At 37.1% G+C, this 72089-nt stretch overlaps 2 protein-coding genes across 3 annotated transcripts; both read right to left on the reverse strand.

Moving 5' to 3' along the window:
* Positions 1 to 25790: 25790 nt before the first annotated feature.
* Positions 25791 to 26978, reverse strand: LOC118897708 (mitochondrial intermembrane space import and assembly protein 40). The gene has a single exon (XM_036856967.1). The coding sequence runs from the start codon at positions 26953 to 26955 to the stop codon at positions 26548 to 26550; it is 408 nt and encodes a 135-aa protein (XP_036712862.1). The 5' UTR covers positions 26956 to 26978; the 3' UTR covers positions 25791 to 26547.
* Positions 26979 to 28651: 1673 nt separating this feature from the next.
* Positions 28652 to 52277, reverse strand: MYL1 (myosin light chain 1). 2 transcript variants are annotated; one of them, XM_036858290.1, is made up of 7 exons: positions 51856 to 52277; positions 39595 to 39622; positions 35496 to 35639; positions 33078 to 33251; positions 32554 to 32631; positions 29592 to 29634; positions 28652 to 28976 (listed from the first exon to the last, which is right to left on the reverse strand). In XM_036858290.1, exons 1-6 carry the CDS (start codon positions 51991 to 51993, stop codon positions 29606 to 29608), a joined length of 591 nt encoding a protein of 196 aa, XP_036714185.1. In that variant the 5' UTR covers positions 51994 to 52277; the 3' UTR covers positions 28652 to 28976; positions 29592 to 29605. The 2 variants fall into 2 exon arrangements, with proteins under 2 accessions (XP_036714185.1, XP_036714186.1); XM_036858291.1 differs by lacking the exons at positions 39595 to 39622; positions 51856 to 52277 and adding exons at positions 39876 to 39900; positions 40592 to 40689.
* Positions 52278 to 72089: the final 19812 nt, after the last annotated feature.

The raw sequence follows: 72089 nt of genomic DNA on the forward strand, positions 1-72089 counted from the left end.
AGTATGGTAATGGACAGTGTTCTCCAGCTTGTGTGCAGCTGACTATGTTGTTTCAGTAGTGCTGGGCATTAAGTTCAAAGGGGAGAATGATGGGCTATAAGAGTGGAAGGGTGGGGCTTCCCTGGTGGCGCAGTGGTTGAGAGTCTGCCTGCCAATGCGGGGGACGCGGGTTCGAGCCCTGGTCTGGGAAGATCCCACATGCCGCGGAGCGGCTGGGCCCGTGAGCCACAGCTGCTGAGCCTGCGCGTCTGGAGCCTGTGCTCCGCAACGGGAGAGGCCGCGATAGTGAGAGGCCCGCGCACCGCGATGAAGAGTGGCCCCCGCTTGCCGCAACTGGACAAGGCCCTCGCACAGAAGCGAAGACCCAACACAGCCAAAAATAAATAAATAAATAATTAATTAAAAAAAAAAAATAACACAACGAAAATTTAAAAAAAAAAAAAAAAAAAGAGTGGAAGGGTGTAGACAAGGGCAAGATGGTGTTTTCATGTATTGCTTTCATATGACTATTCAGAGTACTGAAGTGCTTCACATAACACGTATACATTTATCTGTGTGATGTTAAACTCTGGCTACCATATGTCTGTGGAACATCTGGGTGACTTTGAATAAGTCTTTTACTTTCCTTAAGGCTCTAGTTTTTCCTGATGGGATGAACCATATCTTGGCCATCCCTATCACAGAGTCCTAGATTCGTTAATATTTCTCTAATTCATAAATGCATTAACAAATAAGTAAACCAGTAAATAAAAATGAAGAGCTTAGTCTAAAGTTATGCTGTCTGTTGCAACCTTCAGAATTCATATTCTGTGATACATAATGCTATAAAAATATTTCTCACCTATCTGCACAACCAGATTAACATTTATGAAATGCATTTTAGAACAAAACCAGAAGATGGCAATAGAGTAACATAAATCTAAACACTAGAGGCACTTTATGTAGTTTTATGTAACCTTTGTCCTTCAATATACTTGTATTGACTACTTCTTTAACTTTTTGTCTCGTAATTCCTACAAATAGCTTGTTATGCAAGTGGGCTGGAATGCATACTTCAAAAAAATTTTTTAAAAAGTCAACAACAATAAAACCCCACATAGTATCAGCATTCTCTTGCTCTGTACAAAAGAATATCCAGAACTCTTTCTCAGCACGACTGTCCAGAGAAAGAACCACACCCTAGAATAATCAAGAGACTTGCACATAGTAATTGCTTTCAGCCTTAATTTCTGAAAGCATCATGGGTAAGTACTTGGGCTTGCTGAAAGATTTGGGTTCAACCCTGATTTTATCATTTACAGGCTCTGTGATCATGGGCAAGTTTTTCTTTCCTGAAAGTTAATTTCCTCTTCTGTAAAATAGGAGTAATAATAGCTGTTATCTTGTGATATTATAAGGATTAGATGAAATTATACATTTAGCTCAGTGTCTGACATGTAACAGGAAGCTAAAAATTATTCTTCCCACTAAATGTGGATGAAAGAAATTTGCTTTGTATCAATAATTAGTTTTCAAAGAATACTAACAATTGGATTGTATCAGAATTTTTTTATTGCTTGTTAAGTATGCAATTGAAACAAAATAAAGGAGAAATAAACATTTCCTTAAACATGTAAGTTTCTATTTATAGTGGACTGACTTCTGCCATTATGTCAGAGCTAAGTAGAGATTGGTGTTTGATTTAGAGTGTTTCCTGTTTTTTTTTGGCCACAGATACATTATCCTTAACACTACATTCAGTCTCCTCTAATCAGTAAACACAGGCTCATTTCCACTCACTGATGATGTGAATTAGAGCTTTATCGAGCCGGACTATGTGAAGTGATCTTATTTGTGCCAGTGATGATAGTAAAAATATAATAATAAACCAAGCTCTTTCCATTGTTCTCTCTGAGCTATCTGGTACGCAATAGGAACATATGATGTTTTGCATTTTAAGTTGCATAAAATAACAAACTGCATTCAGACTAGCAGAGGGGCTCCAACCTCTCTCAGAGAGAGAGAGACAGAGAGATGCCGTTAAGATACCACTTTACAAAGTGAAGTGAGCCTGTAGAGCAAAACCAGCACCATAATTGATAATTTCTTTCAAAGTAGTTAGAGCAGAGATGAGAGTCAGTGAACTGTAATATATAGAATTATCCCATTCACTGTCTTTATAGACATGATGTTACCTGTCTACTGTCATTTTTTCCCTCTTCGAAATCCAGACAGCACCGATAATTGATGCTAAGCACTTTCTGTTTAAATACCAAAGTCAGAAGTTATTATCTCACATTAGCAATACACGGGTGTTTTAAAAATGACAAAGCCAGGGTCTCATTCCAGATCTCTTAAATCAAAATTTCTGTAAGCAAGAACATAAATTATTTTTAAATTTTTATTTATTTATTTTTTGGCTGCGCCGTGTGGTGTGCGGGATCTTAGTTCCCCGACCAGGGATCGAACTTGTGCCCTCTGCATTGGCAGCACAGAGTCTTAACCACTGGACTGCCAGGGAAGTCCTCCATAAATTATTATTTTTTAAATGTTTCCCAGTTGATTCTAATATGCATCCAGGGTTGGGAACAACTGAGCTAAGTATTATGAAGTTAGCACTTCTAGCTTGGCTCTGAACAATTCCCTATCTCATTTTCTCTAACCCTCTTGCAAATGTATTCCTTCCTGCACTGACCTCCTTCTTAACCAGATCTAGTACATCTGACAGGATTTCCTCGGCTTTCCGTCTCTCTACACCCCAATGTGCCTCTACTTCACAGGTCCAATTTTCATCCCTTGCCTCAAAGGCAGAAGTGTCTTTATGCTTTGTTTTCAAAGCTTTCTCCTCCACCTTAAACTCGCCTACTTCCTTCAGGACCACGCTCCTTCAATTATCTTCTATTGCCTTGAATTTTCACTTCAAGCTCTACAAACTCTTGAATGTCTCCTATGTGTCAGGTGCTAGGTCTTCAAAGGAGAAAGAGACACTCAAGGAGTTCAGTCAAGAAGGGGAGACAGAAACATAGACCTAATTATACTGTGGTGTGATTTGGACAATGGGGAAATATGTAAAGAACATGGAAGTAGCAAAAAAGAAGGTGACTGTCAATTTTTCTGTACCCAGTTCCTCCTATGCCAAAAAAAAAGTCAGTTTTATATATCCTAAATGGCAGTGGATTTTCCTTTGTTCTTAAGTTAATTGCCCTTTTTTTCTGTCTTTTCTTACAGTGCCAAGTTTCTTCAAAGGGTAACTGACATTCATGCCACTAGTTCCCATTGCATTTCTTAACCTTTTTCCATTGTAGCATCTGTTTTTACTGCTAACATTCTCTGGCTCACCAATAACCTGCTTTTCAATAAACTGATTTCTCAACACTATCACATGCACTGATACCTTCACTTCTGCTGGCTTTTGTGACATTACATCCCCTCCATTCTCCCCTGACCTCTCTGAGAAGTCTTTGTAGCTATTCTTCCTCTCACCCATTAATTAGGTGCTCTTAAGTAATCTGTTATCAAACGTCTGTCTTTTTTCTGTGCACTCCCTTCCTTGAAGATCTAATCAAATGATCACTTCCATCTAGAAAAACAATCTAAAAATGAATTTCCAGTCTAATAAACCATTAGCACCTCGAGGGTAGGAACAGTATCTTACTATTCTTTTTTAAAAATCTTGAGTGCTAGTATATTTTAAAAGATCCAATAAGTGTTAGATCAATTGAAAACAATCTCACAGATTGATTCTCACAATCAATTTGACAATCCCCCAAGGTTCAGTTCTTTCTTTCTTATTGTCCGCTGGTTATCTCTACACATTCTCAAAAATTTAATTTGTCCTAAACTGATCTTTTAATTCATTATCTGAATCTATTCATTTTTTCAACAAATATGTACTGAATGACCACCAGGTACCATACTAGCTACTAGGGGTACAAACATTGGTGAACAAAGATGCTGTGGTTCACTTTCTTATCAGATTTCCCTCTAAGGCAGTTCCTAATTACAATATTGTTACCATTTTTTCAATATCTAGGCCTAAAAGGTTAAAATAATAAATGACTTCTCATTCATTGAATAAGTTCTTAATAGTTTACCTTCCCAATGGCTCTAGTACAACTTGATCTCTGTGATATCCTCCCAAGTATTTTTCAATTTCTCTTGTTTTAAACATATTCCTAGAGTCCCACTCTAAGCACTGTAAATTTCTGCTGACGTATCTTCAGTGTTTTCCATTTCATTTCTCTGCTGGAACACTTTCAGTGTGTTCAGAACCCATAAGCCAATATGCAGGGTCCTTCCCCATCAGGTCCCACCCACCTCTCTTGCCACCATTCTCTTGTGCTGCTTTCTTTCATATACGTTCCCACTCCAACCAGACTGGTCTTCTTGCTGCTCCCTGAGCACACATTTCCCTTGCTTACCTCTGGGGCTTTGCCCTTGCCCTGTGTTCTGGGGAGGAATTCCCTCCTTTTCTTTTCTTATTCATTGGAAGCCAAGCTACTCTTAACACTTAGCTCAAATACCTCTTCCTTTCTGAGCCCTTTTATCTCTACTCAGCATAATCTCTTCTACTTGGGAATTGCTATAAGGACTTGTTATCACTGAAATTTTTTTCCTAGAGCTTTGTGATCATCTCGTGTTATACTTGTTACATATTATCTGCATTTATTTTTTTCTGGTAGCAATATTAATGCATAAGACAAACAGCTCCAATTCAAGTTACTTTTTCTATACAACATATCTTCTTTATTGCCCAAGCTCACCTAGTTATTTTATACTATTAGGTTTTTCTATACACTCTTATGGGAGGAATGATATAAAGAATACAGGTTGCTCATCAAGTAACTAAGTCAGAACTCAGCATATAAAGTCTTTTAATAATATTAATTATTTATAAAGCCAGAAAGAATTGCATTGTGGGCTTATAATGTTCCATGTTAGTCAGCTTATGGTTTTTAAAGTTTACTTATTATTTCCATTTGAAATTGGAAGATATTAAGAAGCCAGTATGTACAGAGCACTGTATGCCAGTGTTCAGGAATAAAGGAGCATGATGTCTGCAACTTATTGCCTTGTGTGTGTGCATGAGAGAGAACGATAAAGTAAATACAGAAAACGTTAATGGTTATGAGCATAGTGAAGGATAGATGGGAGTTATTTGTACTATTCTTGAAACTTTTCTGTAAGAGTGAAATTGCTTAATGATAAAATTTTTTAAAATTAAAAATCTTTCCTTCAACTCTTTGTGTTGAAAATAATGCCTAGGGAATTCCCTGGTGGTCCAGTGGTTAGGACTCTGTGCTCTCACTGCTGAGGGCCCTGGTTCAATCCCTGGTTGGGGAACTAAGATCCCACAAGCTGCTTGGTGTGGCAAAAAAAAAAAACAAAAACAATAAAAATATTTATTCATTTTAAAAAATTATTTGGATAGCTAACAATTATATTTTTGTATCAGAAATAAATATTTTTCAACAAATACTGAGAACCTATTTTGTGCTAGGCACTGTTCAAGGTGCTGAACATAGCTCCTGCTCTTATGGAGCTTATAAGCTGTGAGGGAAGGAAAGTGCTGAGAATAGACAAGCAAACGATGGCATATCTGAAGATGATAAGGTCTAATGGGACACATGAAGCAAAAATGACAGGTGGTTAGGGTTGGTGATAGGGTTCATCTGAGGAGAGAATCAGGGAAAGTAAAGGAGCAAAGAATGTAGTCAGTGGAAGAGTTGTCTAGGTGGGGGAATAACAGGTGTAAAGGCCTTATGTGCTTATCATGTTTGGGAAGCAGCAAGGGGACTGGAATAGCTAGAAGAGCATGTGAAAGAGGGAGAATGATTAAGGGATAAAGTGAAAGATGTAGTGGATGCCAGATAATGTGAGACCTTATAGGACTTTGTAAGCTTGTTGGCTTTTACTCCAAGTGAACTAGAAATGGAGGGTTTTGATCAGGGAGTGAGATAATCTCATTTATGAGGATAATTGTGGCTATGTTGTAGAAAACAGATTGTAAGATGGATAAGGCTGAAACCTGGTAGGTGAATTCTGAGGCTATTGCTATAATCTAGTTGAGTAGCTTGAAAACCAGGTTGCTAGCTGTACAAGTGGAATGAGGAGTGGTTAGAATTTGAGACTTTGCTGAAGATAGAGAAGACAGGATTTGTTAATAGACTGGATGTTTGGAGTGAGAAAAAGTGACAAATCAAGGAAGATTCCAACGTTTTTCACTGAGATGGGGAATACCGTGTGAGGAAGAGGCTTTGGAAAGGGAAATCAGAATTTCATTTTTGGATATGTTATGTTTGAGCTAACTATGAGACATACAAAAGAATAGGTTCACCAGCAACTTAGCTATATGAGCTTGGAGTTCAGGGGAGAGAACTATGCTAGAGAGTAGATCTGAGAGTTATCAGTATATAGATGGTATTTAAAGCAATGAGACTGGATGGCATCCTCTAGGAAACGATTGAAGAGAAAAACATATCTAAGGTTTGGAAAATAAAAGAACTTTCAGGAAATAAAAAAACAACAGCAGGAGAATGGAGAGTTCTGAAGAAAGTGTTTGAGGAGAGAGTGATCAATTTTGTCAAATGCAACTGATAGGTCAGTTAATTTAAGGACTGAGAATTTAATTGTGAAATGGGGGTGAATTGTTGCTTTGATCAGAGGAGTTTTGGTGGAGTGATGAAAGTGAAAGGCCAGTGGGCTCAAGAAGAAGAATTAGAGGAGAGGAATTGAAGATGGTGAGTGGAAACAATGCTTTCAAAGAGTTTCTCTGAGATGGGGAGCAGAGGATTGGGGCAGAGCTAGAGGGGGCAGTGAAGTCAAGAGGGTTTTGTTTTTTTTAATACACAGGAGAAATTACAAGTGTGTATATTGATGGAAAGGACCAAGTAGAGAGGGAAAATTAACAGTGCTGGGGGTGGAGGAATTGTAGAAGCTATGCCCTTGAGGAGGCAAGGGGGAATGAAATCCTTGCACAAGTGAGCAAGGTGGCCACAACCAGCTTTTCCATAGTAACTGGAGGGAAGGTGGAGTATATGAGCACAGAGGCATGTAAGCCGGTAGAGATGAGGGGAGCACTTACGAAAGCTCTCTTCTAATTTCTTCTATTCTTTCAGTGAAATAGAAAGCAAGGACATCCTCTGGAAGTGAGATGAGGCAGGAAGTGTTGGAGATTGAGAGAAGAAGAGAAAGTGTGAAATAAAAGAGTGAAAAAGTAAATGTCTGAGGGAAAGGTAATAGTGTACTAGATTAAGTGTGTGTCAGGTCATACATTTAAATTGAGACCAGTCACCGTTTTTTCAGCCACTGTCAGCTGGGCAGGTGTCACGCAATAGACTGAACAATGAATTTCACCAAAATTGAGGATGGCGTGTGAGTACTACAGATGATAAAAGGGTAAGGGTATGTAGAGGTGTGATTATCATTATGGACTATGGAAGCTAAACCAGATAAAGTGTGAAGTAAGGACATGTAAGGGCAGTGGGGAATCAAATGGAACTGGGATCAGAGGTTTGCAGAGATGTCGGATCAAGCTGCTAAAGAGGGTGAGGTAGAAAGTTAGGAAATGCTATGATGTCTGAATTTGAGGTTTTGGAGGGTGTGCAGTTACTGAGAATGGCAATGTCCAGGGGCATGTCTGCGTGAGTAGGTGGCTGAGGTAAGATTAGAGGACATTATCATTGGAGTAGAAAAGGCCATGTTACTGTGAGGTCAGAATGTTGGAAGATCATTTGCATGGATATTTGAATCCTCAGTACTTGTGAGGGTGAGTGATCTGGGGATCCGTAGATGATTACAGCAAGGAGAGACAGCAGTTGACATGGCTTGATGGCAGGAACTTCAAAGCTGGACTGTTCTAGGGCGGAGGAGAAGAATGTTCTGGAAGTGACTCAACTCATCTCCAGACCTTGTATATAGGAGGTGTGGAAAGTAAACAGGTCCCACTTGCAGGAGAAGCAGAGTTTGCAGGGAAAGGCCAAATTTCAGTTAGAGTAAGAAGATGAAGGGAACTTGAAGAGACTGAGGATATATACTTTCTCTGTCTCTCTGTTCAGTGCATTTTCCTTTAAGAGATTAAGAAGTGTTCCTTCTACCACAAGCTGTCTGTCTTAAAAATGTTGCTGCCCATCATTGCTATATTAACTGGAGATGAAATGTTTATGAAGTAATCTGTATTTTCCTTATGAAACATCGATTTTTGGTAATAGAAATTGCAGTTGAATGCTCTAATGAACTGTAATGTAAGACATGAACTAATTAATCTAGAAGGCCGATACAAGAACAAGATTTTTTTGGTAGCTAGTCAAATGTTCTCAGCATAATTATCTGAACAGATAAGGAACAGTTTACTTAAGATAAGACAGGAATAGTAGGATGACTCTGGATAAACAGTTGCCTCACCTAAAAGTAAATCAGTTATTTTTCTTCCAAATGAGGTTAAGCACTTGTAACTACATGGATTGAATTTCAACTAAGACTTCTGAAGAATGATGACTTCATTTAGATTTTGAAGACTCAATTTCATACACACAACAACTTGGAGGGATCTCAAGGAAATTATTTTGAGTGAAAAAATATTTTGAGTGAAAAATTCCATTTTTTTGACATTCTTAAAAGAACACAATTACAGAGATGGAGAACAGATTAAGAGTTAGGGGTCTGGGGGAAAGGGTGAGTATGGCTATAAAGGGTAGCAAGAGGGAAACCTGTGGTTATGAAATAGTTCTCTGTTTGATTGTGGTGGTAGTTACATGAAGCTACACATGTGATAAAATTGCATAGAACCATGCATACACACACACACACACACATACACGAGTGCATGTATAACTGGTGACATCTGAATAAGCTCTGTGGATTGCACTGATGTCAACTTCCTTGTGTTGTTATTGTACAGTAGTTATGCAAGATGTCAGCATTAGGTGAGGAAGAATGAAGGATTCATGGCACTTCCCTGTGTATTTATGTGCAACCTCATGTGCAAATATAGAAATTAAAAGTTTACAAAAGTCCTGTTAGCTCTCCAAAAAACACAAAAAACAAACGAAAATACTGCAGGAATCAATGGACGCATAATTTAGAAATAAAATAGTGGGTTGTGGGGGAAGAATGGTATGAAATTTAAAAGTAATACTTAAAGAAGCCTTCTTATTTTCATGCCTTGTTTAACACAAACAATTGACAGGTATTCCAATTGACTTTCCGATATGTAACAGGCTAGGAAACTACTTTTAAAACTTTCCACAAATTGTCTTATCAACCCATCATTATCTAGCCTTTTTGCTATGCTCTTGACATGATTTTCCTTAGAATGGTTTCCATAAAATATATGTTTCTATGCAGAAGAATTGCTAATGCTTCTTTTAGCAGATGATGATAGTGACGTGCTCCATTGTTTCTGTTTTTGCCTTGACTCTTTGGAAGTTCAGAGTTAATACATAAGATATACAAAAAGATTTACGTGCAAGAGCAAAAGGAATTACTTTCATACATAAGTACATAAATAAGATACAGATTTTGAAATGTCCTTAGAGGTAAATGAGGAGTACTCTGTCACTTACCCTGACTTTGGTTCTTCTGTTGCCCCTCTTGGTTTAGGTTTTTCAGTAATTAACTTTATCTTTTTACCACCTCTAATGCGCATTTGACTTGAGTCAGCTTATTTCTTGTTTCCAGAGCAGACTGCCTCTGCTCAACTCTCTTCCAACTTAGAGTATCTCTTTCATAGAATAATTTCTGTCTCTTTAGTTTCATTAATCACCTAAAGAAGAAATGGGGAAAGATATCTACAGCAGGTCCTAAGAAAGAGCCCAGCTTTTCTTAAGGTAATGTATTGCTAATATGTTCACAAGACTATGTGCTAGTGTCTGGGTGAATTTATTTATTTAAATTCTCACAATCATAGGATTCAGAAGGAAAGATTTGAAGAGACAGACTCTGCTCAAATTCGTGCAGCTGGTCAGGAATGGATCCAGGCAGCCAAACTCTTCCTTTAGTGCTTTTTTCAAATATTTCATGAGGTTGGGAGATGAATTGCTCATATACATACGCACTGTCAACACTAGCAAGTTGTGTAATAATTTTTTAATGAAAGGAATAATTATACTTTGAAATTTAATTGTAGTAAAAGTACTTCTTGAAAATATGCTGCAATAATGGGGAGATTATATGTAAATATAAAGCTATGTTGTTATCAATATCTATTTTTTTCTATTTGTATACTTTAAAATATCCCATTTAATTAAGCATCACTATATGAAGAATCTTTCATTATAAAATATTTTCTATGTCTTTGTGGATAGCAGATGATAACAATAATTTACATGTATCCAGTGCTTTTATAGTTTCTCAAATATTTTCGTTCAATGTTCACAAAAGCCAACTGAAATAAGAAGAACTGGTTTGGCCATCATTTTGTGACTTAGAAAACTGGCCATGGCCAGAACCAGTGGCAATTAGAACCCAAGTTTTCTGATGTTGAATTTAGTGCTCCTCTGACTAAATCAAAGTGCTTTTTAAGTCAGCAAATGTTGCTTAACTACCTGTAAAGGAACAGGTTGTATCTCCATGCTTTTTGCCACCCCTGCATCAGGACTGGCACATCTTAGGGGTAGGAGAATACAACCCAAGATGAATGTGGACCCTGGAAGTATAGTTCATATCTGACAATATTTATTATTTACTCTTACTTCAATTATGGAGAAAACTGTTATTCAAAATATAAATTATTATTTCAGAAAGGATTACATCAAACATTCAGATACTGCACAGGACTATTAAATGACAGTAGGATTTTAGCTTTCGTCATATCTTTAAGTTAGGTGAGAGGGCTCACCAGAAGCTTCTTTGCATGAAGACCTAGAAGCTTCTGGGGTAACTCATTGAGAAAAAATGGAGTTGTGCACCATACATTTGGCTAAGTAAGAAAGCCTTGGGTTTTGGTTCAGGGGATGGAGATAAGGATGGTTCTGTATCCTGCATGGTGCCTGTCACTTGATTTGGTTCCTCATTCTAGCCCCACTAAGTGAATGCATGTACCCTAGGGTGCTGTCCACCCTTGTGGCACTGTTATGTAACCTAGTACAACTACGAAAATCACCTCCTTTGGGCAGATGCAGTCCCAGGAGCACAGGGCTTGGTGGCTCAGCAAGATGATGTAGCCTTTGTGGGAAGAAAAAGGCTCTTCCTCCTCCAAGGAGATGAAGTCCCTCACCAATGGGCTGGCCCACAGTGCATGGGCTAACAACTACTCACCTCTTCATTTGGGCACAAATTTTACAGTCAGGCAGTGCCTCATGTGTGCCCTGTTTTGGGGCTGGCATAAAATCATACCTTAACAAAACTTAGTTTCATTTAAACTCTAAAATATTGACCATATCAGTAGCAGTGTGTAGGGACTCTTCAATAGCATTTAATATAAGGGAAGAATGACACTGACTCCTACTTTTAAAAAGAAAAATGTGTTGCTTTGACAACTTAAGAGACTTCAATGACTCAATAGGGGCAGGAGGTGATGGTGCCCAGCTGACATGGCCAAATGCAGCAGATGCACAGTGACAAACTGTGAGTGTCCGCCAGACATGCTGGTGCCCAATGGGTACTCGTAGAAAATGGCAAGTGCACAGCAGATTTGGTAGCATCCAGCAGGTGCCACCAAGCTGAGGTGTAGGGCGGTTTGTACTGGGTGCTCAGTAGGGCCGTTGTGAAGCTTGGCAGGAAGGACATGCATGTGCATCTGCAAAACAACCCTGAGGACCCCCAGAACACTTGCTGAGGGCAGAGTGAGGGAAGTACCCTATGTAGGAGCCCGGAGGTTTTATCTTACGGTGGTGGTAGTGAATCATTAGTGAGATCTGGCTTTTTGCTGTTACTGTCTGTCCATCTGTTCCCACAATCTGGTAGGAAGCCTGGAGTAACTCAGATTACACACATGAAACATTAGAGATACACTGCATAATGAAGCCCATCCTTAATATTCGGCTAGAGATAAACATAAAAAAAATTTTAGAAAAAATGTGACCTGGTGTTATTCCTATAGGAATGTTTTAACTTTTTTTCTGAGAAAGAAAATTTGATAGGCTTTTGTACTTTTGTACAAGCCACATCCAAATAATCCTACAATAAATTCTTAATATAAGAAGAAATGATCCTCCACACTCCATAAATAACTTTAATAAAAGCGTGCTAGCTGAACAGGTGAAAATGACAAGGAAGTGATGGGGGGAGGGGTCATTGAGTAAGTGATGCACAAATAGATTTTAGAAATCAACTGGCTGGTCGGTTTCAATGAAGAAGAAAATGACTTTTGGGGAGGTGAGAAAATCCCTTAGAAAAGTTTTTTGGTATTTGATTTACTGATTAATTTTGCAGAAAGATAGCATGCCACAATATAGAGGCAGTGGTATAGCTGCATAGGCATCGTTATCTTTTTATATGATGGAGGCAGGATAACAAGGAATTATAGTCCAAAAATAACTGTGTTTTAAGTGGGCTGGCATTGATGGGATGCAAGCAGGAAACAGCTTGATTCAGTCTCACCACTCTCCTTTGTAGAGTCTCTCTGTTGAATATCTTCCTTCCTGTATCAAATCTTCCATCATTTACAATGAATTTTCCAGTCACTCTCATGTAGTAAAAACATTCTTGTTACTTTTAGTCAGCCTATTAAAGCATTTCTTAAAAGCACATACAACATTCTTCCCCAGAAAAGTTCTACTCAATATAGTTTACTCCAACTCATTACATAAAACATGAGTGGTAGAGTTAAATGGACAAGGAGATTGGAAGTTGTGAAAAATGAGCCTTTCGTTTGTTGACTTTGTCCCGTCTGATGGAATATGCATTGGATTAGAGGAGTCTTCCTGACAGAGAACATCTACAGTTATTAAGTGATTTAATGGCTGTCCCTTTCCAAAATAGCACTTATTAAACGGAAACACCAATGCCTTTGCTTTAGATAATTAGAGCTTGCAAGGTGAGATAATAAGTGTCAGTAATTACGTAAATTGGGGCTTTTTTCTTGGAGGAGCGCTTTTATCCTACTTTTGGAAACACGTTAATCCCACTTCCACTCTCCTCCACTTCAAAGGCTTGGGTCATTGCAATGACATTCTCTGTGAGCTGCCTGCTGCTTCCTGCACATCAGCTCTGCTATCTTTCCACAGGGAGTCACTACAGACCAACTCGAATTCCTCCTTTGAGGCAGGCCATTTTCATGACTTTCTAGGTATTTGTTAAGAGGCCAATTCTTATATTTTCTTTTCCAGAATCATTTTAGCCCTGTCAATATAGTGACACGCATCTTTAGGATGACAGACAACCAAATAAAAGCCAGGGTCAAAGCTATGATAGTTCACTCCCTAATATCTTTTATATTAGATTCCGAAAGCAACTTTTAGAAAGAACTCACCACAAATATTTAAAGAAAAGTTAACTGAAGAAATCAGAGATATTTGCTGTGATATATACATATATAGATATATATATACACATACATCATAGAAGCTTATATTAATTACTGACAATTATTTGATATATAATTACTGACAATTATTATATATTTCATATATCTATATCTATATATACATCTATCTATCTATCTATATATACACAGAGAATAACTACTAAATATGGCAAATGCAGGCAAGGCCACCTAGACTGCAGGCTGTCTAATCCCCACCATACCTGGGAAGGTGTTTTTATCCCCGTTTTTATAGAAAAGGAAAAAGTAATTCAGCAAGATCAAGTGGCTTGCCTATAATCTCACATCTAAATCTTCCTGGCTTTTTAGCCCATAACCTTCTATCACAACATTCTGTTCAAAGAGCAAAACAAATGCAAATTATTTTCCTCAGTACTTTATAAAATGGTAAGCGAGCCATCATTTATTCAATAAATATTTAATTTATAATTGTATATTCCATCTCATTCCAAAAAGGATGAGGAAGCTTATCAAAGCAAATAGAGTAAACTCAATAGGCTATAAAAGAGAAAAGAAAACTTGGTACAGGAAAAATGAAAGCAAAATAGGTGAATCAAGAGCGATAATACTTTATAGTAATAAAGTATGTAGAAAAGCTGTATTGCAAGTGTGGACCTAAAGACTTACACAATAAAGGGAATCCTCCTCACCTTTAAGTCACAGTATTTAATTATACATTCCCAGTATTTCATAAAAGTTCTTTAATTTTGTTCTTTTACTTCATAATTAAATAGCTAGTCAACCAACACGTGAGTAAAGAATTGAGGCTGATTTGCTGCTTTGGTGTACTTAATAGTTTTCATCCTTGTTGATTTGTTTTGAATTTATGGAAACTATGCTTCTTATCAATATCATAAGCACTTTCAGTTTTCAGTTTTGAATTCATTTTTATAGAATATGTACAAAATGCAATAAATATTCAAATAATTTCAGAAAGACAGGTGCAATCCATTGCACAAACCCAGATAGTAGTGCTGGACAAAGGGGAACTGTTAGTTGGTATGTGACAGCACAAAAAGTGTTGGAAGCAGCAATTGGACTGGAGGCAAAAAAAAAAAAAAAAAAGTATATGAGAATGGTTAAAGAACATCAGTAGGGGCTTCCCTGGTGGCGCAGTGGTTGAGAGTCTGCCTGCCAATGCAGGGGACGCGGGTTTGAGCCCTGGTCTGGGAAGATCCCACATGCCGTGGAGCAGCTAGGCCCGTGAGCCACAATTACTGAGCCTGCGCGTCTGGAGCCTGTGCTCTGCAAGAAGGGAGGCCGCGGCAGTGAGAGGCCCGCGCATCGCGATGAAGAGTGGCCCCCGCTCGCCACGACTGGAGAAAGCCCTCGCACAGAAACGAAGACCCAACACAGCCAAAAATAAATAAATTAACTAATTAATTTAAAAAAAAAAGAACATCACTAAATAGTGTCCAAAAGAATAAGATGTACAAAAGTCAAACCTCAAAGACTCATACATAGACACGTATGTCGTAGAATTCTTCCTACACAGATGCTAGAGGTGGGTTCCAATGTGTCCAAAAGATCACAGCAAAGAGAAAAAAACATTAGTTACAGGTTTTACAATAAGTTGGAAAAAAATATCCATAGTCCAAGACAACTTCTCCTGGTTTGGAGAGAGCCTTTTTTCAAAGAGAAAACCTATGTGATATGAACACTTAATTTCTCTTCCTTTAAGAATCAAGAGTTTGCCGTTTGGAAAAATGTCTTCAATGTGTGTAAATGATCTTTGTTCTCCACAACCTCTCTAATAAAGTACGGAAATTCATCAAATGACAAGATTGACCTCTAAGCCTATCCAAGACTCTGGAAACAAGTTTATGTTAGGTACAAGTTATGTTAGGTTATATTCAAGCTTAGAGAAGTTCAAGAGAAAAATAACATACGTGAGGAAGTGATGGTGCCACAGTCAAGGAAAGAAGTGTCATAGGATTTTAGTTTCAATTCTGGTTACTTACAGGTTATTATGAAGGAACTTTCAAATGTCAGTTTGTTCTCTGAAGGAAGGAAACTCACAATAAGAGGTCAATTTTATTGTCATTACTCACTTGAGGGTCTTCATATTTTCTATTATATTATTATGACACTCTCACTTTTGATCTTTTTTTTTCAGTTGGAACAGGAAAAAAATGAGAATTTTGATTGTTTAGAAAAGTTTAGCTAATTCTCTTTTTATCTGGGTGTAGCAAACTCAGCAAATAATGAGTTAAACTGTTAGTCTGAAACCATGTGAATTTCAAGGGAAATTAAATCCTTCTGATTTAGTTATATATTACTCATTCAAATATTATTTGGTAGAAAATACTTGATGTCCAGAAACCTTATGAACCATTTTATCATCTTTTTAAAATTTGATTCAGGAAGTTGATTTTCATGGGTAGTAAATAAAGTTTATATCTGGAAAGATGAAACCACAAAGTCTATCAATATGGTTATTATAGTTTATATCACCAATTTTTCCAAACAGATTTGATATGGCTCACAATAAAAGCATTTTCAATAGGGCAGTTAAAAATAAAGGTAAAAATTGAGGTAAAAAGATGTAAAGAAAAAAATAATTATATGGGGAGAATTGTAAAATATATTAAATTCTGAGCTTTCCCACCAGCAAAGCAAAAGGCAAATCAAATGATTTTACTTGGAAGAAATCTGACAGTTGGCTCTATCTTCATCTTGGATAGCACAAACATCATGAGAGCAAAAGCTAAGCAAAGAAACCAACAAACCAGGACCACCTTGTTTAGCAATAGTTTCCAAAATAAATGAAAACTTGAGCCTTCTTATAAAGTACTTCTTAACAGAAATAGTTTAAATTCTGTTGTTTGAAATCATGGGAGAATTTTTTTTTTTTTTTACCGTAAACAAACTGAATGAAAACTGGGTTATTTGGTAATGGTATGAAAGTTTTCATTAAGTATCCATTTAATTTTTATTTGGATAAACATTTGTTTTAAAACCTAAACTTCTTTGCAAACTTCTTTTTTTTGCAAGTAAAACATTGGTCTTTAAAAAATGTTTTTTTTTTTACTGCGTCTTCCTTTAGTTCTACTACTATTATGTGATTTAAAAATCAAAAGAAACTTTAATTTTGTTTCTAGTTGCTAATTACAAAAGCAATACATCCCCAATTATGCAAAGTCAAGAATGCCTACATAAAGAAAACATGCAAACAAAGGAAAATCTCATAATTATACCTGTCTATACATAACCATTAATGACATCTTGGTATCTTTCTCAACCCTTTGAGTATGTGTGCACATTTTATAGCATAAAGTTTTATTGTGTTTTATTTGTTAAAACTAATGGAACTTGAATTTGGAATATTGAGACAAAAATCAACTGCAGAAATGCACTAATTTTACTGGATTAATACTGGTAGATTTTATTTGCCATGTGCTGTTCAGGGACTACAGCTTAAGGAATTTGACAGATAAACTTTGAACTCATATATTGGTAAGGGGAAATAAAGGAATAATTTAGATTACTTAGCTATAGAGAAGAAACTGTTTTTGGAATTAAAAGACATGCAATCACGGGGTTAAATTATTCTGAGTTTTTTTCTCAACTTTCTCTGGCTTTCCCTGGTTTTCCTGCCCCTAGCCCTCCTCTTCCCTTTGGGCTCCCTATTCCATCTTCCTTAATTTATATTTCTTTCTAGCATTATCACTTTCTAACTTCCTATGCTACTTACTTATATATTTGGTTACTTATTTTTTCCCTATCAACAGAATGTAAATCCATGAGGACTGCTGGTTTTTTAAAATATTTTGTTCACTGATGTGTCTAGATAGAGCAGAGCCCAAACGAATAATTTTAAAAAGTGATCAGTTCAATAATGTCTTTATAATATTTAACATTATTGAAATAGACTCATTTGATGAAGAAAACTCCCTAGACTCAGGAGCAGCCAATTCATGGCATGCATGCCACTACTCCCCCCTCCTACCTTATGGCCGACTTCATAACATTCACAAAAATTCTTTCAATTCTAATCAAGCACAACATTCTTTCCTATTAAACTTGGGCATAGCTACATAATGCTGGCTAAAAAAGTGTTTTAGACAAACACTACCAATTGAAAAGAGTTTGTACCCATTTGCCATCTAGTTCTAGAAGGAAGCTACATACTTCAGGGTTATCTTACCTGTAATTGTGGGAGTTTTCATTTATTAATACATTCTTATGTTCATTAATTTATGAATACTTTTGCAAAACTTTTATTGGGTACCTACTGGTTTTATTACTCACTTAAACATTCAGGATACAAGTGTTAATATTTATTTAGTGCCAACCATGTGTCAGGCACTGTTCTAGGTTCTGGGGATATGGCTATGTTGTGATATAAACAAATAATTATGCTATATTCTAAATATAATAATAGGTACCAGGTGCTATAGGCACACATTGGTGGGTGTTTGTGGGTAGATGAAGTGAGGAAATGTCAGTGGAAGAAATGATACTTGAGCAAAGTCTTGGAAGATGTAAAATAATTTTTCCGAATAGGCATTTTCATAACAATTTCAAGAGGTGACAAAATAAAAGCCATGATTTCATTAATTTAGTCCTTACAATAAACAACCCTTACATAGGCACTTTATCTGTGTGGTCTCATTTAATTCTTACATCAGGGCTCCCTAAGTATTCTATTTTATATATAGTATAATCAGTTACCCATCTAGGATGTGACAGAACAGACTGAAACCCAAGTCTGCTCTTACCCACTGTACCATTCAGCAGAAGAGTAATTAAGAAGAAATAGCAGGATAAAAAACTGAAAATTTCCTAAAAGGTCTCATGTGTCTTGATAATCTTTGAACTTTATCCCCTAGGCAGTGGGAAGTTATTAAAGATTTAATCCAATACTTCATTAAAAACCCAGAGGAGAGTAGTAAAGAAACCGAGAAGAAAAATATTTGAGTGCTGGCTACATGCCAAATAATTCACATTCTTAGTTTATTTTAATTCACAAAACAGCCCTTGTAAATGCCATTTTATAGAAGATAAACTTGAGACTTGCAAAGATCAGATAATTGCCCCACGGTCACACAGCTCAGAAGTGGTAGCAGCAGGATTCAAACCTAAGCCTGACTTTAAAGCACCTGCTCTTCAAGGTATGCTCTGATTCTTCCTAAGAAAGTCTAACTGATGAAGGTGGAAAAGTAAGCAAGAGTGAGCATATGTTTGCCATTTGGCCATTTCTGCTGAATTATAGTTCCAATTAGACTTTCCCAGTTGGTATTAAATGATTGCCACTAAGTATGCTTTTATAGATGAGTTGTCCTTAATGTACTTTTTAAAAGTATAAAAATATTTTCCCCAAATATATTTTTACTTATTGCTTTTAAATTGATTTTTTAAATTGTACCACCAAACATGATCTACTACTATTCTTATAGCAGTACCTTTTTCTCACCTTATACAATGACTCTTACCAGATGAGTTGATTTTCTCCTGCACAGGTTGGAGAAATAAAATAGGAAAAGACAAACCTTTTTTGTCTTTTCAAGGATAGAAAGAAAAGCCTAACCTATTTGCTACTTGAATTCTTCTTTGTCACCTATGTGATTACTGACAAAGGAATTCGTTATTATAATTTTAAAATTTCTTTACTGAAATATAGTTGACATAACAATATTACGTAGCTTCAGATGTACTACATAGTGACTTGACATTTACATACATTATCAAATAATCACCACCATAAATCTAGTAATCATCTGTCCCCATACAAAGTTATTACAATATTATTGACCAGATTCCTTATGCTGTATATTACATCCCTGTAATTTATTTATTTTGTAATTGGAGGTTTGTACCTCTTAAGCCCTTTTACCTATTAAGCAACCTCCCCCGCGACACACACACACCCCTCTGGCAACCAGTTGTTTGTTCTCTGTACCTGAGTCTGTTTGTTACCGAACTTTCAGTCAGGCCCCAACAAGGGTCCTCCTACCTGGTGTCGTTCGTGCCAATAGATGGAGACCAAGTTCGGTTCAGAAGCAAAGGAAAGCTTTGTTCTTTGATCAGAAAATGGAGAGGCGTGAGGTCACGCTCTAGAGCACTTGCTCTCCCCACCAGGCCACGGGCAGGGCTGCTTTATAGGGATCTTGCGGCCGGGGTGGGGAGGCGGGGAGGTGGGAGGGGGCGGGGTTCTTGCAGGGCGGGCGCAGCTGCGCTGCTCACCTTCCAGGCGACAGCGCCGAGCACCACGCACCACGCACCACGCACCACGCCTCTGCACGCAGCCCGCGGCCGCCATCTTGAATTGCAGTATCCGTGCGGGCCCGCCGAGCGGAGGCGTCAGGCGCAGCGGCTCCGTGCTGGGAACTCTCATCCAACGTGTGAGGTGCAGAGCCTCTGCACAGGCGCCCTACAGGCAAGTGGAACCACACCATGCACAAAAGAAGAGGTTAGACCTTATCTTATCACCTAGATTCCGTCTCATGTTTCCTGGGAATTGTTAACGGGCTTTGCTGGTGACAGATCCCTCCTCTGCCTTTTGTCGTGCTCCTCATTCTTGAGGGGCACTGAGGGTGCAGTTTAATCTTCTGTAACTGCTTCGTGCTGAGTGTGGGCACCGTCATAACCCCAGGGAGAGGAGCAGAACTTCTCCCCAACTGGCTTTAGACATGTTTGATTGTCCCCAGGCCTGAGCCCTGATGGTTCGTATCCCTGAGCGAGCACCATTGGTAGTTTTATAGATTCTAACCTTTTGGAGAAAAGGACAGCACGCAATTTAAGGTACATGGGCCCACGTATCAGCAAGAGAACAATGGTTATTAAGCATCCCAGGAAGGGTAGAAACTAAGTGACACAGGGGAGGGCCTGTTTTACCCTGCCTCACATTTTTCGGCCCGCTTGCGCTGGCTGCTTCTGTTAGCCAAGTTGCTTTTTCCAGGAGGCTGTCTGCACTTTCTCCAATCAGGCCACTTGCATTGATGTAAAAGCAACATGATGTATTTTTGGCCAGTGCACAGATCCCTCCCTGGTCCGGTAATAGATCATCTAGGGCAATTCGTTTATCCCCAAATCTCTACTGCTTGGCAAGGCATAGAGGGTTACTTATCTTTTGTTGTTTTTCGGAAAAGGAGTTTTAGGTCCAAAAGAGGTTAACAAGAGTAACCGGGGTAGGGTGGGGGGTGGGAGGTCCATTGCCCCAGGTTGGCTCTCCAAAGGTTGAGGCCTGGATGCCCTCCTCCCTCAAGTATGATATACCCATGGAGTGGTCCCCTGCAACTTCAGGGCAGCATGGGTGGTTAGGATCACCAGGTGGGGTCCGTTCTCCTTAGGAGTGAGCTGATCTTGCGGGCTGCTGGTTTTCCAGGTTTTTAGGTTCCCTCAGTCTCCTGGCCAGAAGGGGTGTGCGGCCAGGTCAGTGGGTGTAGGCGGCACCTGGTTACCATATTCCGTGAGAGATTTCATGGTTTCTCCTATGTGAAGGGCATATTTGAGTTGTTCCACTTCAAGGAGGTTAAGGTGTCCCTCCTCTCAGGCTTGGGGAATGGGTCTATCATACATGAATCCAAATGCACTTACCTTTAACTTTACCTTTAATGCACTTACCCTTGGGGCCAAGCGCATGCAGAGCAGGGCAATCAGAAGCAACGTAACCCAGTTTTCTTGAGTTTCCTGACATGGCTTGGTTAAGGCCCATTTCAAGTTCTGATTGGATCTCTCTAGTTTCCCCGAGGATTGGGGTCTCCAGGCTGAGTGCAAGGTCCATTTTATGCTCAGGGCACTCGTTATCCCCTTCCTCACTTGAGACACAAATGCTGGACCGTTATCACTTTCTAGGGATCCAGGGAACCCAAACCTGGGGATTATTTCTTTCAGTAATGCCTTAACCACTTCAGCTGCCATTTCAGTTCTAGCAGGGAATGCTTCTATTCACCCAGAAATGTGTCTACTAGCACTAAGAGATACCTGAAATTGCCCAGTACTCTCAGCATGACAGTGAAATCAGTCTGCCAGTCTTCTCCAGGATATGTCCCTCTGGTCTACATGGACCTTATTTGGGGGCCTCTGGGGGGTATGGTTTTGGGGTTGTTCCTTGTGCACATAGGGCGTGCCTCCACTATCTGACTGATTATACTTTTCATGCCAGGAGTTACCATGACCTCTACTAACTAGTTTTATAGGGCTTTCCTCCCATAGTGAATTCCTTGATGAGTCTCCCTGATGGCTTGGTAAGCTACAGTTTGGGGAAAGAAGTGTTGTCTATGTTCATTAACTAGCCACTCATAGCTCCCTAAATTTCTAGTGAAGTCCCATTTTGGGGCTTTGTCTAATTCTTCCTTTGTGTAGATTGGGGAATAATTGAATGGATCTGGCCTTTGAGCTATGAGGGGTAGATGCCAAAATCTATGTATAGGTTTTTGTTTTTTGATTACCATGAGGTTTACATATAACAACACACTTATTTTATATATATATATATGTATATTTAGGTTGAATACCTTTTAAGTTCAAACACATTCCAACAACCCTACAATTTACCTTCCCCTTTATGTTTAATGTTTTTGATGTCATGTTTTACATTTTTTTGTTTTGTGTATCCCTTAACTAGTTATTGTGGATATAGATGATTTTACTACTTTTTTCTTTTAACTGTTCTTTTTACTTGCTTTATAAGTGGTTGATCTATTATCTTTACTGTATGTTTGCCTTTACCAGTGAGATTTTTCCTTTCATAATTTTTATATTTCAAATTGTGGTCTTTTCTTTTATGCTTAGAGAACTCCCTTTAACATTTCTTTTAAAGCCGGTTTAGTGATGCTGAACATTTTTAGCTTTTGCTTGTCTGTGTAACTATCTCTCCTTCAAATATGAATAATAATCTTGCCAGATAGAGTATTCTTAGTTGTAGGTTTTTTCCTTTCACCATTTTGAATATATTGTTCCATTTCCTTATGACCTGCAAAGTTTCTGCTGAAAAATCAGTTAATAACCGTATGGGAGTTTCCTTATATGTAAATGCTTTTCCCTTGCTGATTTTAAGCTCCTCTATCTTTAATTTTCACCATTTTAATTATAATACATCTTGGTGTGGACCTGTTTGTTTTCATCCTCTTTGGGACTCTTTGTGCTTCCTGGACTTGGATGTCTGTTTTCTTCCCCAGGTTAGAGATGTTTTCAGTTATTATTTCTTCAAATAAGTTCTCTGCCACTTTTTCTCTCTCTTCTCCTTCTGGGACGCCTGTAATGTGAATGTTAGTACACTTGGTGTTGTCCCAGAGGTCTCTTACACTATCCTCATTTTAAAAAAATTCTTTTTACTCTTTTCTGTTCAGCTTGGGTGATTTCCACTACTCTGTCTTCTAGATCACTGATCAGTTCCTTTGTATCATCTAATTTACTGTTTATTCTTTCCATTGTATTCAGTTATTGTATTCTTCAGCTCTGTTTGGTTCTTCTTTATGTCAATATTTTCTAACTTTTTGTTAAACTTTTCAGTGTGTTCCTCTATTCTTCTCCTGAGTTCAGTGAGCATCTTTTTGATTATTACCTTGAATTCTTTATTGGGTAGATTGCTTATTTCCCCTTTGTTTAGTTCTTTTTCTGAGGTCATATCTTATTTCTTCATTTGGAACATATTCCTCTGTCTCCTTATTTTGCCCAATTCTTTGTATCTATTTCTAAGTGTTAGGTCCGTGGGTTACATTTCCTGATCATGGAGAAGTGGCCTTATGTAGGAGATGTCCTATGGGACCCAGCAGCGTGCTCCCCTCTGGTCACCAGAGTTATATGCTCTAGGAGTGCTCCTTATATGGGCTGCATGTGCCCTTCTCTTGTGGTGGGGCCAACTACTGTAGGCACACTGGTTGGCAGGCCTGGCTCCCACCCCGGTTGACCACAAGAACGTGACTTTATAGTGGCTGCAGGTCCATTAGTAGGTGAGGTAGGCTTTCCATGTGATTGGCTGAATGGATGGGCAGGGGGGTAGGAGGTGCATGTTGGTGCCAGCCTGCTAGAAGTTTGGGCCAGGTCCCCGTGTGACCTCGGAGGGGTATATGGAGTTGGTGCTAGCTAACTGGTGGGTGGGGTTGGGCCCCTGCATAACTGTCTACATGGCCCAGAGTGCTCTGGGCTGGTGCCCACTTGCTGGTGGGGTAGGTAAGCTCCTGGTGCTAATTAGGCTAGAGGGAGGATTCCGAAATGGCTCTTGCCAGTACCAGTGTTATTGCTGTAGAACAAGCTTCCCAAATTGACTGCTGCCTGCATCTCCATCCTCAGGGGGCGTCCCAGGTGTCTCCTCTCTTTGGGAGGGTCTCCAAGATGAACAAATGGGTCTGACTGAGGCTCCTTTCAAACTACTTCCCCTGCACCAGGATTCAGAACATGCGAAATTTTGTGCACACCCTTCAAGAGCAGTCTTTGTTTCCTGTAGCTTTCTAGCTCTCCTGAACATAAGTCTCACTGGTTTTCAAAGCCATATGTCTTGGGGGCTTGTCTTCATGGTGAAAGACCCTTAAGCTGGGGATTCTGATGTGGGGCTTGGAGCTCTTGCCCCTTGCGGAGGACTTTACAATTGTGATATTCCTCCCATTTGTGGGTTGCTGACTGCGGTCCTGACTATACCACGTCTCTGCCCCTCCTATTCATCTCATTGTGACTGTGTCTTTTGTTGTGGAAAATCTTTTCTGTTAGCTTTCAGGTTGTTTTCCTAGATAGTTGCTTTGTAAGTAGTTGTAATTTTGGTGTGTCTGTGAGAGAAGTTGTGCTCAGGGTCTTCCTACTCTGCCATCTTGACTGCTGTAACTGTTATTTTTTAAAAGTTCAAGGGATTTCTGGTGTTTGTTGGAGTATTTATGGGCAACTTAAAGATCTGTCCCTGAAAAGTCTGAGTTCTGTCCTTTCTAAGCAGGTCTACCCCTATGTTTGCAGGCCTGGGGCAAGAGTTCAAATTGAGGTCCACTAATCATAAGCTTAAATACTTAAAAGTTATCAAACTAATACACTGTTACATAATATATACTCTGTAACTCCCTTGACAAATATAGCTTCATAATAGTTTGGAAGGCCAGGTTATAATTCTTGGACTCCTTGGTGATATTGTGGCCTGCCCTCCTTCAGTTCCCACCTCCAGTTCCATCCTGCACTGCAGGGACCTTGTGGTTAATTCTATCCTTAGTTTAAACAAAACAAAACAAAAATAGCTGGCTTTGGCCATCTGTTGGTCTTTGGTTTGTAGTCTTCCTTTAGGAGGATAGACCTCGGAAGAATCCCACCCACGTTCTGCAAGAGAGCTTGGGGTCATTTGGGCAAGGAAATCTGGGGTTCTGGGTATCCAGAGTGTGTAGGAGTGGGGACATGGGTTCCGGAAGGGGCATACTCTATTTTTGGGAAGACTCCTTGGCTCTGGAGGAGAACCAGAGTGTGAGGTCTACAGTGTGAGGTCCAGGTCACGGGCCACATCTGCCCTGGCCAAAGAGTGGTTCTTCCTCTCAGTTTTGCATGGCCATGGTAGAAGCAGACTCTGGCCAATCACAGGTGCTGGCAGGTGAAGGACAAAGTAGGTTATAGCTAGTAGTTTTTCCTACCATATATTACTGAATAACTAAAAAAAAAATTATCTCGATATGAAGTTTCTGGAAAAATTCTCAGCAGGTGTTTGGAACCCCATCACCCTTCCTTTGCACTGACTCTCTTAGCCTGGAGCTCACTCATCAAACTGTGAAATTGAGATCATTGCCTGAATTATTCCATTGTTTTGCTCTTCCTTAGCTTCAGTTATCCTGATAATTCAAGAGGATGTAACTCTTTAATCTAGATTCCAGATACTTGCTGTTCAATCTCCTCTCTTTTTTTTTTTTCTGACTTGGTTTGTTGAATAAATCTTTGGATTCATGATTTTCTCTAGACTTAGAATTTAAAGGAAGATATTCTTTCTCCACTTTTTTAAGTTTCAAGGTATATTTGCCACCATGGAAAAAGACATGTAAATACAGTTACAGAAAAATACATCAAGAGTTATTTTGGATATTATGTTGAATGAGAAAAATAAAATTTTATTTCTCTAATTTAATAATCATTGTTTATTTCATTCATAGAGGAGAAAAAATTAAGTTCTTGTGTGCTAAGTTTAAATATACTTTAAGGCAAAAAATTAATGTATAGTATTACATTATATTATTATATGTCAGGAAGGTAACTTGAAGATAGTTAAAAAACAAACTTGAAAATATTTGCTTTGCTGTGTAGACTTTTCAACAGTTATTTCTTTTTTTTTTTTTTTTTTTCAATTGAATTTTTCATAATTTATATTTCCTTATATCACAACATTTTTAATTAGGAAAAGCAAATTAAAACCCACTCAAAAATCAGGTAAAAATCATGTTTTCCTTTTAATTGACACCGTTTCCTCTCTCAGGTGCTACTTTGGTAATGATTAGGTCCCCACCTCTCAAGAACATTGCATCTGAACAGGCTGAGACAGAGCCAGTGTGAACACAGACCCCAAAGCAGGGCTTCTGGGATAACAAGAACAGAAAAAAACAGCCTTTCTCTTCACTTCCAAAGGCAGTCACTCAGAGGGTCCAAAGCTCTGTTTTCCAAACGTAGAAAACCTGGAGCTCAATGCAAACTGGAAACCAAAATACATCAGAAATGAAGCATAGTGCTTCGTCAAATACTCAAGGTCTGATCATCCCGCCTCTTCTGTAAGGAATGGCCCCCCTCCAGCATTTTTAAAGGAAGATGTTTGTTTCTATTTCACTTTCCAACTGGGTATAAAATCTACTAAAAGGGATACAATGAATCAGAACAAATCAGCTCACTCACAAGAGACACTCCCCAGATAAAGATTTTTGGTTGCTGAGATTATTCAGCACATTATTTCAAAATGGCAAAATTCAGGACAATCTGAGAATTCAAAAGTGGCAGCTACATTCGCTGACAGGTTATGTGAGACACACGTTCATACAACCCATTTTTCAGTGTATATGTCCAGGGGCCAAGACCCCTGGTCAGCTCAATAAGTTACTTTGTACATTACAGTGCACAGAACAACAGAGGGAGAGACACTTTCTTGGAGAGGTTCATCCTCTCTGAAGGAGGCCGGAGCCCGGCGCCCAGGGCCCTCATTAGCTGGACCCCTCCTCTTCTTTGGTCGTGGCGGCCTCAGAGACAGCCGTTTCCTCTAATCGGTCCGCTGGCTTCTCCTCCTCCTCCTGGGGATAGAGGTCCGGGTACTTCTGCATGCACTCCTGCATGGCCCGGAACTGGTCTACACAGTCCGACCCCTTGACATCCTCTGTGCTGTAGTGGAAGCACGAAAAGGCCGCCTTGAACTGTTCCCCACATGGGCCGCTGGCCATGCCCCCAAGGCACGGGCAGTTCCAGTTGATGTCTCCGTTGGGCAGGATCAGTCCGTGCTCCTCGTACGGGTCATTGGGGTCGTCGGCCACCAGCTCCGCGTTGCTTGGAGTTTCATGGTCTTCTTTGGTCACAAATATGATTCGATCCTTCCCTTCCTGCCGGCAGTAGGCCATGGTGCAGCCCGGCGCCCCGACCTCGCGGCTCAACAGTTATTTCTAAAGACTGAGGAATTAAGCACCTGTCATTTTTGCCAGCTGGTGTAGATGTTAAAAATTACTGTCACTCTTCCGCCTGCTACTCTATTTTGCACCTGCTACAACTTGAGTTATGGACATCTCACACATGGTAATTTAATAAGGGTAGGTCCCAAAGCAAAAATGACCCTTTTATGATTGGACTGTTTGTAACAGTCGACTTCTCTACATGCTGACATTTATAATTTTTAAAAACATATTTTATTTCCTGATGTAACAACTAAATATGAATATGTATTGAGAGCTACTCTGTTCAGTATGGTATGCATGAGCCACATTTGGCTATTTATATTAATTAAAATGAGATACAATTAAAAATTCAATTCTGCAGTCACACTAGCCACATTTCAGTCAACAAACGTGGTTAGTGATTACCATACAGAACAATGTAGATAGAAATTTCCATTTTTACTGAAGGTTCTATTGCATAGTGCTGTGTGAAATATCCAATTTCTGGTCTTAGGCAAACTTAGCCTTAAAGATCTTGAGGCCAGCGTAAATTCTCCTTGAAAGAATGATTGTGATGTCCCAACATCATGTTGGCTACAGAAACTTAGGTCAAAGTTAAAGCTGTTGGCTACTGAAATCTGAGTGACCCTTGCTGAAGATAGCAGCATGATGACCTGAAGTGCCTGACATCAGGACAAAATTGTTTCAGGTTCCAAAAATGTATAGGCAGGCAGGTAATTTTCAGAGATTTTGAAATCCCATATATTTTAGGGATATCTTTTTAGAGAGTGGGAGAACTATTTATCATTTCATCTCTTCTAAATATCCAACTACTAACTTGCAAATTCTGCTTCTATTCTAAAGAAAAAGTGATACATGATAGCAATATGATATGATGAAGTAAGTTTACACTATAAACTTGTCTATCAATTAATCTCATCATTTAGAGCATGTATGAAAAGATCGGTGCTTTGTGACCACTTAGAGGGGTAGGATAGGGAGGGTGGGAAGGAGACGCAAGAGGGAGGGGATATGGGGATATATGTATACGTATAGCTAATTCACTTTGTTATACAGCAGAAACTAACACAACAATGTAAAGCAATTATACTCCAATAAAGATGTTAAAAAAAAAAAAAGATCGAACCAAGATTTTGGGGACATGGGCATGCAAAGTAGAGGAAATCATAGCAGGAGAGAGAATTTTAATAGACAGGGTCTTGAGTTCTTGAGTAAGAGTCTCATCCCCAGAGACGTTTTTTTAAGTAACAGCTGAAAGGTCACTTTAAATTTTATCCTTGAAGACATTCAGTGAGACATATCAAGGGCTTATTAGAATTTTCTAATAGGCCAGACTGTCACTAGAAGTGAAATAGGTCAAGCTATGTATACAATGATTTACACAAAACTGAAGAAACCTGCTTTCATCTTAAATTGCCGGATAGCTTATATTAAACCATCTCTGATCCTATCTGAATTTCCTCAGTTTTCTATTTTGCATTTTCAATAATATATGATTGTCATTATTATTCAGTTATTGTTGTGTAGACTATAATTATTTATTCTCTTAAAATTTTATAATTCATCAATATTCTGTACATTAACAAAAGAATTGGGGTTTTAAAAATAAGTTTCTCTAAGCAAGAAGATAAAAACACAGTGCGACTTGAACATTTCAGACCGACCAAAATTATTTATTGATTTATTATTTTAAGGATGTTCTTTGACCCATGGTAGAAAATAAAGAGCAGTGCTTGAATTTGAGATTGTCAGTATTTTATCCTTCTTGTCTAGAGCAACAGACACTTCGTTTGTGTGATATGAATATAATTCAGAGAGAAACGTAAGGTGTATAAAAATTCAGGGAGTCCTCCAGTCTAAAATGGTCCAAATTGTTTTGTTCTTCTGAATGATGGTAAACAGATTTGGACGGTTAGTCATGGGTGTTCTTAGAATAAGGTTCCAGCCAGTCTTCATAAACAGTGCTTGATCTGTAAAGGAAAAAGGAAAAAGAGTTAGATGTTGATTGCATCTTTTCAGAAAGGAAATGGGGAAGGAAATAGTGTAAAGTGAAAAAGAAGAAAAAGCACAAAATGAACCATCACTTCCAAGGTAAGGCATTTCCTTGCTGCAAGAACCTGGTTTCAAGTGCTGCACTTTGGACTGTGATAGTATGGTTTTCTAGAGCAGTAATTGTTAAAAAACTACTTCAATTTTTCAAAGAATTTAGGCTAATGCTTTTATTATTGTTACGTTCCAACTAAATTAATCAACTATTCTCTGGTTTGTTGAATCTCCACTGCTTAATTATAGTACAGACAAAGATAGGATCTATACATGAAAGCTATAACCTCAGAAGTTTTTGCTTGTACACTTACACAAAAATGCTCTATTTCTACATAACCCATATCAAGGAGATGGGTTAATATAAATAACTCGTTAATATTAATATAATATTAATTATATTAATGTGTTCTGGTTAAAATAAATAACTCTTCATTAAGAAGCAATACTAATTATATCTACAGCGTATAAGTGAGGCTGCTACTTTAACAAAATACAATATTGAGAAACCCTTATATATTAAAGAGGGAACAGATAGATACCTTGAGAGCTCCATTTAGACAGACATGATGTGCTTAACAAAAGCTGTAGGGATAATACAGACAGTTTAGAGTTAGAAAACAGTCAAATTTAATAAGAGAGCAGTATAGTAAGTTAACTCAGTTCTAATTATTCCTAGTTATAACTCTAGAGTTTATTTAAACTCTGTATAGCTCACTATTCTTAATACTGGATTTATGGCTTTTCCCCTGATTTTGTAAGTTTAGCTTTCTGATTATGTGTTATGTTCACATGGTTAAAATATTTTCTTGAAAGTATGAAAGAGTTTATAAAAAAAAATGCTCTTCACCACTGTCTCCCAGCTATCTAGTTCCTCTCTTTATAGCTAAGTTGGTAGAGCTATTATGCATGTATAAGAAAATACAAGTATATGTTTCTAAAAATCTTTTTTATACAAATGGTGGCATGTTCTACAAACTCTTTTGCACTTGCTTTTCTCACTTCATAATGTATCTTAGAAATATTACCATAACCATAAACAAGGGTGTCCTTGTTCTTTTTTTAGGTCTGTAGGGAATTTCACTGTGAAGATGTACCAAAATCTATTCGATACTTCATACATTGATGGACATTAAGTTGTTCAAATATTTGGCTATTGTGAGCAACACAGTAATGAATAATGAATATGAATAATCATATATCACGCATTTCACTTGAGTGCAAGTATGTCTAAAGACTACATCCCTTGAAGTAGATTTGCTAGAATTAATAATTAATACCACATCACCACATAGGGATTTTAATGATTTATATTCCCAACAAGAATGCATGAGATCACCTGTTTCCATACACTGTCCTCAACCTAAAGTGTGGTTAAACTTTTAATTTTGGCAATCAGTATATCTAAGTGTAGTGTTAATCTGCATTTCTTTTATTATTAGTGAAGTTCAGCATATTACATTCATATATATTTTTATTTCCTTTTCTATGAATTGTCTATTCATGTACTTGTTAATTTTTCTATTGGGTTGTGGTCTTTTTATTAATTTGTAACTTTTTTTAAAATTAGGCAAATGAACTCTTTCTGATGTTGATTGCAGATATTTTTTTCTGGTTTGCTATTTGTCTTTTCACTTTGTTTCTGGTGGCTTTTGCCACTTAGATAAAAAAAATAATGTGGTTGAATTTATTGAAATTTGTAATACCTTCTGGGTTTTGCATCAGTGTTAGAAATGCCTTCCCATTCCAAAAGTTATAAATAATTTTCCATGGGTTTTATACTTTTAGCTTTTACATTCAAATGTTTGACTCATGCGAAATTTATCCTAGTAGGAGATCGAGATGTGCCTTCATTTTCTAAATGACTATACCCTTGTCCAAACAATATTTATTGAATGATTCTTCTTTTATCTAATGTACTTATGGCAGTAACTGAATGTAAAACATAGTTTATAGGAAAAAAGTAAAGTTTAACCAAGATTGTCAGTGAAGATATGCTTGGCTTAGTATTTTTCTTTTCTCCTGTTCTCTTTTTTTCTCTCCTTTCCACTTCTCTTCCCTCCCCTCTTCTCCCCTCTGCTTTTCTTGTCTTACTTTTTTCCAAGTTGTTAGACCTTATAAGTCCATATTTACATCAAAGCTATCAACATAGCTTTATTGAGATGTGGTTAGATTAGTTTTTTGGGGGGATGGATAAGTTTTTCGATTTTGTTGCAAAATTTTAAATTTACAAGTTATATCATGCAACTTTATCTTGCATCTTTATTTTGTGTGGTGTGTTGCTTTTCAGACCCTCTGGGTGAAGCTGCTATAAATTGGTGGCAGAAAGACGTGTACCACAATGTTCATTGTAGCTCTATTCACAATAGCCAGGACATGGAAGCAACCTAAGTGTACGTCAACAGATGAACGGATAAAGTAGATGTGGCACATATATACAATGGAATATTACTCAGCCATAAAAGGAAGCGAAATTGAGTTATTTGTAGTGAGATGGATGGACTTAGAGTCTGTCATACAGAGTGAAGTAAGTCAGAAAGAGAAAAACAAATACCATATGCTAACACATATATATGGAATCTTAAGAAAAAAAAGGTTCTGAAGAACCTAGGGGCAGGACAGGAATAAAGATGCTGACATAGAGAATGGACTTGAGGACATGGGGAGTGGGAAGGGTAAGCTGGGACAAAGTGAGAGAATGGCATGGACATATATACACTACCAAATGTAAAATAGATAGCTAGTGGGAAGCAGCCGCATAGCACAGGGAGATCAGCTCAGTGCTTAGTGACCACCTAGAGGGGTGGGATAGGGAGGGTGAGAGGGAGACGCAAGAGGGAGGAGATATGGGGATATATGTATACGTATAGCTGATTCACTTTGTTATAAAGCGGAAACTAACACATCATTGTAAAGCAATTATACTCCAATAAAGATGTTAAAAAAAAATTGGTGACAGGAAATAGATAATTGGCCACTATGTGATAAATTTCATTTAAGCAAGAACACTAGAAAAGGAGAACTAAATTTTAGCACCAGCTTTGCCATTAATGATGTGACCTTCACTAAATAGCTAAACATCTTTGGCCTTCGGATTCCTCATTTTCATAACTGCTTGCTGTAAAGGATTTTGAGATCTCTCCAACTGTAATATTAAAGAATATTAGTATTTAATATTAAAATTTATTCTGACACAAACCCCATCTTACAGAGATGTTGTGAAGATCTAACAAGAAAAGATAAAAGTGAAAGCACATTTTAACCTGTATAATAATGCACAGGAATGTTAAATCCCACTGGAGTAAATCTTATGTATATAGTCAGGTCCTTACAAGGTATCTTTTTAGAGTTATTATATAACTGATTGATAATAAGTAACATTTGTATGTTCTCTTATTGAATAAGAGAGGTAGAGAAGATAAGTTGTTTTAAGCTCAAAAGTTGTCCATCGTCAACCCAATCAGTTCAGAGTTGCTGTAACCACCAGAGCATATGAGATTGTACCTTCATAGTTGATGCAGCCATTGGAGTCTTCTTGACCTGCCAGCAGGGCTTCCACTTCTTCCTCTTTCATCTTTTCACCTGATGAAACAAAACTCTTTCTTCAAAAAGAAAACCAGAGAATATTTTCAAAATTCCACTGTAAGTGATCAGTTTTGGACTCCTGGAGACTATAACCTCTTGGAGGATAGAAACCCAGCCCTTCCTGTTCTCTAGCCAGAAGGTTATCAATAAATTGTTTTTGTATAAATGACAAATGCACACTATACCTGATCATCCAAACTCTATCCTGTAAGAACTACAGTGCTGCACATTACTTATTCATTACCAATAATTTATCATTTCCCCAAAGTAAACTCAGTGACATTGAGGCTAATTGATAAGGTCATTAACTTTTGACTATTCTTTTTCATTTTCCCTTTGTAGTCTTTCCCCCTACTTATTTTGGTTATAACATGATTGACCTAAGTCTTGCTCTTTCCTATATATTCTGTCCTATTAAGTCCACTGAAATGGATATTTCTTACCTAGCGTAGCTAGAACATGACGAAGTTCAGCACCCATAACGGTGCCATTGCCTTCCTTGTCAAAGACACGCAGACCCTCAACAAAGTCTTCATAGGTGCCCTGGTCCTTTTTGTTGGAAATAGATTGCAACATGGGCAGAAATTGTTCAAACTCAATTTTCTTGACATTCATCTCTGGAAGAAATTGCAATTTGGAGAGTTATTATCTATCATTAAATGCCATCTCTGAGTCACAAATTAAATTGAGAGTTCATTCTAGATCATCTGAAAAATCTTCATACGGCTTAAATTTCAGTTGGTAAATGACTGATGACAAAATGTTTGTGGTAGATAACAGCATGAGCTCTGGAGTCCTAGTGCTTAAGCTTTTATCCCCAGCCCACCATTTACAACTATGTGATCATGGGCAAGTTTCTTCTTTTTTAGTGAGCTCTTTATTTATTTATTTATTTAATTAATTTATTTTTGGCTGCATTGGGTCTTCGGTTGCTGTGTATGGGCTTTCTCTAGTTGCGGTGAGCGGGGGCTACTCTTCGTGCGGTATGTGGGCTTCTCATCCCGCTGGCTTCTCTTGTTGCAGAGCATGGGCTCTAGGCATGGGGGCTCAGTATTTGTGGCTCACGGGCTCTAGAGCGCAGACTTAAGTTGTGGCACACTGGCTTAGTTGCTCCACAGCATGTGGGATCTTCCCGGACCAGGGCTCGAATCCATGTCCCCTGCATTGGCAGGCGGATTCTTAACCACTGCGCCACCAGGGAAGCCCCATGGGCAAGTTTCTTAACCTCTTTGTGCCTCAACTTTTTCATCTCTCAAAAGAGATACCTCGTAGTGGTAGTGTGAGCATTAAATGAGATAATACGTGCAAACTGTATTACAATACCTGGGACAAACTGAGTGCTTAATCAATGTTAGCTACTGATTTTATTAGTATTGTCAATTTAATATTTTCTATAAACACTAGGGAAGCAATATAGAAATATACTGATAACAAATCCATTAACATATAAATGTAGCAAAACCTAACTGAACTTTGATATATATTCCACTTTTGTCTGAGCTTTTGTAGAGCCTTCAATTTCTTTAAATTTTAAGTAATTCAAAAAAGAAGCCTGTGAGGAGAGAGTGTGTGTTAAATACTTTGTGATCTCCTGATTTCTCTGCAGTTTTAGAGGCCTGGAGATGATAAGAATTTTTTTAGTATCTTCTGACAAGATAAACAGTATTCACAGCCGAAGTATAAAACAGACTGTCCAGATGTATACAAATGGTTAAAGTTATGTACCCCTATAATCAGAATTCCCATTCACCAGTCTTTCCTTATAGTGTAGAAATCTAGTACATTGAGTAATATTAAGAAGATTAAATTTGAATGCTGAATAAATGAACATTTACCTAATAATTCCATTAAAGATGAATGTTTGATAAGTTAAAAGTGAATTTGGCTTATTACGCTCTTCCTTTATCTCATGCTCCCAGCTACTTTTTGCGTGATTTACTTGGACATTTTCCTCTGAAGAAAATGAAGTTTGAGGAAAATTCCTGCAGACTGATTTAGAGGTAGGTTTTTTTGAAATCAATTTTTTTTTCTTTTGTAATAAAGGAAAATGGTCTTTTCTGGAAAAAAAAGATGATTTGCCTTCCCCTCCTTGTTTTCCTTATGGCAAGGATAAATAGCCCAAATATCTACTTGAAAAAACTTCAGTTTTGTCTTCTCTTTTTTTTGTTCAGAGTGGTATTTTTCAATAGACTATTATACTTGCCATGAATCATGGGATTGGAAAAAATTTCCTTATTCCAGACTAATGACTGGATTACTGTATCCAGCGATGACTTCTTCAATTTTGCCTCTTATGTATCTCACTGACTTTTGCCTTAGGATTTACCTTGGGGGACTGAATGCAGATTTTGGCTTAGGTTTTTAAGTCTTTTTACAGTTCTTGGAAACAGAAAATAGTTCTATTAAGGTGTCATCTGTGTGTTCTTAAATTAGAAAGCTGAGTTTCCTTTAAGATGTTTTTTTTTTTGGTCGCACCCCGCGGCTGGCATATGGGATCTTAGTTCCCTGACCAGGGATCGAACCCATGTCCCCTGCATTGGAAACGTGCAGTCTTAACCACTGGACCACCAGGGAAGTCCTGTAGGGTATGTTTAGATAACATGGTGATGATGATGATGTTAGCATTAGATATCATTTCCTTTCATTAACATGAAATTATATCATGCTTACAAATTCTCAAAGGAAGGTTAACTTGTTTTATGAGGGTAAAAACTAAGACTTTAGATGGCCAAGAGGCACATTTACCATAAAAAGTAAATTAAACTCTATTCTGTGGAACTTATTTCTCTATAAATCTCTCTCTCTTACATAAACACACACACGAACACACTTCCCAACTTCTTGGAAAAACATGTGTTTACCTTCATTGCTGGGGTTTCCCAGAACCTCCTTGACCTCTGCATTGGTGGGATTTGTGCCCAGAGCCCGAAGGACATCACCAACCTGGTTTAAGGTGATCTTGTTATCGCCTTGTCTGTCATATAGGAGAAATGCCTCCTTGAATTCTGAGAGAAGCAAGAAACATTAGGATGCTTTTTTTCTACTTCAGACCTATAAATTAATCCAAACTTCATCAGGGATCCAGTTCAAACTCTCCTCTACTTTACAGCTTTTGCCAGTCACTTAAGTTTTTATCTTTGGACTCTCCCTTTTCTAAGCTCAACTGACAACTCCCTTTGGACATTACTTTTTGGGTCTATTTTAAAGCAGGATTTCCAGTTTCAAGTCATATGTTATTATTCATCAGATATGGAAATTGAAACTCCTAGTCATATTTATTCATATCTCCTTCATCTGCCTTGGACACAGGACTGGGTTAAGAAATTCTGAGGCCTTGAGAAATCTTAAGAATTCCTCATAAAATCCCTCATATAATTAACAACGTTAATAAAATTTCAAGAAAACAAATTTTCAATCGGGATTGTGTCATGTGAGGTTAAACCAAACTTCTTAACTTATACAGAAAAACCTGCTCTTGAGGTACAAATTTCCTAGGCTCTTCTCTTAACTAGTTTTCTTCAGGAGTAACTTCATTTTTCAGGAGAAAAAGTAGAAAGATGAGGCCAATTTCTAAGTTCTATAGTGTCATTTAACCACTTCAGTGTATGACTCTAATAGGCTTCTAGTGTATCTGATTCTGAAGGAGACTTATTTGTTTGAATCTATTGCGATGGTGATCACTTTAAACTTTACTCTTTTTTCATATAATAACGTATGATAACATGTTGCTGTATTAGTTTTAGAATGTAAGTATACTTTTTAAATTAAAATTTTATGGAGATAAGTATAGATTCACATGCAATTTTAAGAAAAAATACAAAGAGATCTCTTAAATACTCTGTCTAGTTTCCCCCGATAGTACCATTTTACAAAATTATAGTACACTATCACAACCAGAATATTCACAATGATAGACTCCACCTATTTTACTCAGATTTCCCTAGATTTACTTGTATTCATGTGTGTATGTAAGCACATATTTTAAAAGTGTTGTCTATTTTTATCACAATCACTCTATTGTTTACTTTCCCTAAATTTTGTCATTCTCCTTTGATAGAATTGGTTTTGCCTTTCAGGATTACATTAACAAAGAATTAAGAAGTATACACCAAAAAGACAGAAAGAAGTGCTACTATGGATTTAGGGACAAGTAAAGACATTTTAATTGAACTTTTAAAACTTAACTAAATTAAATTTTCTGGAGAACCTAAAAGTACTGATGGCAACTTGTTGGAGTTAATACCAACAACACTCAAAAACCCATTTGTGAATGAACTGGTAGAGGTGAAAACATTCTTTTTAGTCCACTAGTGGTCTCAGATCAAGAGATGCTATCTAGATAGGTTACTCAGCAAAACATCCTATTTAACTATCCCTTCATCCCCTAATCTAAGATTGCACCAGACATTATGTTAACAATCAACTATAGATCATGTTATCATTCTTTGCTGAAATTTCCACCTCAAATTCTATGCAAATTGATATCACAGATCATTTCCCCAACCTAAAAGACATGCAGCAGGCACTGTGGGGTCATTAGTCAAATATTATATTTTATCTTTCTACAGGACATGTGAAACTGAACTATTCTTATTAGTGGCTCCAGGCTTTCATGCAGATTGCTCAGAGGACTCACTATTACCCTGGTCAGATGTTGATATAGAAATAGGGTTTTATGAGCTGTAATAGAATCTCTCTGACATGAACCCTTTTGTTGATTTAAAGGCCAAGGCCAGAAAAATATTGCTCTTCCTACACCAGATTTTTAAGGCTTAGTTATTCTCTTGAAGAGTCTAAAACATGGGTTAGCAAATGACTGCCTACGGGCTGGCCGCCTGTTTTTGTAAATAAAGTTTTATTGGAATACAGACATGCCCATTCATTTATGTATTGTCTATGGCTGTTTTCATACCTCAGTGACAGAACTGAGTTGTTTTTACAGAGACTGTTCTGCCAACAAAGCCTAACATATTTACTGTTTAGCTCTCTAAGAAAAAAATTGCCAGCCCCTAGTCTAGAACAACACTGTTCTAGGGCTTTGTGTGATGATTGAAATGTTATGTATCTGGGCTGCCCAAAAGGGTAGTAGTTACCTACCACCTGTGGCTCTTGAGCACTAAAATATGACTAGTGCAAAGGAGAAAGTAGACTTTTAAATGCATTTATTTTTACTGAATTACAGGTTAAATTCAAATAGCCACATGTGGCTAGTGGCAACTCTACTGGACAGCACAGGACTTACCTTTAGAATGCTATAATTTTCTAGTGTTTTTTTCTTTACCCCAAACTTGTGATACATTCAAGTAGAGCAGCCATGAGAAAAACTCTAATCATTGAAGAAGGAAGCAAAGAAAGTATGTCTTTATTTATTTCTTAAAATGTAATATTTCCTTTTAATTTAAAATGCTTACATTTGTTTTCCTGGCACAGGAGAAAGCCAGTCCACCACACCGAAGTTTACTGAACCTCTGTATCTAAAACCTATTTTACATATGGAGTAATATGGTTAATGTTCAACACCAAGTCTTCTGTCTCTGAAAGGGTTTTTAAGTCTTCTATTGCTTGGTTCTACCATAGTTTGGCAGTCATAATGACACATAAATTAGATATTTGAGAGGACTGGGGTACAGTAGCAGATAATGTAGCAGCATCATTAGTTAAAATACTTAAAAATCAAACAAATTAGAGTAGAATTACCAACTGTTTTCAATAAGAAAAATTAGTCCTTTGTAGTATAATTTCAAATGATCATGGGTTCTGAGTCATCAGATCATCTCATTTGTCTACATGAAGGCATTAACCATGATGTAGATAATATATGAGTCTGTGCTATAGCAAATATCCTTTTTTTTCTTAACTGATTACCAAACATGAGATATTCCAGACACTGAAACAGGCTGAAAAATGTTGAATCCTTTAGATAGAGAACTGAGTATAATTATAATTATATACCTATGAGTATTATCACAATTATTTATATATTATAAATCATAACATATATACATACTTATCATTATGACCAATATCCAATTTATACAATATTGTATAACTGAAATTTTCTTCCATCCCTTCTATAGATGTATTTTTGTCTCAGTTTATTTAAATATGTGACTCTTTCACTTCATAAAACATTCTGCCCTACACTTTCCAGTGAAACAAGAGTCTTAGGGCACAGGATCTCTTGGATCCAAAGACCTGAAGAAGAAAAAGTGGAAGTCTTAGGGAAACTATTCATATTCTTTTGAATCTCCAGAATTTGAAGTCTTCTAGTTAGAAACTGTTTCTATGAAATAAATTTCTAATTAATTTAAAGTAATATTAGATTTTGACCCTATCATTAATTCTTTGGATCTTTGAGTCAGTCTCAACACCTCTCTGGGAGCCTGTCCTGCATCTCTAAAGATGGACCAGGAGATGGCTAAGGCTCCTTCCACAGTTTTTTGATAAATAATTTTCCCCTCTTTTTCCCTGAATGCACATTTTTTCTATATCCACTTCACCTGCTATTTCTCTCAACTCACTATGGTGCCCACTGAAATTATGTGTATTTGGTAATTGGGCAGTTTTAGAATCAATTTTGTTTTCGAAATTGAATAATTTAAACCTGCCAAATCACTCTTTAGGGATTTGATGAACAAATTAGCCATCCAGAACCCACATATTTTGTGGGAGTATATGTATGGTATTACCTACTGTATCAAATTGGTTCTATTTAGAAATCAGTGAATACAAGAAATTATTTTGTGGTGTTTAGCTTTTGTTTGCCTAAACTTTTGATTACTGATTATACGTGAAGGGTTCATGTTGAGAGAATTTATATTTATAGTGATTGAGAGCATTTATATTTAGAGTGACAACATCAGTGGGGATAATTAGAAAGAGCTAATCTCATCTCAAGGGAGTTGGTTTTCTCACATGCCATCTTTATGAGTGTGCACATATTATATCATTTAAACTTACCATCCTGCTGTTGCATAGAGAACTCGATCTGTTAGAAAGAAATTAACCACAAAGAATATTTTAACCAAACAAAAATGTCCTGATTTTTAAATGTATCCAAGCTCATTCCCTGAGTAATCTTCAAAGTAAGCTGAAAAAGTATGCCTACTTTTCAGAGTTCAGGCATAGCTTGGATACTAAGAGGTTGAGCCATGCAGTAACATGTCTTGGAAATGAGTGATATTTCAGAGACTAAGAAGTGCTCTGCCTACCTCTGGAATAGAGAAGCTCAATTCACTTACCAGCAATCTCATCAGCACTGAAGGACTGCAATGGCGCGAGAGAGGAAGAAAGAAAGAAACAACTAGTACTCTTTCAAATGCATTGACAGAAGAGAGTGCTCTCTGCTCTGAGATTTTTAGGAAGCTATGTAGGTGTCATAGAATAAGAAGGTTGCCTTAGGATACTTTTGAATCTAGGAAAAATAAAAAGCTATTGCAAAAGATAGGGAACATCTTTCTATATCTTAATCCATGAGTCAATGATTTAACAAATGCTAAATCAAATTCTTTCTGGAATAATATAATAACCTACGGTGTATTTAACATATGCCTAATACAGACACACTGCATTAAAAAGGTCACTTGAAGTCTTTCTTCTATTTAACCAGTATATTTTTACCCAATTCATGGAAAGTAGTTTATTTAATTTTAGTTATCAGCATCATTGGATTTTTTTTTAAGGTATAGTATTTTGCTATAGTTGCAGGTTTTTCCCTAAGTTTAGATATAATAAACCTTATGTGATATAGAAAGTTGGTGAAGCATAAAGTACTGTTTTTGGGAGTAAGACATATTTTTCCAGTTGGCATAATACCTTGAATTAATCTCTCCTATCCTCAACCCACCTTAATAAAAAACAAAAGTAGATTCTACACACATACTGAATATGTTCTCTCCTCAGTTTTATTCCTATCTACTGTCTATATCTGTCTGTAAATTACAAGTAGCTTTCTCACAAGATCCACCATGATGGAGCCTCTGGGCTGCAAACAGCGGCGAAGCTGAAGAGTGAGTTGAGGGCTGCTCCAGTCCCTGAGTGAGGGCCTCCCTTGCCAAGGCTGCCTTTTATTTCTGGAGAAGCTGTGACCTCACAGCTAGCATCAGGTTTCAGAGAGAAGTAGCCAGTCCCCTTGGAGAGTTTTTTAGCTTTCTTAGGGCAAAGGGAAAGAGGGATCTGTACCCTGAGGTCTATTTTTAGGCAATCAGAACCTAAGAGTGGACAGCCATGGTGAGACCAATGCCTATCAGTACTTTTATGGTCTTTATCCCTGAGATGTTTTCTTGAGCGTCTTCCTTTAAGAAGCTTCTTATTTGTTCAGTGGCGGAGGAGCTTAGAATTTCTCTAAAGACTACAGCTGATCCCTTCTCTTGGTGAATTATGGACTTTGCAAACTTCAAGTCAGCAGTTTTAATGGAACTTTCTGGATGGGACTGGTTTGGGGTTTCAAATGGCAACTGCTGTAGAAGGAACACTCTCTGCAGCTCTGTCCCTTGTGGTAAAGTTCAGAGGACTTGAAAGGGGTACATACATTTTGTGTGTTTCTTGGGTCTACCCAAGTGAAAATCTGGTCAGTTTGTGAAATCTCCAATTAAAGACCACTCTTTGCACATTGTATTCTCAGGAGTGTAGAGTTTATCTAAGCCAGGAATGGTTTTAATCTCCATTTTCAGCACTCTCCCTCAGTTTTCTTACATTAGGGCTGGGTATTTGCTTCCCTACCTGTTATCTTTGTGGTGGCTGACTAGTCATATTTTTTGAATTTATGAAGTTCTTCTAGGAAGGGAAGCTGATGGACCATTTTGTGTTCTTTTTCTCTCATTCTGTACATGTTCTTTTAAAATTTAAAAATGTTGCTTATGTTCTTACCAGAATGTGCTGGTTCCCTTTCTGCCATGCCAAACATTTTATGACTCAGTCACCAGACTGAGGAGCAAAAGAATACAAAGCAGGTGCTGTGAAATGCAAAGTTGTACTTTAGAATTTTAAAGGTATCCATGGGATTGGCTGGTAGTAAGTTTTCATGACAGCTTACCTGAAAATAGGGGACAACTCCCTTCCTAGAATGGTACTGAGAAGAGACCTGTCTAGTCAGAACTAAAGTTCAGACATGTTTATCAGTTTTCGACATATTTAAAGCAGCTCAAAGGCATAAAGAATGTTAGAGATAAATTCTAATTTAAGTACTGGTTCAGCAACTATTTTTAAGGGAACGGTCACAAAAAGCATAATCTCCCTCCTCTAGACAGATGTATACTTTGCAGCTTTTCCCCAAGCTATTTGGAAAGAAATCAACATTTAAATGCATATCATTTTTTGTCCAAAGTTTATAAGTAGTGAAAAAGATCTCATGGAGTCTGAGTCCCAAAATTAGAACTGAAAATATAACTTAAAAAATATTAGTAGCCAGGTAAACATATCTTCATGAATAGATTGACATTTTGAGACGTTGTTGGAAAATGGAAGTTAATAGAAAAAATTTAAATCCTTTGAATCATTAGGGGAAAATCAAAGGGAGGGACAAAGGTAGAAATTTGTCACCTTTGATAGTTGTGTAATTTGGAGTCTCATGATTTCTGATGCAAAGATTAAAGCCATTAGAGCAGACCATGTTTCTTTGTGTTTTACTCTTGTATTTAGGTATTGTGTCATTAAATTTGAATTGCCCTATGATCAATATTGAGCACTAGCATATATCTTTGGTAAAATTAATAACTATAGATAATACAAAACAAACTCATCAAAGTTGTCTTACAAAATGCCCATCCCATCATATAACCTACATAATGCTCATTTTCATTTTTTTTCAGATAGAAAAATGTGTCCTTGAATACATATAAAATACAAGCAATTTGTGTCAAATCTGTCAAGTAAACTGGAAAGTCATTTTAATAGCTGTATTTACATTATAAATAAGCTATTCATAACCACTTGCCTATTATATAAAGGTTTATTATTTATTAAAATAGAATGGAGGCAGTTAAACTATTTCACTCTAGTTTTTATCTATATCTTTATCACATAGAGAATGACAGTGTAGATTGTTTTGTGCTTACTGAGGATCAAAGTAAACATTTAAGCAAGTTGTTGACAATGGTAGAGAAGGCTACAGTTTAGTCTAGAGAATAAACTATAGTTTAAAAGTTAGAGGACCTAGATATTGTGCCCATAGAATAAGTGGGAGATGCTATTTATTCTCTGGTACACTTCTACGAATGGCCAAAACATTCTCTTGTATCTCTTCCTGGGTGTTATAATGATGAAGTAATCAACCCTTTGAAGAAAGGCGTGATATGAATACAAAATGTCAGCTGATTTTGGACTCAGTTTGCTACGTCATCATTTGGTTTGTTTTGAAAATTAGATTTAAGTCTTTTCTATCTGGAATGTTCTCCTGTCATTTCTGCTTCTTAGAAATTAACTATCCTTCAAAGCCCTTGAAAGAACCTTTTCTGTTTGCCTAGCTCCTTTCTGCCACTGAAATATGTTTTAACCTTCCTGACTGTAAACTTTTGGGAAGCACAAGCTGTTGCTGGAGACCATTTCCCTTGGTCCATGATGTGAACCCAACTGTGAGCCTCTCCCTCCTGGAATGCTACTCCTGCCTTATACTTAGATTGTATCCCCCATAACTCTATAAAATACCTTGCCTGTATTATATGCTCAACAGAATTTTAATTAAATTAAAATCTTTAGAACAGATGTATAGTAAGTTCCTCCTTCAAACAAGTCTCCTCCTCTAGGATATTATCTTTTTAAAAATTTTTTATTTTTATTTTATTTTTTTCTGAAGATTTATTTTTTATTTATTTTTTAAAATTTTATTTATTTATTTATTTAACATCTTTATTGGAGTATAATTGCTTTACAATGGTGTGTTAGCTTCTGCTGTATAACAAAGTGAATCAGCTATACATATACATATATCCCCATATCTCCCTGCTCTTGCGTCTCCCTCCCACCCTCCCTATCCCACCCCTCTAGGTGGTCACAAAGCACCAAGCTGATCTCCCTGTGCCATGAGGCTGCTTCCCACTAGCTATCTATTTTACATTTGGTAGTGTATATATGTCCATGCCACTCTCTCACTTTGTCCCAGCTTACCTTTCCCCCTCCCTGTGTCCTCAAGTCCATTCTCTACTTCTGCATCTTTATTCCAGTCCTGCCCCTAGGTTCTTCAGAACCAATTTTTTCTTTTTTTTTTTTTTTTTTTAGATTCCATATATATGTGTTAGCATATGGTATTTGTTTTTCTCTTTCTGACTTACTTCACTCTGTATGACAGACTCTAGGTCCATAGGATATTATCTTCCTTGAGAGAATGGACCTTGTCAGTTCCTGCAAAGAGCTTACATTCTAGAGTAGGGGCACACATTCTCCTTTGGTGCTGTATCTCCAGCACCTAGAACTGCCATGCATATAGTACGCATGCTCATTTTAAGTTATTGATGTATATGCCTTTATATTTCCAGAATCTTTCCTTAGATTTTATATAAATGTTATGATCAGGACTTCTAATTTGCCAACCCCCAATTTGTTTTTTTAAAGGGTGTTTCCATTTTAGCCTAAATACTTATCTTAGACTGTTGGTAAAATAACTACCTTCCACATTTTTATGATTTATGTACTATTTAGTATTGGATTTAGGTAATAGTAGTCAACAAGGTACTGGTACTATAAAAGATTTTTATTGCAATGTTTTCAGATTATTTTTCACTTTGTGAAGTATTTTTCTAATAGTAATCATGAGGTTTGGTTAACTGATTAAAGACAAGATAAAATTTCTGGTATATAGAAGGAATTGATTTATAGAAAAATATTAAAATGCATTTAATCAAACAGTCTCTGGAATTGATGTATCTTAAGCTTTAGTATAGCAAGAAGAGCTATAATTAAAGACGATCTGGAAGATATGTGATGTTGAATACTGAGGGCTAATGCCCTAGGAAGGAACATAGACTACAGTCTTTAAAGAACTTCATCATCACTGCTAGATATTACAATAGGGCTAATGACTGGTGAGACTAAGTAAAGACCTTAATCTAACCAGGGCCAGTTTTCAATCAAGAAAACATTGCTGCATGTTCTTTGATTTAATGCCTGGCAGGGAGAACAAAGACCTGGATGTATGCAAACCCTAACAAAAACTTAATAATTTTCACTCCAATCTTAGAGTTATGAGGAATCATTGTAAAAGGTTGGCAGAAGTACTATTTTGGAACTCTGAGAGTTTTGTGCTTCAGAACAATTCACTTAATTTAAAGGAAATAGATATTTTTTATTGCATTTTTTTATTTCAACAAAGGATATACTTAGGCTGGTGACTCTAATATGGTATAAAATGGAGAAATTAAGATCAGTGAGAATACAGTAGCAGCCCAGGTTGTCTAATATAAGAGAGAATAGATGGTTGTATTGGATAAACTGATCTGAATAGAAGAGGAAATGAGTAATTCTGTGCTTAGGATGCCTAGACTAGTCAACTGAATTCAGTCACATTAGAGCAAAGGCTGAATTATTAAAATAATACAATTTATACCTACAGGAATTAACAGAGAGGTTTAAGTGAATTTTAATAAAAATGTAAAAATGTGACCTAAGTCTATACTACTTTGGATTTCTCATCAGCTTTCCCGTGAGAGTTGCACCTGCTCTACTTTGTGCATTTGTTTGTATGCAATTTAATTAAAAAATCCAAGTTGTGTTTACGTTCTTTCCTTCCTCTTTTTATTTTTAAAATAAAAGCATTTGTGAAAAATGCTTTGAAAAATGCTTTGTGTATGTGTTTTAAGAAATTATAAGTATCTGCTTTTTCCTCCGTGTCTGGGGTAGAAGTTCTGTTTGTGACAACAGGGATATATGAATATTGATATTACTATTTTGGAGATTTCAGGTCTTTGATATGGTGGAAAGAGACTTAGATGGGGATTGAGGTATTCAGAATTTTGTTCTGGCTCTCCTGTAACAAATTATGTGTCTTTTGATTAAATAACTTCTTTTATCTGGGTTATAGCTTCCTCAAATATGAAATATTAAACTGCATGATTTCTGTGGTTGCTTATTGTTCTATAATGTTGTGAGTTTTCCATCCTTTTGTCAGTATCTACAGCAACTCACTTTTTTTTTTTAATGGAAAAGGGCAAGTTGCCTAAAAATTTGGTAAATAATATTATTTTGAAGTAGTTTAGATAAAGAGGAGTTAAGCAAAATAAAATTTCATAACACTGTGTTCAGATGAGTATTTTATATCTCACTTATATCAGGAGATGGTATATCATTGGGTACTTAGTAGGTACAAAGAACCTCACTTGCCACAGTGGAAGGAAGAAGATAAAGTTGAATAAGATGTGGTTTTATCTTTAGGAAAAATTTTCTGCTCTGGCTTCAACTCACTATTATTAATTTATGATCAGAATAACAAAGATTTATCATCCATATAATTTACATTTTAGCCAGTATAACTGAAGCCATCACTACTAGTATATTGCAATTTTTGCCCTCCAGGTTCTGATTTGCGGGGAGAAACAAACTGTAGAAGTTGATGCAGAAACAAACTACGGAAGATCTTATTTTCATAAAAAAAGTATTCCAGTATGAAGAGAAGCAGAAGAAAGTGTAGTATCAGCAGACTAAATATAATCCTTTCCACAATTTCCATGAGTCAGATGGTGCTTAATGCCGGGTAATTATGGAAAGGCTTCTAAAGACAACTTGCCAGGGGGTTCATTTGCAGCACTAAAATGTCGAGAGGCTAAATTTGGCACTGTCACTTTGTGGTCTCCTTGTCTTGCAAAAATTTCGTTGTCTTTAAAATTAAAAGTGCTATTCACTATTAATTGGTGAACATACCTATTCCTTTCCAAACTGCCATTTACTTTGCAAAGACATTATCCAGTTACATATTACTTAAAATATAATTTTAGAGTTACAGAATGCCCTTTAATATCTTCCCACTCCACTCCACCTGTTCTCTTCTTTTACAGAGTAGTTTCAAAGTGGAAACTTGTTATTGATACCTAGTGATAATCTCACATAAATTTTGGTTTGCTTCTGAGGTTATAATCATGCCACAAATGGATGAATATCGCAATTGGTTGACATTTTAGTTGTATTAAAAATTAGTCTGTATTAAAAGGCCAGAGTAAAAGAAGACAAACTCTTAAAATTATATAAAGAAAACTTAGAAACAACTTATGTCTTCACCTATTCCTTCTAATTAGAAATTGACTATGTGTCTTCTATTCCTATTTCTTTTCCTCAGATTAGTTAAGATTTAATCATTATACACGTGGCATTATATTTCTATATATGACTCCAAAGAATATTTGTTGAGATTTCCAGTTTAAATCATGCTACGTATTTGTAAACAAAATAGAAACCCATCCCATTTTTAGAATATTAACCTGATGGAAAAATTTGGAGGTCATCTTTGAAATATGTGTATGTTTAATTAAACAAAAGCAAAATTATTTTAAAATACAATAAGTTTCACTATATTTAACAACATTAAAAAATACTTTGGTATAGTGTTTTTCCAGCTTTATTGAGATATAATTTACATATAATATTGTATAAGTTTAAGGTGTACAACATGATGATTTAACACATGATAATTTTGATATGTGAAATGATTACCACAATAAGGTTAGTTGGTTAACATAACCATCATACTACACAGTTATCTTTTTTTTTTGTGGTGAAAACTTTAAAAATTTAAAAAAAAAGTTCTCTTAGTAACTTTCAAGTATACAATATGGTACTGTTAACTATAGTCACTATGTTGTATTTTAGATCCCAGAACTTATTAATCTTATAACTGCAAGTTTGTACCCTCCGTTCACCTTCATTCTTTTCTCCCATCCCCACCCGACCCTAGCAACTACCAATCTACTCTCATAATAGCATTTTTAACATCCATGTTCCATTTACAACTTTTTACAGGAAGCTGGAGCAAAGTGACTGGGGGTCTTTCTAGTTTCCTAATATCTCACCTTCCATCTGTAAATGAGAACACCCAACCTGTCAGCAGCAGGTGCTAAGATATGGGAAAGCTGAGGTAAACAGTAATGAACTGCCAAGGTCAAAAGTCTTGATGAACTAGCTGTGATGTGTGCCTCTCACCCCCTCTTCTGGCTACCGAAGGGCTGTGAAGGGCAATATGAGAATCACCCTTATATTGACCACTCTTAACCTCATATCCTTAAGAGCAAAAAAGGTTCCTTTTCACATTCTTGGAAACAGCAACTTCCCCTTTATAAACAGGAGGTAGTTTAGGATATGGTTAACATAGTTGACTCTGGATTTGGCCTGCTAGGTTATATCCTAGCTCTGTCACATACTTGTTATTTGATCATGGGCCTGACATTGAACCTCATTTAGGCTCAGTTTCTTTTCTTGCAAAATGAGGCTAAAAACAACCTTAGTGTAATGTTTTGTGGATTAAGTAAGATAATAAGGCACAGAGTAAATTCATAATAGATATTGATTATTATATTACAAAAAACTTTATAATTTTCAAAGCCTTTCATGAGCCATGACCTCATTTGGTTTTTCCAACAATCCTTCTAAGTAGGACTGGGTTTGTATTAGCTTTGTTAGAGATGAGAAAAAATAATTTATAGATTAACACAAAAAGTCCTATACCTGGACAAGAACAAGTCAGGTGTTGCAATGAATACATAATATTTGCCTCCACTGAATACTCATCAGTAAGTAGATGTATTTATTGGGAATACTATATTTCCACCTTATTAACTGAAAGTTTAAATCTTCCCAAGCATATGGTCAATTGTTGCTGTGAGATTTGTTATTTGATGAGTTTCTGTCAATGCATTTTGTACCTTTACCACTTTTTGTAATGTCGCCCGCAGTATCTGGTCAGGGATGAGCTGACTAAGTGGTGAATACAACGAGAATTACAATTTAAGCAGCACAATAACATACATGATTCAAAGTCCCATCACCTCAGAGCAATCCTGACATATCAGCTAAGGCATGCATCGTGCAAAAAATTTGCTTAAACATTGAAGATCTTTTAAAATCTAGGCACATGGTCATCTCATACTTATTTACTTTTGTTATTTCATTTGGTTGCAGTTTTGGGCAACAGGTGTTAATTCTTGTGTTTGTACTTGAAACTAAACTTATGGTGGGTTTTACTTCCCACACTTGGCGATTCTGTCAGGCAGTATTCTTTAGTCTGGGCATTATTGCTGGAAGTATCAGCTCTCTGAAAGCAAAGAGTGCTTAGAACCACCCAGGACAGTAGCTTTAATGTTCAGATATCAGCAGTATTTGTGTTTTTGAAAAGGATATTCATAGAAAATCCATGGGGCTAGGACATCAGGTAAGCATTCCCTCAGAAAATATAAAAGGTTTTATGTCAGAACAACCAAAGAAATGTTCTAAAGAAATAACCAATAAAGCAGGAAATAGGTTGGAAGACACATTTAAGAAACTGATAAAACTCATTCATATTATTCAGAGTTTATGCAGAGTCAAATATATGGCTAGTAACATAGTATATTATAATATGGAACATAGGTATTAACTGGGATAGTATTGAGGGATTAAATACTATGATTGTAATGACTATAATACTACACTAAAATAGTTCCGCTTAAACTTCAGCCCTACTCAAGGTGTAAAGAACAGCTAGATTTCTAATCTCATATGATTTAAGAAAGAAAGTGTAAAATCCAATTAAGTTTTGTTCTTTATCGAGTTTTCAGAAAGTTAATGAACACATATAACAGCTCGATTAATTTCTTTAAAGTTCATTTTCTCTGCTTGAAAAAAGTTTGTAACTTATATGAGGTAATATATCTAGAAATATCATTACATGATTAAAAGCATCATAATACGAAATGTTTTAATGCACATTTTAATTAGTCTTCTTACCTATTGGGATGAAATTAGATTTTATAAAGTTCTCAAGTTGCATCACATTCTTTGGCTATGTTATAATATCTGTAAATATGCACTGATTTCATATTGTTGAATGCATATCATTAAAGCCATTTAAATTCTTTTGCAAAAATATACTTCAATTCTTTTCTTTGTTCTCTTTCCATTAGGAATGGGCTCTCTGAATGAAAGATAATCTGTTTCTTCTAGATTCATTTAACTTCTCCTTTTTTGGTTTGTGTCCCTTATCAACATCCATCACATCTTTCATTCTACAATGAAATAGTGAAGATGGAGCATATCCCATCTTTACAGAGACTCTCTAGGAGTATTTCCTTCTTTTGCTTAGCTGTACTAGTTCACACTGGCATTAATTCAAGATATAGATGAAAGGATAAACCAGTTTTCAAGATACAGAAAAGCATCACTCCTCTGCTATGAAGAAACAATCAGTTTATTTTTTGGATTTAAAAAGTGATTTTTTGTCTTTTCTTGGAGACTTCTTACCTGCCAAACTAAATTTTTATTTATTTACTTATTCTTACTCTGTTCCTTGGGGAAGAAAATTAATGCCTCTTTTTCATTACTGGGATACTTCTTTTTCTCCTTTCCAAATGCTTGTAGTCCCAGATACAAAGGGATGATATTGTCTTATAAATCACAGTAAATATAAAGAGGAATAGCTTTGACACTGATTCATATCTCTAGTGTTAATGTAAAATGGGGAGTCAAAGAATAGAGGCAATTGGAATTATTGCAGTGGCTATAATCATGCTTATTGTATAATGTAGTCAGTATGCATCTATAAGATATATTAACTAGTATTGCTGGAGATGAAAATTTTGATTTCCTCATAATGAACTGTATGCATGCAGTCCTCAAGACAGAAAAACATTTACTGGAATATATGACATTCATTGTTTTCTCCTAAGTGGATATAAATTAAGAATAGTTCCTGGCCAATATTAGATTCTACGACCAACTATTTTCCAAATATGACTTCAGTTACCTACTAACTCAAGAGACAATGTCTGTGATGATCTACTTCTACTCTGAAACATAAAATTTCATGTTTAATTGGAATGCTATAAAAATTTGGAATATATTTACTTAATATCATCATATACATCTAAGGGTGATCTGATTCAATATTTATGTCAGGAATATTTTTAAGAATCTACAGTTATACTAAAATAGTCAATGAATTATTTATTTATAGGTTAGCTTGGCTGTTGCAAGTAAACAGCATATTAAATGTCAGCAAGTATTAAGTTAGCAAAATTCAGATTTATTAAGCACAGAAATATTGGCTTAAGTGAAATGATCACCTCCTAGGCACTTTCACCCACTAGTTTTCCATATAAGGCAGGGTTCCCTAGGTGAAGATTTTCAAACTGTCATTCGGACCAATCAGAGCCCAATGAATGAGGAGACGGTGCACATTTGATGGGGCACATTGCCGAGAGGATACAGGCACATCCATAGCGTCATTCTTCCAGAAGCAGATAATCTTTTGGCAGTGGAGAACTTTGATCACAGCAAAGTGTTGACATGAAAATCAATCACATTCTCTTTAGTTCAAGATCAGTATGCAAGAGCTCAAAGACATAAGCTCAAAGCCATATAACTAGCAAGTTTTACAATATTTGGGGGGGGTGGTTAGTTTCATTTAGAAGCAACTCACATTCTGAATTAAATAATGTATATATAAATAAACAAGATGACAGTTATAGTCACTGAAACACTTGAGTGCGTAGTTGTCTGCACTGGGATGTCATTTAGTGTGGTATCAAATTTTATTAAGCAAAGCTGGAGGGGGAATTGAATTGCAAAAATCTCTTTTTCAGATGAAATAAAGCAGCTGTCAAATAAATACATCTAGGACAACTGGGTCATCAGCTGTTTTTAAACTTTTGGAAACAAGTAGGGACTAAAACATTCCTTTTGATGTAGCTTTAAGGAAGAGACCCAGTTTCCATAGAGATTTTATTAAAAAAAAAAAAAGAAACCACTGGTTTAAATGTTTATAAAATGTATACATTTTGCACTTTGACAATTTAGGGAAAAAAGGAAACAGAAAACAAAAAGTAGAGCACATACAGGTTCCAAATATAATGCCATACTCATAATAATTTTAGTGAAATTATATGCTACAGTTTATTTACTTTTTAAATCAAGATTCTCTTCTACCCAAATCCACCAGTTTGCTTAGTAATTCCATTCCTCTCAATGAAAAATATGCCCCTCTGAAAGTTCCTAGTGTTCCCTACTGTTGAAAGATGTTTCAGTGACCAAACAGTTCACCCTTTTCATTACCTTAATGGCAGAGAGGTCAATCTTTTTCTCTTTGGGTGGGGCAGGTGCAGGTGCAGGTTCATGTGCCGGGGCAGGTGCAGGGGCAGGGGCTGGGGCAGCAGCAGCAGCAGGTTTCTTCACGTCCTTCTTTGGTGCCATTGTGTTTAAAAGGATGGGTTAAAAAAAGAGAAGGAGAGCCTCCTAAAGAACCTGTCAAACTGATTCTTGGAAGAGGAGTGGTGGTTCGCCTGATCCACAGACCAGTGTCTTGAAGGTGGACCCAGAGCATTCAGTGGTATAAGGGCATGCATATATATTTCACTTAGTGCCTAACAGCATCTTGACACTTGAGGCTGGATTGGACAGTTTGCTATTCCAGGGGGATGGCATTACGGCTCAGACTATAAATGGAATCTAAAGGGTCATGGCTTCATCAATTTTTTTAACTCCTCGTGCGCCATTTTTTCCCCCTCCTTCTACCTCCATGTATAAAGGAGAAAGAAGTATGACAAAGCCAGCCAGATTCAGATCCTTTGGTGAAAGTAAAGTAGATTGACTGATCCTTTCTCTTGGTAGAATTACAGTTCTGCTGAAGTTGTAAATCTTTTTTTCCCCCTGTGCCTAAGAAACTTTCCTGAAGGATTTGATTTCAACTTGGAGTTTTGGCAGGGAATATCACCAGCTTTCCCCGAGCTTATTTGCTCATGCTCCTCCTCCCTTGCCATAATATGCAAGAAAATGTTTGTCAGCAAAGAGGTGGTGGTGTTTAAAAATAAAAAGCAGACGTATAAGGAAAGCCCATTAAGTCTTAAAGTGGCTTCCCTTCTAGGGAGCACGAACTCTGACTCTCTCTCTTAAATTGTGGTGAATTGTATGCTAAGAAAAATAATTAAAAACTCCTTCCTATCACTTAACTTTTTTCTATAACGAAAAATATCAAATGGGATGGAAATAACAGGAAGATTTACCCTCTTGCCAAACACTTTTTCTAAGAGTTAAGTAACCTTCAATCACAGTAGATATTTATCCATTTGACTTTCTAAATGGAACTAAGTCTAATTATTTATCACCTAAATTTTTTATCCGTACTAGGGAGATAAGATAAAATTTTAAGTTTACCTAAGTGGCCAGAGAGATAAAGAGAGAAAAGGACTTTATCATTAGGTGGAAATTTTGGTGAGTAACTTGAAAGTTTTTCCTTTTCTGTCCTTGGCTTTCTCAGTTTGCAAGACTAGACTCTCATATTAAGAAACATGTGATTAGCCAATGTGCCACCCTCACTTCTGTTCTGTTAACTTGTGAGATATATGATTACTGAGTAGTCGTTAATCAGTAAAAAACCAACAAACAAAAACAAAACCAAAAAAACCCAGTAGCAAGTTTGGGATTTTAAAAGAGCATATTTACACATTACATATATAAGAATATATAAACATTATATATATGTTTACTTATACATATAAAGTATACATATATAAGTACATATGTGTAAACACACACATTATATATTCTAATTGTTGAATATAATTGTGTTGAAAGATATAGATTTATTAGCCATTTTCTTTTGGTCTGATATAAAAGCATTCCCCACCTTGGGGAAGGTCACTATTCCTCTCCATACATTATAGCTAAGAGGGGTTAAGACTCATATGAGCAATAATTCGTTAAGTCACCACTGACCCGCAGTTAGTCTGATCTCACATGGTGGCCTGATCTACTGGATTATGTTATCCACATAGGTTCAGGAGAAGCTTTTTTATTAGCTCCCTCCCCCATGCTACCCCACATCAAGGGCTCAATCATTACCTAAATTAGCTGCTGATACTCATTTCTGACATGTAAGACAGTCATGAGAATCAGAACATATTTCACCTAAGCATATTCCTTGTCTCAAATTTAAATAATTAGAATTAAAAAAATAATGCAGTGTTTTATAATAGAAACTCTGTTTTTGTAAATAGCAGAAATTTGTCCACCAGCTTGTTTTCCTTTGGATTATCAAAGGAATTACTGAGTGATGGATATGCTCTAACTTTAACTCACAGCCTATATTAATACTTTGCTCCATGTGCAGACATCCCTTAATATCTGTGACAGGCTTACAAGTAAAAGAGCTTTATGTCTTCTGAGCAAAACGATTTGAAATTGGAACACTTTATTTCATATTAAGGGGGAAATGGCTTGATCTCACTATATGTCTAAATCCTTTGTGTTACGAAATATGTATCATGGATTTATAAATTCACAGAGGAAAAATATGTTGGTGTAGAGTTTTCTTCTTGAAAAGTGGAAATCACAAAGGTACAGTGCCATTCATATCTTATCGAGGGTACATGCTATCAACATGACATTACTCTTGATATTAACCTTGACCTTGAGGCTGAGGTGGTGTTTGACAGGCTCCTCCTCAAAACCTACAACATAGTCTAATCATGTGAAAAACACCAAACTGAAATTGAGGGACATTTTACAAAATTCCTGAGGAGCACTTTAAAAAATAATCAAGATTATCAAAAACAAGGAAAGTCTAAGAAACTTTCACAGCCTAGAGGAGCCTAAGGAAACATGACGAGTAAATGTGGTATCCGAGATGGAATCCTAGAATAAAAAAGGGACATTAGGTAGAAACTAAGGAAATTTGAATAAAGCATGGACTTTAGCTAATATTAGTGTATCAATATTGGTTCATTAATTATGACAAATGTACCATATTAAGGTCAGATGATAAGAATAGAGGAAACTGGGTGTGGAGTACATGGGATCCCCCCTCAACTTTTCTATAAATCTACAACTATTCTGAAATAAATAATTTACTTAAAAAACCCAAGAACTAAAAAAAGTAAAACTAATTCACCCTGAAACTTCAAAGAAAGGAGGTGTAATATCTCATTCCTACTTAGTCAACAATCTTTATGTTTTGGCCAAGCATATTACAGAAGGAAAGTCTAAAGGTGTACACAGTTTATAGCACTGAGCCCTTTTTTGAAATGGTTAGTCCTATTGGACACAATATATCACTATATGTTACTTTGTTAGGTGTTACTAGTTACACACAGAAATTATATGCAGAGAAAGAAGAATTTAGAGCCTTTCTGCAACTATGATCCTAAGTAATTTAATTTAATAATCAGAATCAAAGTGAAATTTCTCTCTTGACCCTTCCTTTTTATAGGCCCATGTGACAAGTCTTACTTGTGAGGAGAAAGAAGGGTAAAAGCTGGGGAATCATGTTCTCAGTGACAGCTGATTTGCCCTGTGCTCAGATCTCCAAGTGTTTCTCATGCTTAACTGTACCATTTACTGTATACATTTTTTAGAGTCTTACCAAAGCTCAGGGGAATGGCAGAGAAAGGACAAATTCACTACTAAAGGAGGTTCATCACATTCTACCTTCTAATCCCTTTGTATTTTTTTTTTTACTACATGGTCAAGATTCAACACACATCAATCTTTTTCTTAAATGGTTGTGTAGGTTTTTAGTTTCTTTTTGGCTAAGATAAAATATTTGTTTTCTATTTGGAAAGTTTGGGCCTGGAAAATGAGAGCAGACAGTATTTCCCCTTCAGTTCCTTATCACAACCTAACATGCTTATCCACTGACCAGGCAACCACAGGGATTTATTTATCACACATATTGACCACCTATAATACGCTAGGCCCTGTTATAATAGCATTAGGCTTACTGGGTGAACAATATGGATTTGGTTCCTGTTCTCTTGGAGTTCTGCTGAAGATTGGGGGCTGTGAAAGACAGTAATCAACTAAATGAAATGATGGCAGACTGTCACAAGTGATAAAGCAAACCAAGTGCTGAGAAAATATTTATTTGAGATGGGGTGGACACCCACTTTAGATCTCTGGGGAGCTACCATTTTAGCTGAAAAGGAGACCCTTTCCTAGTACTTGGTTTATACTTTTAGATTTTCTGAGACTTAGAGCAGAAGAAGTAATGATAGTACAAAACTTGCAATTATATGGAATTTAACCATTTGTAAAATGAGTTCAAAATGTAAAATGTATGTATCCTTCGAGTCAGCAATTCTAATTCTTGACAATTAGTAACGACTCTCTACCCTGGTTGGATATTAAAATTACTTAGGGAGATTTTATTAAATCCCCATGCTTGGGTTCCACTTTCAGAAATTCTGATCTAACTGGTCTGGTTGGGGAGGGGCTGGGGAGCATGGGCAGCAGTATTTTTAAAAGCTCCACAGATGATTCTTATGTAAAGCCAGTTTTGAGAAACATTAGCCATAATGAAACACTCATGCCTATGAGACAGGATCCTGTACAAGGGTGTTACTACAGCGTTTTTTCTAATAGGCATTTTTGTTGTGATCTTTTTCCTGTCAATGAATGCTGGTTAAAATGACATGGTACATGTGTTTTTTTCTATGCAATTCTATGGAATAATGAGGTAGGTAAAAATATACTGATATGGAAAGATCTCTAAGACATGAAAACAGCAAGTTGCAGAATATGATATATAGTATGACACCATGTATATAAATATACCCACAAAAATCTACATAATTCCATATGCATGTATGAATACAAGTCTAAGTTGCTACTGTTCAGACAGGCGAGAAAGGAGTTATGGGAACTTCAGAAAGATCCAAGCTGAGTGTCGATCGAGAGATCATATATGGGGAAAGATTAGGAAGACTACCTCCTATGCTGCATCAGAACACTGAAGCATGATATCATGATTTAGGATACGAATTTGAAAAATGATGTTACTGTGCTTCTCAAAATGCTCATGGCTGTGTATGTTGCAACAGAAAGGTGATAGAATAAAGGGGCTTGGGATTTGGAAAAAGAAGCTATCAGGACTCACTTTCACATTCTCACTTGTGATGCTCTCTCTTTGATGGCACTGTCCCTTCCTCTCCACTCTTTCTTATTTGTGCCCGAGCTGTGGATCTCTGGGACACATACCCAACACACACACACACACACACACACGCACCCCTATAATGACATACAGACTCACTGACACACACACATACACACACACACACCTTTTTTCAGCAACCAAGTTACTGAAGAATTAGATCATGCTAAGAGCTTCTTACTATTTATCAAAGGAGATGAGTTTTGAGTGCTTATAAACTATAATATTCTCTAGGAGTGAAAGAGAGAGAGGGAGAGACTTGGGAATTTTGAAGTACTAGAGAATGAGATGATAAAAAAATTGTAATAAAGGTTGTATTGAACTAAGTTCTTGGACTCTTTTGATGTTTTAGAGAAAGAGAAGTGAATAAAATGTAGAAACTGTTGTCTAGGCTGGATTTCTTTAATTGTGCCAACACTCAGTGTTGTGGCTGATTTACATTAGATGCTTAAAGTTTATGATGAATAGATAATTTTGGATAATAACATGTAATTGTATTAATCAAATGAGTTTTATTTGAAACCACGAGGAAAAGCAAGATGATTTTTATAAAGTCAATTTAAATTAAAAATGTGTCAACTAGCAGGTGAATAAATGGCAACAACTTTTAATAGAATTTTTAGATTCGTCTTTTACATCAGGGCCGTGAGCTAATTTGGTACTCCTATTTCTTAGGTATAAGATAAATCATTGCTAAATTCAGAGTCAGATCTTTCCATAAGCCATGGACAGAGAGTAAAGATTTACTCTATATTCCTGTTTTGGTGATAATACAGGATACAGAGCCTATTGTATGTACTGCTATGACTGAACCAGGTTTAGAGCAAGCTGTTCTTGTTAAAAAGGGATTACTCACTTTAGATGTAGAATGGGTAAAAAGATATTTCTTATGAATCTTGAAAAATTATAGTAATGCAAATGTGTAGTAGTTCCTTAGTGTCGACTTATTGAAAGCCATGCATTTAGCATATGCTACATCTGCCTTATAGACAGCACTGAATAAAGATTGGGGATGCAATCAAATTAGGTAAAAAAAAAAGTATCTGTTGTCTCAGGAAATTTTATCAAACAAACATTTGTTAAATATTTCCATGTCCTGTGCACTGCACTGGGCACTGCAAATACAGTTGTGAGCAAAAACTTGAGCTTATAGTCTGGTGAGGGAGAAAAGCACTAGTGAATCATCACCCAAATAAATCTAAAATTACACTGAGATGGGAATTTGAGAGAGTATATAAATGGGGCTATGAGACCATGAAGTTGGAAAATCTTGAGGGCATCAACGAAGTCCTCCCTGAGGAAAGGATAATTGGGTTCAGAACAGGAAGACAGGAGGTAATAGGTGAAGGGGAGGGGATGAGGATTCCAGCCAATGGGAGCAGCAGTGCATAGGACATCTTAACAAGGGTTGCCATATACAATAAAACAAATAAATATTAAAGCAAATTAGAAAAAAATAAATGGAGGTTAAAATTAAAAAGAGATTGAAAGTGGCTGCATCAGTTGCCCTTCATGACAAATCAAAAAGACATTAAAATTTAAAGATTTGCCTTCTTGGTTGAGTCTGTATCTGCAAAATAACTTAGAAAACCCATCTGTCCAGCAAACTGGAATAAAAAGTAGGTGATAGAAAACTCAGAAAAATCTTGAGAATGCAAAGTGTGTAATGGATTTTACACACTATCTTTCCTCTTGTGAGGAAAGGAGGAGAAGGTAGTATTATTCCAACTTCATAGCTAAGACTTTGAAAAAGATGGACCTTGACCTCGTCAGCTCCAGAAACTCAATGTGTTTTTCTTACCCCTCACCAATTATTCTGCCCAAGTAATTGAGGTTTGTGTGTGTGTGTGTGTGTGTGTGTGTGTTCCCTGCAGATATATTTCCTCAAAAGCATAGACAGTTATTTTGTATTTCCCCACATATTGGGATCATTAAAAGTTTTTAGTAAAGTCTTACTGAATTAGAATGGAATTTGTTGTCATGACCCCTTTATACATTCCTGAAGAAAAGGAGTTGTTAATCAGTTGAGTACAGTTGGCTCTCCATATCCATGGGTTCTGAATCCTCGGATTCAACCATGGATCAAAAATGTTTGAAAAAAAATTCCAGAAAGTTCCAAAAAGCAAAAGTTGAATTTGCTGCATGCCAGCAACAATTTACATAGCATTTACATTGAATTAGGTATTATAAGTAATCTAGAGATGATTTAAAGTATACAGGAGCATGCACATAGATTACAGGCAAATACTACATCATTTTATAGTGGGGATTGAGCATCTGCAGATTTTGGTATCTTTGGAGAAGGAGGGGTTCCTGAACCAATCTCCCTTGATGACTGAGGGATGACTATGTAGTAAACAATAACTGAAAATTTGAAGTTCTCCATATGAAATGTGTTTTTCATTTGTGATAATTTTTTTTTTTTGGTGCAACAAAGTACTATATAAGGTTTAGAAATTCGTCTCAATTTCCTTTGATATATCTCTTTAGGTAAAATAAGAATTAACTTGAATGTGTGAAGAATTAATGTATATATGTGTGTGGGTAAAGAGCATGATGTTAATAATTGTTATTTCTGAGTGGTAAAATTATGAATGAATTTCCTTTTGCTAATCTATACTTTGTTTTTCTTCTGTGGTTGCCGTTTGCTTATGTAATAAATAAATAATAAAATAATAAATAAAATAATAAAATAATTTAAATAATTTAAAAAGCCAGCAATAGGGATTAGATATGTGTACAATACGCAGAGTTCATGTAAAAGCCCACTTGTTAAACTTTCACTAAAGGTTCAGGATTTTTTCCCTTATCGCTTATATAGCTAAGTTCATGTCTGTGTGATAACTATGTGAAAACTTGCCAGTGACAGGCACTTGGAATAAGTGGGCTTCCATGCCCCAACAGCTACTTCTCTAGATGTTAGCCCTTAGTTGATATATCCACAGAGCCCTAATATTTGCTTACTACAGCTCTTCTATCTCCTACAATTGATTTCCTTGTTTGAGTTGTGTCTGTAAATTACAGTCCACATTTGGTGGGTGAGATCTGTATGGAAATCACATCTTCTTATTGTCTTTTCCCACTTAACAAATTGAATAAAAAGTAGAGTTCATGTTTCTGAGTCTCTCAAGCTTTAATGAGTAGCATTTATTAAATCATACACTACTCCAATCACAATTTACCCCATCAGTAATAAGACTGTATCTGTGATTTATTTAAGTAATGACTGGGTAGTTCATATAGCCCAACCTCAAAGCTAAAGCCAGCAGTGAATAGTTGAATTATTTCTCCATGAGAATATTGGCTAGGGAAATCTGGTTTACTTCTAAGGAAGGAAGGAAGGAAAGAAGGAAGGAAGTTACCACTGACAGTTATTTTAGTTTCAGAAAGGCTTAAATACAAAATGAGAGAAATTGATAAGGTAAGATCCATCATCTCTTTTTACTGCAAAGTTCTGTGGTTTTTGCTTGTTGAACAGCATTATTATTAGTGGCCATCTGTTGAGGATTACTGTGTATTATCTCCATCAAAACTTACAATTCTGAGGTAGGGATATATCCTACTATCCATTTTTCAGACCAAAAAACTCAGACAGATAAAGTAATGCACTGGTTACACACAGTAAAAGTGTAAAAAACAGAAATAGAACATGGTTTTGATAATCTAAAGCCTAAGCTCTTAACTATTGCTTCCTGTTGGCCAAGAGAAGAATAATTGCATGTGAAAAACTATGTGGATTGCACCTCGGCTGTTCAGTTATGTTAGAATTAAATCTTGCCTTGTAAAAAATGATTGATTTGCACATTATGTTTCAGAAGAGGAGCTCAAAGATGGAAGAGAACTACCAGGGGGCTAGAGATGCCAATGGCAGAGAGACCTTGGGAATACTGGAAACCACAAAGTGGAAGAGAGTACACAATAGTGATAGGATCAGATAGGATCATACTCTTGGCATTTACTATCCAGGGAAAAACATATATACGATCTTTCATTAGTGGAATCATTACCCTATGGAACTTGCAAGATGAACTCCTAACAATGTTCAACAGGTGGATTTGATCTGGTTCCCATCTGCCTCCCCTCACTGGTCTCTTAACTTTGCAGATCAAGCTGTAGTCACACTGACCTTCCCATCTCAGGGCTGTATCCTGTTGTACATAGGCTGTATCCTTTGCCTGGAATACTTTTCCACACACCTTTTCATGTCTGCCTCCTGAGATCATTTAGAGTTCAGTCTAAGTGTTACCTCTTCAGAAAGACTTGCCCCAGTCATGTTATCTTAAGCAGTCCCTATCCCAGTCCATTATTTAGGCCAGCATTTGGTTTTATTTTCCTCATAGCCTTTATAAGTTTCACATTTAAATTTGTCTTCTAATATATTTTAGGAAGTGTGCTCCATGAGATGAGGGACTCATCTGTCTGGTTCTACTCTGAATCTCAAGCTCTCAACTCATAGTAAGTTCAAAACATTTGTTTGTTTGTTTATTTATTTATGCCTGCATTGGGTCTTCATTGCTGTGCATAGGCTTTCTCTAGTTGCAGTGAACGGGGGCTACTCTTTGTTGCGGTACGCGGGCTTCTCACTGCAGTGGCTTCTCTTACTGCGGAGCACGAACTCTAGGTGTGCGGGTTTCAGTAGTTGTGGCACGTGGGCTCTAGAGCGCAGACTCAGTAGTTGTGACGCACAGGCTTAGTTGCTCCGCGGCATGTGTGATTTCCTGGACCAGGGCTTGAACCCATATCCCCTGCATTGGCAGGCGGATTCTTTTTTTTTTTTTTTTTTAAAGATTTACTTATTTTATTGATTGATTGGTTGCTATGTTGGGTCTTCGTTTCTGTGCTAGGGCTTTCTCTAGTTGCGGCAAGCGGGGGCTACTCTTCATCGCGGTGCGCGGGCCTCTCAGTATCGCGGCCTCTCTTGTTGCGGAGCACAGGTTCCAGACGCGCAGGCTCAGTAGTTGTGGCTCACGGGCCCAGTCGCTCCACGGCATGTGGGATCTTCCCAGACCAGGGCTCGAACCCGTGTCCCCTGCATTAGCAGGCAGATTCTCAACCACTGCGCCACCAGGGAAGCCCGACAGGCGGATTCTTAACCACTGTGCCACCAGGGAAGTCCCAAAACATGTCATTTATTTATTGAATGAATGAATAAATAAATGAGTGGTATGGGTTTTGGTGTTGGTTAATTATAATTAAATGACTCAAGACAATTTGGAACTCTGATTTTGAGAGCTAGGAAGAACTTGGATAGCTAGATTAGAAGAATGGCAATGAGTAGATAATTGCCTACTAGAACCCATTCTGAGATGATAAAGACTTTGGCATTATTTAGTGGACGGAAGGGAAAACAGTGGCTTAAAAGCAATTTTAATTATGTAAGATGTTACTATTATGAGACTATTCATCAGTGGTTCTTAACATGAGACTAAGTGGGATGAGTGAAGAGATTTTCTGTTAAAAATGAATAATTTACCAACTAGGGATTATGAGATACTCTAAAAGTGTTCTGAGATGTTGTAAACTGTTTCTTCTTAAGAGTAAATAGGTATTTAAGTGCAAGTTTGCTAAGGGATTAGGGGTGGATAATAAAGATAATTTTTTTTTTTTTGATATTTACACTAAGTTTTTAACCAGTGTTATTTATTTAACAGTCAGTAAATCCCACCCTTGTGTAAGTAGAAGCTGGTGTTTTTTTCTCCTTCTGCTCTTAGAGTTACCTTCTTAGAGGTCATGCCCCATCCAGGGCAAGCTGGGGTCAGTGCTTAGGAATCCTGTCTTCAGAGGGAGATGGTGAGCCATGTGGAAATGGAGTCAGCGTGATTCTTTACATGGTTAGCATGCTGCTTCCCTTGGAGGTAGGGTGTAATGTTTCTTAAGGAAGGACATTTATAGTGATTAAAATTGCTCAGAGCTTGCTTCATTGTGTAATTCTGATACTGTAGTATGTGACTTCAGTAGGAGGGGAGTATGAAAGGGACAGAAAATCCCAGAGGGTAAGGTCATGGAAGGGCACATGGTATGGATGCTACCTCAAGCAAAGGGGCTGTGGCAGCAGGAGAACACTCGCTGATCAGACGACTCCCGGTCAGAAATGCCTTGTGGTTATCTCCTGAGAAGGACAGCTGAGAGCACAGATGCCCAAGGACAAGGACTGTCTGTTAGCTCACTACCATTCTGTAATATTGAGCATAGCTCCAAGAACAAACTGGCCAAAGAGGAGGCATTTGAGAGTTGATGTTTTTCTGGGAAACAAAGTGCAAAGTATCTTCCAGGGCAAAAATGTTAAGAAGAAATTCTAATTATGTGCATACCTTAAAAGCCAGTAGTTCTACTCCTATGCACATGCCTTACAACAATGTCTACATATGTGCGTAAACATTCTTAGCAACATTATCAAAATAGCACAAAGCTGAAAACAATTCAGATGTCCATCAACAGTAAGAAGGATAAGTAAAGTGCGGTATATTCATATAATGATAACATTACACAGCAATAAGAAGGAACAAACTACAGGTACGTATAATAACGCAGATAAGTCTCACATAGTGTTGAGTTAAAGAACCCAGATTAAAAAACAGTATGTAAAATATGATTCCATTTATATAAAGTTCAAAACCAAGTGAAAGTAACTGATGGCATTAGAAGATAGGGTGGTGGTTAACTCTGAGAAGAGAGTGGTGTAGTGATGATGAGTAAAGAGGCCAGTGGTTACATGACTATGTTCACTTTGTGGTTATTCGTCAACCTGTACACTTAAGATTTTTGCACTGTCCCAAATGTATGTTATAACTTAATAAAAGGCTCAATAAGGAAAAGAAGTAATACTACCCTCAAAAGTAAAGTGAGTGACAGTAGATGGAATCAGAGGGACTGAGGGACCCTGTTTTCAGGTGTGCTTTAGGGGCGTCAGGTGGCATGTGTGTGGCTGTCTCCATTTGGAGGGTGGGCAGCAACTGCAGGGACAGGAATAGCCCGTCGCTGACAGCGCATTTGCTACTTCTCATCCTGGTCAAGGTTTTCTAATTCGTGTCCAGGAGAGTATCCGTATCTCCAGGAGGCCACACTGTGGCACGTTAAGCATTCTCTAGGGGCTGGCAGCCTCGGCCCATGCATTTGGAGCAGAAGCGAGGACAGCACAAAGGGCATGCTGGTCCCACTGTGAACCGGCACCGGGATCTGAAAAATGCCAGACACCTGTTCCCCTGTAATTAGAAATTTCAACGTGAGATTTCTGGCTTTTTAATTACCTCATACATTCTTGTATGTCAAATAATTGTGGGCTTTTCTGACATGGGGGAAGTTAGGACCAGGAAAGAAGGCAAAATGGAGCTGCCGGCTTCTTTCTCAGCTTGTAATGAACTATTTGTAGTCAAGACCAAGCACCCTCGTATTGATTCTCATCAAGTGAGATTCTTTAGAGTGAAAGCGTCGCCCGCCCTGGAGGTGAGCCCCATGGGACCGTTCCTGCTGCACTCTTTCAAATGAACAGATTAAACTCCTCATAAGATGCTTCTTCTGACACATCCGCACTGTATATATTAAAATCCCCCCAGTGTCCTTTTGGCAGTTAGGATGCTTGTAAGCTTCAGTGCACTGCAGCTTGTGTACCAGCTGGCAAGGTGATTTTTTTTTATCCTTCCCTGGAATGTGTAAAGGAAGAATTAGATTGCTGTTTGTTGAAATAGACTGTATATCTCCCAAGTCCCATTTCAATAATCTTCTAGAGATGAGAATGAATTTGGGATTGGAAAGGGCATTACTGTGTGGCTAGATAAATAGCATGAGGCCCCTCAGCGCCTGGCCAGCAAGCAGTGCTACAATGTGACTTCCAGCCTTTACATTTCACAGCCCCTTTCTTCAGCAAACAGAGTCTGAAAGGTCTTACAGAGAGACAGAATTTTAAGTCTGAACACTCAGGAAAATTGATCTTCAAACTCCAAAGCTGTCACACAATCCCCTGAGAAGTGCCAGGAACTTTCCAACTAAACTTTTTATGTCTCCAATAATTGCTAAATCCAGCATGCCTTAGGTTTCCCCTCACATTTAGTCTTTTGAGCTGTATACATATTCCTGTACATTTCTCCAGCATTAAGACTGGACTCCACCTTCATAGGGGTATGGAGACCTTCTATAGGGACATGCATTGATATTGCAAGTCTAGAAATCCAAGATATCCTGGCAGAGGGACAAAGACCTTTGGTTGGGGCTTGGAGGAGTGGGAAATCTGAGTGCTCAAGTTTGATGTGTGGTTTGGTCCCATGTCTTACCTCAGTTTATATTTCTTTAGGTGTGAAGGAGAGGGACCATCTAAAGCAGGCCTTGTGTGTGAGTGGAATTATTTTCATAGTTGAAGAAAAATGGATGAGCTCCTACCTTACCTCATGTTACTCTCCTCCTCACACATTGGACTCTGGTCATTCTGGCTTTTCAGTTCATTCATTATGTCTCTGTACCTCAGGACCTTTGGGTATGCTATTCTGTCTTCCTGGATTGACCTTCCCAGCTTTCTTTCAGTGACTCTTTTTTCCTGTCCTTTAAGTGTTAGATGTCATCTCCTCAGAGAAGCCTTACCTATCGCACTATCTAAAGTATTTTATTTCCCCCATTCCACATTGCAACACTTCATTTGATGGACTCATGGCACTTAAAAGAATTTGAGTTATTTATTTACTTGATTACTGTGCATTTTACCTATTATAATGTAAATTCCATGAGGCAGTATTCATGGCTCTCTTGTTTAGTGTTGTAGTTCTCTGACTTAGCATAGTGTCTGACATATATAGTATTATGCTCAATAAGTATTTGCTTTTTTTTTTTTTACACACACACACTGTATTTTATTTTTACAAGAGATAAATAGACCGACACCAAGCATTGTAAATGGATGACCACAACAAAAGCAGCAGTGATTGCAAGTACCAAATACGAAACACACTCATACTATGTCATAATATCGACATTCAGTCCAGTAATCCTCCACTGTAACAGCTCCTTTACTTTGCAGTGAAAACTGATTTGTATATTTTTTGCCTCTGAGTCCGTGTGGGATTTTTTTTTTTTTTATTCAAACAGAAAGTCACAAAAATTATAATCATCCTCATCAGTTCACTCAGTCCCATGTAATTAATTTTTTTTCATCTTGATCTTTTGTTAGCACTTTTATGAATTCATCAGTTTTCCATTAGAGTTCTGAAAATGCTTATTCATTCAGTTCAGCAGTACAGTCAGTTACCAGAAACCTGTACTTGTCAAAGTCTTTTCCATGGATTCCTTGAAGATGAAACCCCTTTATAGGAACATTTTTACGAAAGCATCAGAGTACACCCAGAACTGTCTGTAAATGACAAAAGACTTAAAAATGACCACAGTTAACGATTTGATGAAAGTTCATAATAATGCAATTGACAAGGAAATTTAGTTATTTCTGAGATATATATTTTAAAGTAATAACTAGAATTATGACTTATAACATTATACCAGAACATATAAGATTTTTAGAAATTTCATGTAATGTCTGAAACATTTATATTAACATATTTCCATACAAATAACCCAATGAAAGTTTAGTATTAGTTGTTTTGTTTGTTTGTTTTTTTATACTGCAGGTTCTTATTAGTCATCAATTTTATACACATCAGTGTATACATGTCAATCCCAATCGCCCAATTCAGCACACCACCATCCCCACCCCACCACGGTTTTCCCCCCTTGGTGTCCATATGTTTGTTCTCTACATCTGTGTCTCTACTTCTGCCCTGCAAACCGGTTCATCTGTACCATTTTTCTAGGTTCCACATATGCGTTAATATACGATATTTGTTTTTCTCTTTCTGACTTACTTCACCCTGTATGACAGTCTCTAGACCCATCCACGTCTCAACAAATGACTCAGTTTCGTTCCTTTTTATGGCTGAGTAATATTCCATTGTATATATGTACCACATCTTCTTTGTCCATTCATCTGTCGATGGGCATTTAGGTTGCTTCCATGACCTGGCTATTGTAAATAGAGCTGCAGTGAACATTGGGGTGCATGTGTCTTTTTGAATTACGGTTTTCTCTGGGTATATGCCCAGTAGTGGGATTGCTGGGTCATATGGTAATTCTATTTTTAGTTTTTTAAGGAACCTCCATACTGTTCTCCATAGTGGCTGTATCAATTTACATTCCCACCAACAGTGCAAGAGGGTTCCCTTTACTCCACACCCTCTCCAGCATTTGTTGTTTGTAGATTTTCTGATGATGGCCATTCTAACTGGTGTGAGGTGATACCTCATTGTAGTTTTGATTTGCATTTCTCTAATAATTAGTGATGTTGAGCAGCTTTTCATGTGCTTCTTGGCCATCTGTATGTCTTCTTTGGAGAAAGGTCTATTAAGGTCTTCTGCCCATTTTTGGATTGGGTTGTTTGTTTCTTTAACATTGAGCTGCATGAGCTGTTTATATATTTTGGAGATTAATCCTTTGTCCGTTGATTCATTTGCACATATTTTCTCCCATTCAGAGGGTTGTCTTTTCATCTTGTTTATGGTTTCCTTTGCTGTGCAAAAGCTTTGAAGTTTCATTAGGTCCCATTTGTTTATTTTTGTTTTTATTTCCATTACTCTAGGAGGTGGATCAAAAAAGATCTTGCTGTGATTTATGTCAAAGAGTGTTCTTCCTATGTTTTCCTCTAAGAGTTTTATAGTGTCCGGTCTTACATTTAGGTCTCGAATCCATTTTGAGTTTATTTTTGTTTATGGTGTTAGGGAGTGTTCTAGTTTCATTCTTTCACATGTAGCTCTCCAGTTTTCCCAGCACCACTTATTGAAGAGACTGTCTTTTCTCCATTGTATATATTTGCCTCCTTTGTCATAGATTAGTTGACCATAGGTGCGTGGGTTTATCTCTGGGCTTTCTATCTTGTTTCATTGCTCTATGTTTCTGTTTTTGTGCCAGTACCATATTGTCTTGATTACTGTAGCTTTGTAGTATCGTTTGAAGTCAGGGAGTCGGATTCCTCCAGTTCCGTTTTTTTCCCTCAAGACTTCTTTTGCTATTTGCAGTCTTTTGTGTCTCCATACAAATTTTAAGATGATTTGTTCTAGTTCCGTAAAAACTGCCATTGGTAATTTGATAGGGATTGCATTGAATCTGTAGAGTGCTTTGGGTAGTATAGTCATTTTCACAATATTGATTCTTCCAATCCAAGAACATGGTATATCTCTCCATCAGTTGGTATCAACTTTAATTTCTTTCATCAGTGTCTTATAGTTGTCTGCGTACAGGTCTTTTGTCTCCCTAGGTAGGTTTATTCCTAGGTATTTTATTCTTTTTGTTGAAATGGTAAATGGGAGTGTTTCCATAATTTCTCTTTCAGATTTTTCATCATTAGTGTATAGGAATGCAAGAGATTTCTGTGCATTAATTTTGTATCCTGCTACTTTACCAAATTCATTGATTAGCTCTAGTAGTTTTCTGGTAGCATCTTTAGGATTCTCTATGTATAGTATCATGTGATCTGCAAACAGTGACAGTTTTCCTTCTTCTTTTCCGATTTGCATAGCTTTTATTTCTTTTTCTTCTCTGATTGTCATGGCTAGGACTTCCAAAACTATGTTGAATAATAGTGGTGAGAGTACCGCGATGAAGAGTGGCCCCCACTTGCCGCAACTGGAGAAAGCCCTCGCACAGAAACGAAGACCCAACACAGCCATAAATAAATAAAATAAATAAATTAAAAAAAAAAAAAAAGAGTTCCTACTCTCGCTTAAAAAAAAAAAAAAAATCATACTAAAAAAAAAAAAAATAGTGGTGAGAGTGGACATCCTTGTCTCGTTCCTGATCTTAGACGAAACGCATTCAGTTTTTCACCATTGAGAATGATGTTTGCTGTAGGTTTGTCATATATGGCCTTTATTATGTTGAGGTAGTTTCCCTCTATGCCCACTTTCTGGAGAGTTTTTATCATAAATGGGTGTTGAATTTTGTCAAAAGCTTTTTCTGCATCTATTGAGATGATCATATGGTTTTTATTCTTCAATTTAATATGGTGTATCACATTGATTGATTAGCGTATATTGAAGAATCCTTGCATCCCTGGGATAAATCCCACTTAATCAAGGTGTATGATCCTTTTAATGTGTTGTTGGATTCTGTTAGCTAGTATTTTGTTGAGGATTTTTGCATCTATATTCATCAGTGATATTGGTCTGTAATTTTCTTTTTTTATTGTATTGTTCATCTCTGTTTGTTTGTTCTTAATTCTTCTAGGTCTTTGTTAAACATTTCTTTCATCTTCTCCACCTTTGCCTCCATTCTTTTTCCGGGGTCCTGGATCATCTTCACTATCATTATTCTGAATTCTTTTTCTGGAAGGTTGCCTATCTCCACTTCATTTAGTTGTTTTTCTGGGGTTTTATCTTGTTCCTTCATCTGGTATATAGCCTTCTGCCTTTTCATCTTGTCTGTCTTTCTGTGAATGCGGTTTTTGTTCCACAGGCTGCAGGATTGTAGTTCTTCTTGCTTCTGCTGTCTGCCCTCTGGTGGATGAGGCTATCTAAGAGGCTTGATGGGAGGGACTGGTGGTGGGTAGAGCTGACTGTTGCTCTAGTGGGCAGAGCTCAGTAAAACTTTAATCCAGTTGACTGTTGATGGGTGGGGCTGGGTTCCCTCCCTGTTGGTTGTTTGGCCTGAGGCAACCCAACACTGGAGCCTACCTGGGCTCTTTGGTGGGGCTAATGACAGACTCTGGGAGGGCTCACGCTAAGGAGTACTTCCCAGAACTTCTGCTGCCAGTGTCCTTGTCCCCACGGTGAAACAGAGCCACCACCGCCCGCCTCTGCAGGAGACCCTCCAACACTAGCCGATAGGTCTGGTTCAGTCTCCCCTGGGGTCACTACTCCTTCCCCTGGGTCCCTATGTGCACACTACTTTGTGTTTGCCCTCCAAGAGTGGAGTCTCTGTTTCCCCCAGTCCTGTCGAAGTCCTGCAGTCAGTTCACACTAGGCTTCAAAGTCTGATTCTCTAGGAATTCGTCCTCCCATTGCCGGACCCCCAGGTTGGGAAGCCTGACGTGGGGCTTAGAACCTTCACTCCAGTGGGTGGACTTCTGTGGTATAAGTGTTCACCAGTCTGTGAGTCACCCACCCACCAGTTATGGGATTTGATTTTACTGTGATTGCGCCCCTCGTACCATCTCTTTGTGGCTTCTCCTTTTTCTCTGGATGTGGGGTATCTTTTTTGGTGAGTTCCAGTGTCTTCCTGTCGATGATTGTCCAGCAGCTAGTCGTGATTCTGGTGTTCTCACAAGAGGGAGTGAGAGCAAGTCCTTCTACTCCGCCATCTTGGTTCCTCCCTCAGTATTTGTTGAATAAATAAACGAATAAACTCATTTTGGGTGATACAGTTTTCTTTTTACTGTACAGGGTTTTCCTGAGGCAAGTGTCTTAGATGTTTTTCTCTCTTGGAGACTATTAAAGTCCTTTAAATAGAAAAAGTAAAGAGAAACATTTATTACAGGTTTGGAGAAAGGAAGAAGGAAAGTTGGTCTTATTTTCTCTTTCCAACCTTGTATTAGTCATCTATTGCTGCATCACAAACTACCCCAAAATATAACAGCCTCAAGCAACAATAAACATTTATCTCGCATAGTTTCCATGGATCAGGAACTCAGGGCCAGGTGAAATGAGTGATTCTGGCTCACAGACTCTCATGAGGTTGTAATTAAGATGTCATTCAGAGCTGCAGTCATCTTGCAAAGGAGCTGGTGGTCCATGCAGGTGGCTAGCTGGTAGGGGCTGGATGGTGACAGGAGGACTCAGTTCCCTGCTATGTAGGTTTTTCTGTATGGCTGAATGAGTGTTTTCACAAAATGACTGCTGGCTTCCAGCAGAGCAAGTGATCCAAGACAGCAAGCTGAAGTTGCAGTGTCTTTCATGTCTTAGCCTCAGGTGTCACACACTTTTATTCTCAATATATTATTTGTTACTCATGTCAGTCTATTACTATTTGATATGGGAGGGGACTACATAAAGTGTGAATACCAGAAGGCAAGAATCACTGGAGGCCATTTTGGATGCTGGCTTCCTCAAATCCCTATGTGGTTGTGTTCTTGGGTTTCTGGGGTTTTTCATCCTGTTTCTCTCCCTCAGTCAGCTAATAGCAACATCAACCCTCTAATAAGGAGATACCTCAGGACACAGAGATAACATAATAGACATCTGTATGCAAGAAAATAACATTGTTTGTGCTTACTAAAATCAATTTCTGTATGCACAGAGATCTCACTGTGCCTGCACAAAGAAAAAATACATAGAAGGTTCTCCACTAATACAAGTTTTTTGAATGAGAGACTGAAAAAACAAAGGGATCTGTTTTTTTCCCTCATGAACCTGAGGCCTGGTTTTGTGCTGTGACTTACATACACAGTTTCCAGCCTTCAGAAATACCATCAATTTTAATCAAAAAGAATTAAACCTGCTATTAAACTTTTAATTTTCAGAGTCTGGGTAGATGCCCATCTGACTTGAAACCCATTCAACACAAACCAGACAATTCTTTCACTTTCACTCATGAGCAGTTTTATCCCTTTCTTCTTCTCTGGTTTTTAAAAAAAGTATTTGCATTTTGTGGAGTTTATTCTGACCATTAAATTTAATGACTAATACACAGAATGCATATTTTTAATCCTTTACCTACTTGCCTTAGTTATAATCAATCACCAAAGCTATGCTATAAATGTTACCCCTATGGACCCGACTACTGTCATTAAATTTACATCCTACTTATTTATAAAATGATTTTGGGATTAAAAAAATATCTACATTCCAATAATACCTACCCAAGTTATTTTTCCTTAAAAGGCTCAGAGACTGTAAGATCCTTCTTTAGCAATGGAGCATCAAGTGACATTTTATATCATAAGAATACCATTTATTATGATTCTCATTTAAGTGATTTGGTGGCTAGGCTTTGCTAAAGATAATTTTAGAGCACTGCCAGAAAATTAAAATTAGGAACTCTCATCCAGTGCTTGTGGGAGTATACATTTATGGGATAACTACTTGTAGATCAATTTAACAATATCTAGTAGAGTTGAAATTATATATTTTCTATGGACCAGTAATTCCAGTCCTGAGTATATGCATTAGTAACACTCAACCACAGAAGCGTGAAAATGTGCATGGCAACATTGTTAGAGTGAAAATTTGGAAAGTGTAAAAGGTAAAAGCACAAATGGATGACAACAGAAACCATTACAAATATGAAATATTGATATAATTCATACAACAAAGTATACTACAGAAGCAAAAATCAATAAAATAGTACACACATCAACTTAGTTGAATCTCAGAAACATTACATTGAAAGATAAAAAGCA

This window comes from Balaenoptera musculus, chromosome 7 (assembly GCF_009873245.2).
Source record: "Balaenoptera musculus isolate JJ_BM4_2016_0621 chromosome 7, mBalMus1.pri.v3, whole genome shotgun sequence".
Taxonomy (NCBI): domain Eukaryota; kingdom Metazoa; phylum Chordata; class Mammalia; order Artiodactyla; family Balaenopteridae; genus Balaenoptera; species Balaenoptera musculus.

Bases quoted from the DNA above. Each gene is read 5' to 3' on its own strand.
- LOC118897708 (XM_036856967.1), bottom strand. From the start codon at position 26,955: ATGGCCTACTGCCGGCAGGAAGGGAAGGATCGAATCATATTTGTGACC.
- MYL1 (XM_036858290.1), bottom strand. From the start codon at position 51,993: ATGGCACCAAAGAAGGACGTGAAGAAACCTGCTGCTGCTGCTGCCCCA. The intron at 35,640-39,594 runs GTAAGTTTAAAT...TGCTTCTCTCAG, and splicing joins CTCTATGCAACAGCAGGATG to AATTCAAGGAGGCATTTCTC. The intron at 33,252-35,495 runs GTAAACACATGT...AATTTCTTCCAG, and splicing joins GGGAAACCCCAGCAATGAAG to AGATGAATGTCAAGAAAATT.